The sequence below is a fragment of the Urocitellus parryii genome, assembly GCF_045843805.1.
Source record: "Urocitellus parryii isolate mUroPar1 chromosome 13 unlocalized genomic scaffold, mUroPar1.hap1 SUPER_13_unloc_9, whole genome shotgun sequence".
Lineage (NCBI taxonomy): Eukaryota > Metazoa > Chordata > Mammalia > Rodentia > Sciuridae > Urocitellus > Urocitellus parryii.
In genome coordinates this window covers 347,519-419,607 of record NW_027551777.1, presented here as the reverse complement: position 1 = coordinate 419,607, position 72,089 = coordinate 347,519, and the positions used below count along the sequence as shown (strand labels likewise).

General features: G+C 45.9%; 1 pseudogene; it reads right to left on the bottom strand.

Annotated features, from left to right (window-relative positions):
- Positions 1 to 22,345: 22,345 nt before the first annotated feature.
- Positions 22,346 to 67,746, bottom strand: LOC144251483 (tyrosine-protein kinase SYK-like; annotated as a pseudogene).
- Between the last annotated feature and the right edge of the window lie 4,343 nt (positions 67,747 to 72,089).

The following is a 72,089-nucleotide window of genomic DNA, read 5'->3' as shown; positions in this document are numbered from 1 at the left end:
ACGTTTCCTGTCAACGAGCCTCCCTTCCGTTCTTTGTGCAGTCTGGAGACAAATCACTAATTGAATTTCACCTTCCATCGCTGGAATATGACAGACTGGTGCCTCCAATTAACTCAGTCGCCGTGTTGAATAAGAGGCCTGTTGCCTCCTGTGGGGACAGCAGGGCAGGACGAGCCACCCCTGTCTGGCCCCACTGTCCCCCCGCCTTTCTGGTCTGCTGCATCACCCGGCCTTGGCCATTCCTCTACCACCAAACTCTGATGGGAACCAGCCATGTGCCAGGTTCCCCAGGCCTGTGGCTGGTGACATAGCAGCAAACCAGCAGATGTCTACCCTGCACTAGAGACAGCTGGGCAGGTGGGGATGTCAGAATACCATCATGTCAGGGGTCCCTGGGTGTTTGACTCAATTAAAACTTTAGGGCCCAACACATGGGGACAGGAAAGGGGTCAACAAGAACAGTGAGGCCCCGTACTAGGTTCTGGGGATAGAGAAAGGAAAGGATGCCAGGGAAACCAAGCCCCAGTGATAAAGCTGGTTGGAGATCTGTGGCCACCGGAGCCGAGCGGGGCCATGACAGCAGGATGCACAGGCCTGTGGCCTCAGGAAGGGGTGCTCTACCCTTTGGTGGGTTCAGGAGTTGCTTTAAGAAATGGTCCAACTTGCTCCATTTTCAAGAGTTCACCAAATGAGCCAGTGGAAGGAAGCAAACTTCAGACACCCAGGATGGCACCTGCAGAAGTCTGGGGCAGGCGTGTCAGGGAGCAGGGAAGGATGTATCAGAAATACACACTGAGGCAGGGCGCGGAGGTGCACACCTGTAACCTCAGTGGCTTGGGAGGCTGAGGCAGGAGGATCACAAGTCCAAAGCCAGCCTCAGCAACTTAGGGAGGACTTAACAACTTAGCAAGACCCTATCCCAAAATAAAAATATAAAAAATGGGCAGGGGGATATAGTTCAGTGGTTAATCCCTGAAGCCAGGAAAGGAAGGATGGAAGGATAGAAGGAAGGAAGAAAAAAAGAAAGTGGGGGAGAGACTAAGAGGGACTGAGGGAAAGAAGAAAAAGAAGAAAGGCCCACAGGTGGGGGGACTGATAGTGTCACACCACACGTGACATTGCTCACCAGGGAGGGTGGAGGCAGCAGTGGGCAGTGGGCCAGGTTCTAGTCCCCACTCTGCCTCACTCCTTCTGCAGACCTGGGATGTCACATGATTTCCATGAGCTGCCTTGCCCTTTCGCTGCTCAGTTAACAAGTATGTGTCCCTGTGTCTGTCACCCAACCCACCCTCACCCTGTAGATCTGCAGAAACCCCCCGGGTGGCCAATGCCATTGACATCGTCATCTGCCTCTTGGATCCTCAACAGCAGTGACATCAGGAGTAGAGAATCGGGGAGGGAGGAGGGGAGGACCCTGGACATGAGTGAAGGGTTGAGGGGCAGCAGAAGGGATCCCACACTGGTGGTCCCCAGCTCTCCACATCCAAAAGACTTGGAGGGACAGCTGCAAATGCAAATCCTGCCTGATTTGGCAGGAGCTGCGCTGGCCTGAGCCTGCAGCTGAGAAGTTTCTGCAGCAGGTGGCAGGCCTGAGACCCCGGGACCTGAGGGGGTGCTGCCCCCCCCCCCGGCAGAAACATTAGAGGGCCCCAGGGACAGAGCAGGAGGCAGCTCTGAATTCACCAGAAGTGGAAACTCATGCACCATGTCCGCCCCTGGGGTGCTCTTTCCTCCCCACCCCACCAAGCAGGAGCTTCCAGGATCCCAAGGGCAGTTGGTGAGCACCTGGGGCTTTGCAGGCCTGGCCCCCTGCTGCCTCTGCTCCGCTGGATCCCGGGTCCTGGACCAGCTCAGCCCTAAGGTCTCCCTCTCTGCTCACTCTAGATCATTGGCTTGCTGTTTTCCTTTTGTTATTCTGTTTGTTTACTGTTGGCTTTGTATTTCCATCTTTTAGATTACCAAATTAAGTCATGCTTGTGGTAGCAATTTAAGCACAGAAATGACTGAATTAATGCTCATACCTCTCCTAATCCTACCCCAACACTTCAACATCATCACAGTTAGCAATTTGTGTGTGTTCTTCTATGGATAGTGTACACACACACACACACACACACACCATATATACATACATGCATACATAGTATATATACATAGATATATATACATAAAATGTGTGTACACACGTATCTTCAAACAAGTTTTGCTTTGCTTTCATTTAGTTTTACAATACTATGGAGTTCTAGGTGCAGGATATATATATATATATATATATATATATATATATATATATATACACACACAAAATGTATCCCTTCGCCAAAAGAAAAAAAAAAAACAGTGCTCATCTTTCCCTGACAGTAGTGCAAATCCTCACAGTTCCTGAACAGCCTTGGTAGCTAGGCTGACTTACCCATCTCCCATTCCCAGGCCTTTTCCTGACATTTTGCAAACCTGGGCTGTGTTCCTGTGTACTCTCTTTCCATGGCACCTCCCAGTCCTAATGGACAAATTCCCTCTTGTGGGGTTGCTTATTTCTGATAGTCAGTCCCCTGGCCCTGGGCCTCAACATCTGTCCCCGCTTTTTCTTACCCAACCCAAGTGGTATGAGACTTCAGCTTCCTGCACTGCCACAGCAATGAGGAACAGCCATCGGGGACAGAGCCTGGACACTGTCCAGGGGCAGGAAGATGACCTCAACAGCCAGTTGTAGGTCCAGAGTTGCCACTGCTTCGAGTTTCCCTTTTGATTGACACCTCGGCCATCAGTCCCAACTTTAAACACTTGTTTTTCCTCTTTGCTCAACTTAGATAACAAGATGGCCAATGGCACCACGGAAACTTTCTTTGTTTTTATAAATACAGCAAAACTACGTACAAAGTTCCCATTTTACAGGTTTAGGAAAAGAGAAGCCAATTCATTGTAGTGAAATAACAACTCCGCAGCCCACCGGCGCTCGCCTGATAAGCACCAGGTACAGCCACACCACTGATAAGAAACCCATCTTGACCACCTCGCTGTGCCAAGAGTCTTTCTTCTTGGCATGGTTCCCAAGGGGGAGAGGACGGAGTAAACATGATTAAACTATCAGGCAGAAACACATGACTGTGAATAATTGGCTCTTGTGTTTCATGAGTCCTAACCTCACACTCCAGAACATTTATTCCCTTTATTTCAAAATGTTTATTTACTTTTCTCCATTGACTTTAATTAATTTTGCCTTTGGCTCATAAACAGGTGAAACTGAAAACTTTTTTATTTGCATTTATCTGGAAGCAACCTAACTAATTAAACTTTGCAGCTCGGTTTCGCTCTGCCGTGCCTGAGCTGTAGGAAAATGGCTTCAGATTGCAGGTGAGTGGCTGCTTTTCTGACAGGAAGTGGAAGGAATCTGGGGACTTGTGGAGGCTCCCATAAATGATGAAGGTCAGGCCTGCCTGGGGTCTCTAGGTCCTTCCTCTCCCTACCTTGCACGGCCGTATTAGTGGCTCCTCTTCTCCCTGGGGTGAGACCTAGAGACCCCAGGCTGTGTTTCGCACATCCCTCAGCAGTGCAGAGCAAAGCAAGATGGAGATGAGCCATCAGCATCCCTATTTCCAGTAGTGCCACTCAGCTGGCAAAACGGAGAAGGGCCAAGTGCCAAGGTGAAGGGCGCAGCTTAGCCCGACAAACCTCTAGTGCCTCCCTGAAACCCCAGGAGTAGAAAAAACAAGAGGATTCCCATTTTTAATGTAGAAATCAAGATGCTGTGTTAAAGATCTGCAAACATTTAATTGATAAAGGATTAGTATCCAGATCATATAAAGAAGCCCTACATGCTAAAGTCCAATAAATGCAATTTAAAAAACTAAGAAGTACAAAGTCATTTCACAAGCATAACTACCCATAAATGGATAAAAAGCTGCTCAAATTCAGTGACCATCAGCAAAATCCAAACAGCAATCACATACAATCATGCATAATTTGTGTCTAACTGACTGGTAGATATTGAGTCTAAAAATGCCAAGCAGTGGCTGCAACCTGGGAAAACAGAGGCTCTCAGGATATTCAGCTTCATTCTCATGTCAGGAGCATAAACTAGAACAACTTTGAAGATCAGTACATCATTATCTACCATGTAGAAGATGTACAACCTGTTTTCAGGACTTACCTGCAAGGAATGCACATTTCTGCACCTGGTTATGAGGCCAAGGACAGTCCTAGGTGCATTGCTAGTGGTAGAAAATCCAGGAAGCAATCTCTGTGCTCACTGACCACAGCCCAGCAAAGTGGCTGACAGTACAGGCTTCCCATGTCCCCTGCACAGCTGGGCATGCAAAACAACATTTGCAGGAAAATGCTGAGTGTGATCCCCTTTGTATACAATTAAAAGCTCATATGTGCAGAGATGGATAAGGAGTAAAAGCATGAGGCAAAACAATGAATAGTGGATGGATTTTAGATTGCAGATGCTCCTTTACCTGGTAGGAAAGGTGGGTACTAAGACCAGGTAAAATCAAGGCTCATCCAAAGTAGATGAGGGACAGCTAGTCTATCAGATGATTGAGTCAGGCTTCCTAAGAAGCATGGATAAGCTGCAGCCATGAGCTGATGGCTTCATGTATCAGAGAAGAATATACAATCTCCCCCCTTGGAATTCTTAAAAGCTGGCTGACTAAATCAGGGTGAAACCCCCTGCATTTAATAGGAGTTCACATGGAAATAAAGTTGGAGTCTTAGCTGAACCTAAAGGATCACAGCTCAAAGAGAACCTTCTGTTCAAGTGGCAGCCTTGGAAACAGTGACCACCTGCCACTGCAGCTTGGGTCAGGCCATCTTGTATGTTATGTACCTCTTGCTCTCAGAGCTTGACTTGAGCAGAAATTGACCAACAGTCGCACGGCCATCAAGGAAAAATAGAACCACATAGAAGATGTGGGCTCATCAGAGCTAAGGATTTCCAGAGGCTTGATTCTGGCTGTTACCCCAAATCTCAGCCAGGTCAGAGGGGCCCAAAGAGGCAGTGGGCTGCCTATCAGGCATGAGCTTGGGTCCCCCGGTATGGCTAAGCAGAAGCTAGATACTTCCCTCCCTGTCCTAGACCCAAGCAGAACAGAATCCAAGGGCAGGTGGAGGGCTCCATCCCTCTCCATAAGTTTCCTTCTCAAACACTTTTGTGGTTCAAAGAGAGAAAAACAACAACAGAAACTATGCACATTTTTCTTCCTCTAAAGATTGTAAAGAAATGAGGGAAAAGCTGGCTTCCTCTGTGTTTTTATAGAAATATAAAGCAGGTGTCCTCTGTGACAGGGAGATTTCTCTCCCTCTAAATCCAGCAGGCCCCTGGCGGAGCTTAATCGGGAGACGCTGTCACCCATTCATCCTCCTGAACCACTTTGCCACACTTCTGAAAAGATAACAACGCTCCCAGGCAGTGGAGACCTTGAGATTTAGAGGCTACCCCTCATGCGGTTTATGAATTGAGCCTAGAAGACACCTGCGTCATTAGCTGACGCACAGGCCCAGGTGGCCTTCATTGCCTAGACGCTCAGGGAAGTGATCAGAACCTTCTTTGGGTGCTAAGCACCGGTGTGTGTCTGCAGTTCAGCCCCATCCTGCTCCCTCCACCCTCCACAGCCCTGCTGTTCTTGGCAGAGCCCCACTGTGGACTCTGAGCCCTCAGGTCCCGGGCTCCAACCCCGATCCCACCACACCCAGCCCTGTGACCCCAGTAAGCGACCTCTGCTGCCCCATCAACAGGATGCTCCAGAGTCTCTGGGGTCAAGGACACAAGTTATTGCGTGGCAGGGCTCTGAGCTTCCTGGGCACTCACTGCAGTGGGCTCAGCCGTGGCCAGCAGAGAGGTCAGATCCAGATCCCTGGAAGGGGTAGGTGGGAGCTTTGGAGGAGGAGGCTTTGCAGCTGTGATTAGATGAACGGTCTGGAGGTGGGAAGTGCCCTGTGTCCTCCTGGAGCACCCTAGCACCCACTCGAGTGTCCTGGCAAGAAAAGCAGAGGGAGGTGGCCGACATGCAGAAGGCAGTGCAGGGAGAAGTGAAGAGCAGGTGATCCCCTGCAGCCTCCCCTCCTTGACATTGAACCCACAGCCTCCGACAATGAGTGTCAGGGGCTCTAAGCTCCCAGTTTGTGGTACTTGGTACAGCAGCTCCAGGAAATGGACCCCATCAGTGACAAGCAAGTCCTTGGTGTCACTGTGTCAACCCTCAGGGGACAAAGACCTGGTCCCACTGTGCACAGCATGGAGCAAATCTCCAGTAGATCCTTGCTGGATTCAGTAGTCAGAGTGATGCCGCCATCTGTCTGTCTGTCTGTCTGTCTGTTTCCCTCCCTCTCTGTCTCCCTCTCTCTCTCCCCTTTACTCTCACTCCCCTTTCTTTTGTTCTGAATGAACTTTAACCCCTAAAAACATCAGGCAACTTTTCCTTTGATCTCTGCCCTAATTGCTGGCCCTTTCCTTTCTTCCCCTGCCCTGGGGAGGGCTAGGCTGGCCTTTTGGTGAAGGGGTTCTGTAGGGTTCCGGGCAGACTCACAGCACTCTACGGCTTTCCTGGGGTCTCTCTGCTGAGGTGGGTCTTGGAATGGCAATATATTGAGCGGTGCTGGGCTGAACATGTCTGGCTGAGCATGTGTGTGTGGGTGTGTGTGTGTGTGTGTGTGTGTGTGTGTGAGAGAGAGAGAGAGAGAGAGAGAGAGAGAGAGAGAGAGAGAGAGATCAAATCCAGCAAAAGCAGAAAATTAAAGAGCAGGGAATACAGTAGTTGGCTGGCAGGTGCCCAGGGCTTCTCAACTTGACTTGCAAGTACAGCCTCAAAGTTCCCGGCTCTTCAAAGTCTTTGCCCCCTCTCCTAGTTGGGGGCAGCAGGCTCCAGATAGAGAGTGGTGCTGTTTTCAGACCCTGCTGCCTCTTTGGTTCAGTAAATGGGCGAGTTATTTTATACAAGAAAAATGTTTTCAAGGCTTCAGTGCTAAGTAACATTCACAGAGTCGGGGAGCGGGTCTTCCCCAGTCAGAGAGAATCACCAAATATACTCCAAAGTCCCATGAGGCCAGTCACAGGATGCTTTTGGTGTGGCCTTGAACATGTTTTCTTTTCCCCTCTGCCCAGCACGTGGTCACACTACTGAACAACTCTGTGTAAGCACCTCTTCTCTCCCAGGAGGGTGAGGGCCAGATATAGGGTGGGAGAGCCTTATCCTTCTGGGTCCCCACAGCCTGCTCCAGGGCCTGCCCAGATATGTGCCTGCAGCCAGAGGAGCTGAACCCAGTGGGAGGTCAGTGATACACAGGTGGCATGACTTCTCTCTCGGAGTGTGGGTCAGGACTGAACGACGAAGGCCCGTCTCACATCTGAAAGGTGGGGATCTTGGATTCTGTGAAGTGCAGAGGGGGCATTGGCACTGGTGGGCTGCTGGGGTGTCTCTGAGCCCCTGAATTACAGGCAGGGAGACTTCACTGGGACACTCAGCGTACTGTGTTGGGCTCCTGCAATTGTCATAGATCCCCTTGACCTGTCCACAGACGGACTCTGGGTGATCCTTGTTTGTACAGGTGACTATTATTATGCAAGATGTCCTGTTTCTGATCCATGCAGCTCCCTGGCCCTCAGTGAAGGGGTCACTGCCCCCGCACCTCCATGGACACACCATCACGTCCACTCTGCCCTGTCGCTCCACTTCCTACCCTCGGTGGTGCTCACTCCTGATGACATCCCTGGGATCGGAAAGACTGTGGTGGAATTTACAGATTGGCCTTCTCTCCCTGGCCACACTCGTCCTTTGTGAGACCTTCCTATCAGACTGGTTTCCTCCTGTCCAGAGCACAGCATGGCCACCCCCACACTGCTCTAGGGTGGCACGATGTTCCATATTGCTGCTGTCAATGGAAGTAACGTGGCCACCCCGCTCCCATAGGAGGGAGAGTTGGATCTGGCCAGCACCTGCTGCTGCTGAATATGACATCATCCTCTGTGACCTCAGACTGCAGCGGTCTGGGCCGTGGCACTGACCTTGCTGCATCTGGTCTAACCACCTCAGGTTCCCAGTAAAAAGTCCCCACCCCTGTGGGTGATCTGGTGAGGCTGTGCCAGGTCACCACACACTGAGTGCTTCAAAATGCAAATTATGTCCTTATACTTCCAGGGACAGAAACTCAAAGTCAATATCACCAAGCTGAATTCAAGGTGTGCCTTTCCCTCTGGAGTCTCCATGGGGAGAATCTGTCCCCTTGAATTCTCTGGCTTCTGGAGACGTCTGCCTGTCCTGGCACATCAAGCCTCTCTTCCATCTTGGGACGCAGTGGAGTGGGCTCCCCAGGCCTCGCTCTCTGGCCTGTCATCCCCTTGTCATCTTCCTTCCTCTGGCTCCAACTCTTGTCTCCCTCTATCAGAGTCCTGTGACTGATTGGGCCACCTAGCTGACTGGGGAGCAGGACTGGGGGAGCAGGGACCAGGAGGAGTAGGACCAGGTACAGCAGGGCCCAGGGAGAGTAGGCCTACAGAGAGCAGGGCCCAGGAGAGCAAGACTAGGGGGAACGGCACCCACAGGGAGTAGGGCCAGGGTAGCAGGGCTGATAGTGAGCAGGACCAGGACCAGCAGGGCCCAGGGGAAGCAGGGCCCAGGGGAAGTGGGGAACAGGGAAACAAGGGCCCATGGGGAGCATAACCAGGAGGATCAAAGCCCAGGGAGCATGGTCAGGTGGGAGTAGGGCCCAGGGGAGCAGGTCCAGAAGGAGCAGGGCCCGGGAGGGCAGGACCAGTATGAGCAGGACACTGGGAGCAAGGCCAAGGGGAGAACGGCCAGGGAGAGCAGGTGCCAGAGGAGCAGGGCCCAGGGAGGCAGATTCAGGGAGAAAAGGGCCAAGGGGAGCAGGGCCAGGGGGAGAAGGACCCAGGGAGAGAAGTACCAGGGGGAGCAGGGCCTGAGGAAGCAAGCACAAGGGAAGCAGGGAAAGGGGGAGCAGGGCCCAGGAGAAGCAGGTAACAGGGTGAGCTAGGCCCGGGGTAGCATGGCCCATGTGCAGCAAGACCACGGGGAGCAGGGCCCAGGAGGAGCAGGGACCAGGGGAGCTCAACCAGGGAGAGAAGGTACCAGAGGAGCAGGGCCCAGGGAGCATGGCCAGGTGGGAGCAGGGCCCAGGGGAGCAGGTCCAGGAGGAGCAGGGCTGAAGGGGAGCAGGGCCAGGGGGAGCAGGACACAGTGGGAGCAGGGCCAGGGAGAGCAGGTTCCAGAGGAGCAGGTCCCAAGGGAGCAGAGCCAGGGAGAAAAGGGCCAGGGGGAGCAGGGCCAGGGGAAGAAGGGCCCAGGGAGAGCAGTTCCAGGGGTAGCAGGGCCCAGGGAAGCAGGCCCAGGGGAAGCAGGGCCATGGAGAGTAGGGCTCAGGAGAAGCAGGGACCCAGGCATTCTTCCAGAGTGCACTCAAAAGGACAGAGGGGCCAGAGTGTGGCGGTGGACACAGGCAGGGCGAGGAGGGTGGAGCCTCTTAGAGCCAGGCTGCAGCAGGTTACCCTCTTGCTAAACGTTGTGAGTGCAGCATCTTACAATCATTTTTATTCGTTTGATTCAGTCAAAAACTGTCTTCCTCCAAAGAAAGAATTCAATTAGCCTGGCAAAACCACTTAAGCAAATATTCTCCTCCCCAGATAAAAGAGGACAAACCAATTCAAAACTCCTACTTCCTCCTTTCTTTGCCGAATCTCAAGCACACTCAAGGAAACACACACACACACACACACACACACACACACACACACATACACCTATTTTTAAAACAACAGGTATTTTCCCACTGGTGCCCCACTGGTGCGCTGACCTATTTCTGTATCAGAAACTGTCCTCCCTGTCACAAAGCCATCTGCCCACCTGATGTTTGCTCTGCCCATGGTTGGGAAAGAGCAGTCTTGAGGTCTAACAGAAAATGCATTTTTCCTCTTTTTTATGATGGGCAGAATGCCATGAATTTATAGCATCTACTTTTATATTATACACAGTGGCCAACAATGGATCTCAGCCCAGTCTTTTCTGGAAATGGCTCCTTTGGAATCAGTAGGTCCACTTAAATGAAATAAATGTAGTCCTTCACTCCCTCGTGACTTGCAACATGATTTTTGTGTGTATAAGTTTTCTTTTTTAAGACTCTATCTGGAAACTGTTAATGAGGGTTCTGTTCCTCTTGATGAGTGGGATGGCAAGTGAGTCACCGTGAGTCTATCGGCCATGAAGACTCCTCCATTTCTAGAACCATGCCAAAATAAATATTTAGGAGGAGAGATCTCACAGTATGAATTTTCATTTGACAATATTCACCCAAACTCAAAAGAATTGAAAACCACTCATCTATTTGGATCCCTTATTTTACAAATGAGAAAACTAGGACAGAGAGAAACAGGGCTGATCAGGGATTTCCAAACAGAAAGATAACAGCAGATAGGCAAAAGCTGCCAACGTTTGAGCAAAATGAATTCTGTGGAACACGACATTCAAATTCAGCAAGCCTAATGCTTCTTGATCAAGGGAACAGCTAACATGCGGATTACAGCTTCAGAGGTGATTGTGAGAAACATGATCAAGAAACTAACGATGACAAACTATGAAATAAAAAGAGACTGTTTCAAAAAATATCTGTAGAACTCTGAAATTTAGAAGATGATTGTTAATAAAAGCTCCATCAATGAGCTCTCTAGGAAAACAGATAAGATTGAAGAAATAATCAGTGAACTGAGAAAACAAGAGGTTTTTGTAGAAGGTAGAATGTTATTCCTAAGAATGAAGAAATCAGAGAGAAAGGCAACATGTCAAAGGTAGAACCAGATGTTTTCCTATGTATCCTACTGACATCTTACTTGTAGGAACACAATATGTGCAAATCAAAGTGGGCTACTCCTAATGGGAGTCGAGGTACCCTTCCACTCTAGCCAACGTGGACCCTCACAGCTTCTGCCTGCCGTGCAGTGGGGCCTCTCCTGCGGTTGTGAGACCGGGTGACCAGGCTCCCCACAATCCAATCCTCAGAGCCTGGTCCACTGGGTAAGGAACCAGGAGGTCCCCACAGGTAAGCTCCTGTGCTCTATTGTCCCTTGGGTGGATGTCCAAAGCCAAAGAAAATTTTAATTGTTGTGTGTCTCTGTGTGTCTGTGTCTATGTCCATGAGCCTGTTTGTGTGTCTGTGTCTCTATGTAGGAGTTCGTCTGTGTGTCTACCTGTCTGTGTGTCTGCGTGTGTCTGGCGTGTGGTGTACCAGCCTGGCCTCCCAGCCTCTTCAGCCTCCTGGACTTCCTACGTGGCTGCAGAGCCCAGGCCCAGGGGCAGTGCTGTCACGGGGACACTGTGTTCCTGCACATCTTTGCACACTGCTGCCCACCAACCTGCCACGCAGGCCCAGCCAGGCTGTGTCTCAGAAGATTCCAGGAAGCTGGCTTGGCTCCAGGGCCAGCTCTGCAGAGACACCCTGGGAGGGCCCCAAGGAGCCCAGTGTGCCCAGCCCAGCCCAGGTCCCAGCCACTGTCCCTTCCCTCTCCTTTGGCTTCTAGACCACAGGGAGATATGACATGAGCTTGGGATGCTTCAATAGCTCAGGCCTGCCACCACGAGTGAGGACCTGGACAAGTCCCCAACCAGTGCCCAGCAACTAAAGGGGCACAGGGCTCCCTACCTGACTCCACCAGTTCTGGTCCTGGTCACTTCATTTCCTGAAAATTAACTCTTCTTTCTCTCTCTAGAAACTTCATAAATTCCACTTTACCTTTGAAGTCCCAAATAAGTATCTCAAAATCATATTCTGCTATGAGTTTGATGGGCCTTTCAGACAAAACCCTTCTCTGTATGCACAAAACCTAGTGCAAAGTTAAATTGTAGGCAGGAAAAAAGTAAAATAATATGAAATTATATGAAAAATAGAATTTTCCTTTCATCCACAGCCCACCTCTTAGAGTCCCTGTTGAGTGGACATGAATTCACCACAGGTTCCTCAGGATGGAGGTGAAGGGTTCTCCATTCACATGGGATCCTGAGACACTGCATGGTAGGCCACGTGGGCTGGGCCAGGTGACCACAGAGCACTGCTGAATCCCAGGGCCAGGGCCAGGCCAGGTGGTGACGTCTATGGATGACACCAGGTGACTACGCCGTAGGCCCAGGGCAGTGTCTGCTGCAGAACACAAGCCCTGATGATGTTGTGGGCCTGGAGGAGCCTTGAGTGGGTGCTCAGCAAATACTTGGTGTCTCTGTATGAATGAATTTGGAGATTTTACTGTGTGAGTTCTCCCAACCACATGAAGAACTACTGGACTTATTCCCTTATCTCCTCACTGTTGCCTTTGGGATCTGGAATATCCCCAAAGGCCCACAGGTGAAGTGCTTGGTCCTCGGGTGGTGCTACAGGGAGGTGGTGGAAGTTTAAATGGTGGAGGCCTAGCGAAGGTCCTTGGGGGTCGTGCCTTCAAAGGTCATAGGGGACCCAGCTTTCCTCCCTCTCTTTTGCTTCCTGGACAAGAGGTGAAAAGCTTTGCGATACCACCTGCTCCCAATGTGACATGCCAACACAGTCCCAAAGCAACAGAGCTAACACTCCCAAAACAGGGTGCCACAATAAACCTTTTGTCTTCATAAGTCTATTGTACTGTAGTAAGTATCTGCTACAGTCATGAGAAGCTGACTGATACACCTTCTCTTCCTGCCCTTTTCCTGTCATCCCTTGATGATTCTGTTTCTGCTGTTGTCTCCTGACACAAGTCCCTTTCCATGGCAAACACAAAATATGACCAGAGCAAGTCGACTTAGTGAGATCATCACCCAGGACTGGGGTGTAACTCAGTGGTAAAGTGTGTGCTTCGCATGTGCAAGGTCCTGGGTTGATCTCTAGCACTGCAAAAAAAAAAAAAAAAAGAAAGTCATAAATGATGGCCACCACTGCCCCCCTTCTCACATGGACACTGACCCTTCAAAAGTTTTGCTGGGCTAGAAAGGCCAGACTTCCTGATACCTGAAGCAATTTGTCTTTCACTCCAAAGGGAGGCTGGGTGGATGCACCCTCTATCTCACATCTCACTGGGCTGCAAGGTGAGCCAATAGGAAGTAATGAACCAGTTCTAAGGTGCTCACTTCCAGCCGGGGACTTTTGAGGCCTTCCGGAAGGCCAGGACCCAGTGAGGAAGATGCCCCACCACAGCTGGGTACCTACCTGCATGACAAACTACATATGTGTGTGAGCGTGGCGTGTGAGCCACCTAAGACACAGAGTGGCCATGCCAGGGTCTTCCCACAGGTGAAGGGCTCAGCCCCTCTGTCCACTGACTCCAGCCCACAAATCTTGGTCCCATGAAACTGATGTCCTCCCGAAGAACCCTCAAGAGCCCAGACCCCAGGCACGGAGGATGGCCACGGGGAAGAAGCAGCTGGTGAGGCTGTTTGTTATTCACAGAGCCGAAGTGCAATAAAAACTGCTTAGAGAGTCAGTATTGTTATTATCAGTCTCAGCATCCTCTATTCAAAGAAGGAGACCAAGGAGTAGAGAGATGGAACAACTTGCTCAAGGTCACAAAAATAATAAACAAAGCATTTTTAAAACCACCAGTTGAGGATTCTGGAACCCCAAATCATGGTCTACCTACCTTCCTGTTGGGTGTGAGGAGCCCCCTGGTGTAAAATAGAGAACAGGGCTGGGGGTGTAGCTTGGTGGTAGACCACTTGCCTAGCATATATGAGTAGAAAAGAGAGAGAGAGAGAGAGAGAGAGAGAGAGAGAGAGAGAGAGAGAATGAAATTTGGGTATTTTCCTTTGCCCCAATCTCCTTTGCCAAATGTGTCCCCATCTCATGCTCCAGGGTCTCCCGTGATGTACCCAGCATGATGAAAAGAGAGTTCAAGGTGAAATCATTAATTCCCCAATGCTGCTTTATCTGCAAAAGAATACATTTTTGTTTCACTGAATTTTTTCAATTATCCAGTTGTTCTTGGGAAACTTGTGACTGTTCTAGATGGATGTGTGTCATCTCATCTACAGCAAATGTACAGAGTAATAGTCAGGGTTTTCAGAGAAACACAACTCCTGGGATGTGTAAAGAAAGATGCAGGAGAGGAGACATTACAGGAATCATTCGAGTTGCCATCTGCAATCCAGGGACTCAGGGAGGCCAGTGGTATAATTCAGTCCTAGTCCAAAGACCTGAGAGCCACAGAGCCATTGGAATCAAAGACCCCAGTACCAGAAGCTCTTCAGTGTCTGAAGAAAGGGGAAGAAAATGTCCCAGCTCAGCTGAGAGAGCCACCTCACCTGTCCTCCCCCTCTCTGTTCTATTCAGACCCTCAACAGATTGGATAATCTGATCCAACAGACTGAAGGGTCAACAGAGTGGACCTTCGAGGCATCAGTGAGAGTAGATCTCAGTCTACCAAATAAAATTCCAACCTCCAGGAACATCCTCCTCACAAACACCTGGAAATAACGTTCTCCTAGCTGTCTAGACACCTCCATTGTCCAGTAGGGCTGACACATAAAAATAACCAGCACGAGTCCACACTTTGTCAATTTGACACCTCTATCCCTGTCCTTAAATGATAATCGATCTCCAGGCCCACAATACCAAAGCCGTCATTCAGTCTAACATCACAAAATCCAAAACTTATTGACATCTTTTGTCAAGAGATGGAGAAATCCTAGAGTGATGTCCACTCTTCTCCCTGATGTCCCATCATTTCAAATAGTGTGCTGGAAAGTTACCAGGACTTAAATGCTGGTATACAGTCAAGGAATTGTGTGTTACGTGATAGAAAAAAATAATAAAAAGGAAAAATAACAAAAATGTTTGCTTACTACAAGTTATATGCACATCAGTGTGGTACTCTAAACAAAATAGGAGATGCTCATGACCCCTGCAGTCCCCAGTTCTGAGAATGGGCTCTCGTCATCGCTGATGTTCCCAACACCTTCTTCCACTACCTGTGTTCCCTGTGCTGTCTGCAAGCACCTCAGCCCGTGGTGATTCTCTGTGCCTGGGGAGTGACCTACACTTTCCTTCCTGGGAGTCTGGGCCATTCACTGTCATGGACCTTAATCCCAGAGCATGGTGCTACTGGGAGATGCCTTAGGGAATCTCCAGACCTACCCTTCCAGACTTCTATCATGGGTTCTAGGTTAATTTTTCATTGGTAGTTGGATCAACCCCCAAGACAACACTGTAACTCCCTGCTTAGCCTGCAGACTCAGAGGCATGAGGGATCCAAATGGCCTAGTATCACCCTAACTTCTAGTCTTCAGGGCCATTGTTGTGTCTCCTTGTGGAAGCGCCCTCCCTGTGGAGCTAAGCCTTCAAGGCCAGCAGAGCACATGGTCACGAGGACAGGAGGAATTCTGCGAGCGTGTCACTAGGGCAGTTGTGTGGAGCAGCTCCCGTGCCCACCCCTGGATCCAAACCCGACAGTCAGAGAAACAGCCCATGCATGGGCACTGATGTGGAGCATTATCCAAATTCAGTGGAGTCAGAGTGGAGTCTCCGAGGGCAAGTGTGGGAAACGGCCCAGCACAGCCCTGGTGGTTGCTTGAAATGTTGAAAGACACGCTGGGCCTCACAGCTATGCCTAAGAAAACCCCTGTCCCCTGATTGGCACTGTGCTTAGGCCTGACTGTCAGTTACCTGGGAGGAGGCAAGGGAATACGTGTGTGGAAATAGATGCCTTTCACCTAGAAGTGCCACACTTCTTGCCATTTCTCAAGGGTTTTCTTGGATGTGTCAAGAATGTGGCTCCTCCTTGGCTTTGACTCACATCTAGAAATCAAGGAGAGGCATGAGCTGACCTGCCATGGCCTGGGGTAGCTCTGGGAGTTCTTGGTGGAGGTGAAGGGGAGCTCTGGGAAAGTGGTTACAGGATCCATGCTCTCAACCTACACTCGTCTAGGGATTCCTTGGACTCTCGTTCTGTGTGGCTGAATCCTCCAACTCATCTCCATTAAGTAATGCATGAGGTCATGACTTTGTTTTCACACTTTCCCTTAATCATAGCCTGGAGTGTTCATGCTCCTGTTAAGAGAGCTGAGCATTCCCATGGTCTGAAGGCCAATCAGCCTGGATAACTTTCCTTCTGCCTCCCATCTCTGGTGACCAGACCTCCAAATGACCACATCTTAACGTTAAACTAGCAGACATGCAAATGTGTCGAGTGCATCTTTAAAAGAGTGAGGGCACCCATTTAAATTCCTTCACAGGCCAGTACTTTCTTATCAAAGATTAGAAACTGTTTCCCTGAATACAGCAATCATGTGCCAACCTCTTACTTTGCATGTAACTCAATACTTCATTTCTCCACTTATTGGAATGTGATTTCTCAATAGTGCATGCAGTTGCTGTCTTTTACTGTTTTGTAAAAAAAAAAAAAAAAAAAAAAAAAAAAAAAGGCCACCAAAGACATCTCAGCTTCATTTCCTGCTCCTGAGCGTGAGTGGTGGGACCTGCTCTTGCCCGAGTGTCGGCTGCCACCTAGTGGGCACCTGAAGAGTAGCACCGACGAAACCCATCTCCTTCCTGCCTTGAGAAGGGTCTCCTGCTGCCCCCCCCTGCCCCCCAACTTGGGTCATGGAGGCTTTTTATTTTCCACATGGAACCACTGGGGACCTTACCCACGGTCACCTTGGAGGTTACACCGGAGGTGCACATGGCTCTGGACACATGATGAGAAGTGTAATATATATATATTTTTTAAATTCAATAAAATTTGCTTTGAATTTTAAAATTCTAGCTAAGGAATGAGAGGGAGAGGGAAGTCTAGGGGACACTGGGACACTGGGCTGTAGCTATCAGTGTCAATTAGGGTTCATGCCCCCTGACCCCAGAGCAGTCGATTCCTACTGAGACACTCAAGTGGCATGCACCAAAACACACAGGGTATAGCACACAGTAGGTGCTGCTGCATTAGGTTCACCTCCAAAGGGCTGGAGAGACCCTTGTGGTAGGCTGGTCCTCTGGGCAGCAGACTCTGGGAAGAGTGTCTGGCAGGGATTCATTAGGGAGGGCCCCTGCATCCACTCGGTCAGGACTGGATGGAAAAAGTTGAATGGCAGCCTCAGATAACCCTATGAGGGTTCTAGAATCAACGCAGTCCAGAAGGACTGTCCTGGGTGAGTGATATGTACCCACTTGGACACATCTGGACAACCCCAACTCCGTCAGGACTCCCAGCCTCCCCCAGGAAGCCTGACCTAGACGTGATACTGCAAAGTGGGTGAACATCTTGCTGGCTGAACTGAGGACCCCGGGATCCCGAATGCCCCTTTAGGACTGGGAGAACCTCAGGGACAGCTTGGGCTCATCCCCAGCAGCTCTGTTGTGCCCTGACCGACTGACAGCTGCAGATGTTCAGATGAGGGCTCTCAGCTGCCCCTTCCTGGGTCACATATCCACATAGTCACATGACCACACAGCTCAACCACAATCCTCAGAGACTATGGTGCTTCTGCTGCAGCCCATGGAGCATGTCCCCAGGAGGTGATTCCTCTCATTTTGGGCACTTCTATCTCTTCTGGACACCACCTTTGTCCAATTACAGCTCCCTCCCCTTCTTCCTTTTATCTATCACTCCTTCCCCCTCTTCCTCTCTCCATTCCTCCCTTTCTCTTTTTCTTCTCCTTCTTCTTCTATACCCTTCCCATGTAAAACCCACTCTCTCTGACACCCAGTTTTTCTCCATCATACTGCTCATTGGCACAATGGATTCCATGGAGAGCTACTACCATATAATCCTCAGGGTCTGGTGTTTGCATAGGCTCCTAGCATGAAGAGGACCTCATCAGACAGTCACATTTTTTGAATAAAGTTTCCAAAAGTAATAAATTCCACCTGCCATCTTTTCTCTCTCCAACTTCCCCAAGTCTAGTATTGGAATTAGACACAGGCACTTTTTAATTTTAACTGGCTGGGGATGGAACTCAGGTCCTCATGCATGCTAGGCCAGTGCTCTACCACTGAGCTACATCCCCAGCTCAGCCACTGGGACTTTTAAGAGAAAATGAAAGGTGAGTTGGAGAACACGCAGACTTGTGGCATGTATGTGTGTAGAAACAGTTGCTTCCATGTGGAGCTAAGTCCCTGCCAACCATCCAGGGCATCAAAGCCCACCACCCACTTGATTGACTGCCTGGCTTTGAGACATGAAGGTCACATGTGATGGGCACATGCCATATTGGGCCTATCCCTGGAAACATATGGGCATTTTTTTTTTTTTTGAGTGAGTTGCTTCAGGCTAAAACTACCTGAGTGTTGCTTTTGGTTGAACATTCAGGAAGCTGCCCAAGGATGCCTCTGCTGCAGCCCATGGAGCATGTCCCCAGCAGGAAATTCTGCCCATTTTGGGGACTTCTGTCTCTTCTCCCCACCACCTACGTCCAATCACAGCTCCCCCCCTTCTGCCACTGTTACGGCATTTGAGCTGGAATCTCCTAGAATCTTTCCCATGAAAGGTCTGAACTACTGTCCACCTGAGATTCTTCTGGAACATCATCCCAGGCTGACCATGGCCTCCTGATGCCCTGCTCAGGTCCAACCTGACACCCCAGACCCCTTTGTGCTCAACTCTGCCAACAGAGGAGTGATGAATAAGGCCAAGGTCCCAGCTCTGTTTCCCAATGTGCTGAGCCAATATGGCGGGTAATGGGCCTGACCTTTCCCTACTATCGATTGCCTGTTCTCACGTGGAATGTTGGAACTACAGAAAGGTGATCAGATTTAATGGCAGAATCAACAGTGTTGGGCTTTTCTATCAGTGGAGACAAGTCTAGGTTACTCATCACTTAGCCAGTTTGGAATTCTGGGGCACCTTCAAGGGCAACTCTGGTGAGCATTCAATGACCTAGCACTTGATTCACCAGGTTAATAGCACTTGGCCTCAGTCTAAGGCAGAAACCCCCATATCAGAACTCAGATCTGCCTCTGACCCTCAACTCCATGAACCAGGGGTCCCATGTGGCTCCCTCCAGGTCCTCGAAGTTCGGGCCCTGACAAATGATGGCCATGTGAGCCTGTCAATGCCTGGGCTACTGGACCTTGACCTAAAAAAATTATGCTGGCTTCTCAGGGACAAGGCCTGAGCACCAACATTCAAGGCTCTGACTTATTCTAATGGCTCACCAGGCCTGAGGACCAGAAATCTGGGTTGGCCTCTTTCCCCCCCTACTTGCTATTATTTTTTAAGCTGTGACTTTTCTTTTGCAAAACAAGGAGTTAATAACAACAGTTATCCCAGAAAGATGGTTGTTTCTAGATTTAAAATATAAGATACACCTAAATGGGCTTCATGAGCTGTAAAATATTGTGCAAATGTGAATGCTATTACGGCATGCTTAAAAACATCACGAAATGCTGAGCTGCTCTGAATTGGCCACCTGCATGCCACCATGCAGAGGGCTGCCTGGCACCCCCGGGAGCACGCCCAGCAGGTTGTGAAGCCAGAGGAGCCCCCCGCTTCTTAGATGTCCTTCCAGAACCTCTGGCTTCGTTCTGAAATTAAAAATTAGTTCCCTTTGCAGTCGGCTCACCAACTCCCATGTGCATACTGTGTACATGTGTGCACATACATGGGCACACACATATACATGTGCATGTGTATGCAGGATTTGTAAATGCAAGTGAATGCATGTATGTAAATGCAGTCTATTTGTATATGTATGCATGTATGTATTTTGCATGTGTGTGTGTGTGAGAGAGAGAGATGTCCTTTATAATAGGAGATCAGGACTCTTCTACCCAATACTCTGAGGCTGTCTTCATAGAGAAAGATGAAGCTCATGCTCTACACTCCTGCTTTGGCATCATTGGTGATTTCTGGTTCTCCTTGGTTTGGTGTGGGCTGTCAAGTCCCCACTGAGCAGATCCACAGTTCATGAAGAAAGGACAGACATACAGCTCAGGATAGAAGTTCTAGAAGGACTTGGAGATCTTTCCCCCACTTTCCAAATTTAACCCTTTTCACAGTATAAATTCTTCAATGAGGATGCCTTTCTCTATTTGTGACCCCAGGGGAAAGGAAAATTATTCCTGATGGTAGGACACAGATTTAACTTCACTGGCTGGCCACAGTGGACCTTGTGCACACAGGAACATGTTCTTCCAGGGGAGAGGCACTGGATAGTCTCAGGACAGAGGAACACATGACCTTCTACAGCAATCAAGGCTCCTGCATCCCAGTTCCCCAGGCACATTCTAGACAAGTGTCAGCCCTGGACTCCTGGGAGGGGTATAGCCAAAGATGCCAGAAATTCACACTAGAAAAAAAGACAACAAATACAGCACCAGTTTGCTACACATGGGCATCCATGTTCCTAGGAGCAGGTGGCCTTTATTAAAGACACACTTAGGGTGAAGTGACTGAAGAGTTCAATGGCAGAGTGTCCATCTCTGAAGTACTCATCACTTTACCAAATCCAGCACATCCAACCCTCCCTGTCATGGTCCAAATCTATCAATGGCTTGACCAACAGAGACCTTCCTCACTGATCTTTGTAATTTCAGAGACTGTAAATGTCTCTGAGGATCTGCTCAGTGAGTTCAGCACATGGGGATCCTCTCTTCAATGAAATGAATGAATGGTCAGTTAGCACAATTCCAAAAAGTGCGACTGGTTCCTAAAAATTTCCTAACACAACAGCTCATGTCTTTTTTTTTTTTTTTTGGCTAAGCAAAGGTATTGATGGCTACTTTCCTTCATACCTCAAGTTAGGAACAGGGCTTCCTCTGCCCTCCATGGCTATGTGTATGCTTTAAAATGCCTTAGATGTGAAGATGTGTCCAAGATTATGCATATCTACAGACATTGAAATACCAGATAAATAACTTTTTAACTTTCAAGGGCCACAAGACTGGTACTAGTGGGTGATGATTTATATAAGATCAAACATTATGTCCAGGATTCAAAGACTAACAGAATTCTCAGGTCTTACATCTTTAACCTAAGGTCACACTTAGTCACAAATAAGGCCTATCTGTGGTGAGGATCAAAGTCTTTGGTTTTATATGACTGATACTCTCTTTTAGAAACTCCTCTTTTGATGGCTTTGGCCACCATGTTGTCCTCTGCTCTGGTGTGACTATGTCCCCCGAAGTTCATGTACTGGAAATTTAATCCCCAAATTCACATGTTAATGGTATTTGGAGGTGGGACCTTGAGAGGTGATTGGGATTAGAATGGGCCAAGAGGATGGGGATTATATGGGATTAGTGGCTTCATAAGAGTGACTCCAACTGGCATGGCTCTCTCTTCATGTGATGCCTTTGCTGTGTTATGATGCAGCAAGAAGCCTCCTGCCATGTGCTAGCACCTTGACAATTGGGCTTCTCAGCCTCTAGAAGTGTGAGAGATAAATTTTTCTTTATAAATTTCTCAGTCTCAGCTGTTCAGTTATAGCAACAGAAAACAGGATTTTTTAAAAAAAATGAAAGATGGAATTCTGGCTGCAGCCCCTCTGTAGAGGGTAAACTTCATGTTGAAGCTTGGCCCATGCTCAGTAGATAGCAGCCTGATCACTCTGCTGCCCCTGATGGGACACGGGAAGAGGGCAGCCTGACACCACTATGCAATTTCCACACGGAACTTCATTCACTAGTCTCCATAAAAGCACAGAAGAACAATTTTTAAGACCACCTGCAGGGGAGAGGACTTCAGAAGATGTAACCTCAGCTGATGTACCCCCACAGTACTCATTTCTCATCTAGATGATGCTTCTATCCCATAACAGAGAGCAAAAGCCATACCTAGGCTTATTATTGTTAGTGATTGGTGTGTTATTTTATTAATTGGCTCCATGCTTAGAAATTGTTCTGGCTGAATTTTTTTTTTTTTTTTTTTTTTTAGGCTTCCCAGCAAGCACTTTCTCATCTGGACAGCTTTTCTCTGGCCAAGGATCCATCTTGGGCTGTCAGAGTCCTGTTTTAGGGGAAGTCGGCTTCCTCTGCCCTTCCCTCCCCTTCCTTCATTTCCGAAGTCAGTGCTAACTGGGTTGGAGCCATGGGGCCCTGCCCTCAGGTCTCCAGGGCTTTCTGCAACCCCAAAGACCCCAAGAACGGGAATGACACAAAAGGAATTAGAAACATCCTAGAATCCGTCGGCACAAAATCCACCCAGACAAAGGACACGAACCAGTCTGGCAGCCCCTCCAGTCCACATGTCCTCTGTCTTCTTGTAGGACCCCGTTGGCTTGGCGGTTGGTGAGTCCTAGGACAGGTTTTGCTTACGAAGTCCCCAGCATGTCCCCCCGGGGGCGGCTCTCTCCCCCAGCAGCTGGAGATGGAAGGGCTGGAAATGGATGCCTATGAATACATGCTCCTGAGATGGCTCCTTGACTGAAGGCAGCGGTGGGCAGGCACGGGGCTGTTAGTTCACCACGTGATAGTAGTAATTGCGCAGCCGCAGCTCCACTGCTACAAACCCGGGCCTTTTGTCCACCCTGGAAGGGGAAGAGACCAGGTGGGGGTCAAGGTGCCTGTGAAAAGCATTTTCCAAGCTGGGGCCTTCGCAGGTCCAGATTTCAAGCAGCTGCGCCCCCTGGTGGTCCCCTATGGTCTTTGCGCCCATCACTGGGTGATCCCCAGCCCGTGAGAAATAGATCCCATCTGATCCCACTCCAAACCTGCGGAACCCAAATCTACGTTTTTGCAAGATCCTGGGGGGATTCATGTCCACTTTGAAGTTAGTGAAAAGTTTTTACTAGAACTCAGAATCTTTTATACCCTAAGTTCTTGGAATTTCCTGGTGATGCCAGCAACATGTCTGAAGATACCTCACAGGTGAATGTGCTGCAGATAGGTAGTGTCTGACTCGATTTTCTTAAGTCCAAAAACATGGACATAGCTGCAACTCTCCTCCCCACATTCCTGCTGAACATGTATCAGTTTTCTGATAGGGGATGTTATATGGGTTCTTACTGAAACTTCCCCCATTTATTTGGTGCCCAGGATTGAACCCAGGGGTGCTTAACCACTGAATCACATCCCCAGCCTCCCTCCTACCCTTTCAAAGGCAGATCTTGATAAGTTGTGTAGTTAGATCCTTGTTAAGTTGCTGAGGCTGGCTTTGAACTTGCCCTCTCCTGCCTCAGCCTCCTAGCTGCTGGGATGACAGGAGAACATCACCAGGACCAGCAAAATTTCCCTCTTTTCATGGCTGAGACAAAGACCCAAGCATTCTCTATTGCAAATCTTAACAGGGCAAGGCCTTTCTTTGAGCCAATGAGGTGCTGAAGTAAGCAAAGTACGGGTTAAGGTTTTTTGCAATCTTGATCTCTAAAAAGACATTTACAGAGCTCGCTGACGTCCCTGGGTGGGCACGAACCACCAGCCTTCTGGTTAACAGTGGAACGTGCTAACCGGTTGTGCCACAGAGTAAAAAATTGGAGTTCATAACCCACTTGAATCAAATGTATGGAAGATGATATGTCATGAGCTTTGTAATGTTTTGAACAACCAATAAAAAAGGAATAGTGGAATTGAGAATATATTTTTCACTATTCAGTAATTATTTTACTTAGAACATATAAAAATGGATTTCTAAAGAAAGATTATTAAAAGTTTTATTGGATCAAATGGAAGTTTCAAGTTTTATTAGCAAAGAATAAAAAGACTAATAAGAATTGGTTTAAAAAAAAAAAACATTATAGCTGTCTCTGCTTTCCGTAATAGGAGCAGAGGTCATGGAACCCTTAGGAGTACAGTCCGACCACATGGAATTGGTTCCAGGACCCCCAAGGACACCAAAGTCCAAGGATGCTTGAATCCCTTCTACAAAATAGTATAGTATTTGCATATAACCTAGGCATGTCCTCCTGTATGTTTTAAATTGCCTCTAAATTACTTACAATATCTAATAGGATGTAAATTGTATTTACTATGGGAATAGTCAGACTTTATTGTTTAAGGAATAACAATAAGATTAAGAAGTCTGTACATGTTCAGTGCAGACATGATATTTTCCATCTATAGAAATCTGTTCTGCATTTGGCTGTACCTGTTAATGGGGAACCCCTGACATTGAGGGATGACTGTGTTTCTTACAACCTTGAGACTATCCTTGCTTAGAAGTTATTTTTCTCATTTTGCAATACTTTTCACTATAATGCAAGTGGTTAAAGTTGCCCAGTAGGTAAACTAGAACTTGAGGTTAAGCGGTATACAACTGTCCTCATTTAACCATTTTGACCCAAGACAGCTACAGTTCCACCTCGTTCAGTCTAGACACATGGGAACAACCACAGAACATGCCCAAGAACCAAGAGTCTCTATTATAAGAGCGGTTTCTGCAAAACCAAGATGAGTAGTTTTGTCAAATGGCATCAAAATAAATGGTACTGCCAATATCTTTGGAATAGCAAACATTTCAACAGCAGTTCCTGAGAAACTAATTGCCCTTCAAACCATGGCCTCTGGGTCCACAGATTGCTCTTAGAGAACATGACCTGTGGCTCCCAGGTGCCATTCAAGCTTTTTGAATGCACCTGAATTCTGCTCAGGGGCTGTGTGGGAGGTAATCAGGTAAGGAAAATACATTGCACCCAGAATTAGGGATTGAATTTTGACTCTGCCTGTGCTAGGTAGCCTGCGAATGTTATGTGATGACCCTGAGCCATGCTCTGCTGGACCCCTGACACTGAACCCATCTGTGATCAGGAGAATCTCCTAATACATTGTAGAACCAGGGGTGCTCTCAAATGGGGCAGCCAAGATTGCAGAAGCAAGGATCCCTTACGCCACCTAGTGGTCCATAAGATCATACCTCCTAGTGACACTGTAGACATTTGTATATGTAAACACATTCTATGTCATTAGCACAAAGACAAAAGTCACCCAGCAATGCATTCCTAGAACATGTCCATGTCACTAAGGGACATCTGATTGTATCTTAAAGAGGACAGTTCCTGGCCCTCCCCTATTGTTGTTTAGAAAAGGGCATATCTTGATGCATGACAAGGTAGAATTTGTGCTTCCTGTTCATGCCAAGTGATGCCATCATCCTCCATAGCTCTTGGGTAAGGTGCTAGCAGTATTGGGTACTCACTCGTAGGTGTAGGTCCAGCACAGGTTCATCAGGTCGTACATCTCTCTGGGACACCCTTGAGGGCACCCTATCCACTCTCCTTTCTCCAGCATGGCAGTAACTTCACTTCCTTTCATCCCCTAAGACATGCAAAATACACAGGAGCTTTTGAAACACAGTGTTAACCAACAAACCCAAATAACCACCTCACTGCCCAAGACACCAAAGAGTATGGGCTGTGTGGTGTCAGTTATATAAGTCACAAGCCAGGGGCATATCATTTATGAGGTTAGAAGTTAGATCCGGTACACAGATTAGGGGAAGAGCTATATGTGGGGAACAGGGAATGGGGTGTTATGGATTAGATACAATGTATCCCCCAAAAGCTCATGTGTGATACAATGCAAGAACTGTCAGAGGTGCAATGATTAGGTTATGAGAGTCCTAAACTACTCAAAGGGTTAATTCACCAATAGGGATTGCTTAGGTGTAACTGTAGGCAGGAAGGGTGGACCTAGGAGATAGGTCACTGGGGGTGTGCCTTTGAGGTTTATATTTTGTCCCTGGTGAGCAGAACTCTCTCTTTCTCTTTGCTCCTTGATTCCCATGTTCTGAGCTGCTTTCTTTCATCATGCTCTTTTGCCATGATGTTCTGCATCACCTTGGGCTCAGAGCTATGGAGTCAGCTATCTATGGACTGAAACCTCAGAAATGGTGAGCCCCAAATAAAATTTCCCTCCTCTATGTTGTTCTTTTCAGGTATTTTAATCACAGCGACAAAAACAAAACAACAACCACAAAAAGCTGATTATAACATGAGGATATTCTGGATTTCTGCTCTATTTCCTCATCTGGGGGCTGATTTCATGTGTGCTTCATTTGTGAAAACTCATTGAGCTGAATTTTACGATCTGTATACTTTTTGATATTACACTTTGATTAAAAAATCTGAGAAGTGTAAACAAACTGTAAATTTGTTACTGTCAATAGTCATTGTTTATATTTTAGCTCTAGTGAAACATGGTCTGGTTATTTTATGCATATCTATATGTGTGACACACCATGAAGAAAATACACCATTCCTTTCAGGTCTGTGTAAACTGAGGTCATGTTAATAACCACTGTCAAAAGGTAAGAAGAGACTCAGGGTGCCCAGAGTTCATGATTGTCAGGTTCTTGGGCAGATAATCTGGTGCTTATCCTTTCTATAAGCCACATAGTTTAGGAAGGAAGTGTGTAGACATGGATGACTCACTCGATAGGGCTTCTGCCCATAGGAGAAGAATTCCCACATCAGCAAACCGAAGCTCCACATGTCGCTTTTGCTGGAGAACTTGTAGTATTTGATGCATTCGGGGGCATACCACTTCACGGGCCACTTCCCGTGGGTCTGGGCCTGAACACAAAGCAGATGGAGAGAAAAGCCATGTGAACCAGGGTTTTATCCCCATTAGCGGAAACCTGGACACAAGCCAAGTGACCATCAGCAGACAGGTGGATTAACCAAATGTCATCTGCACAGACATTCATCTATTAAAAGGAAGGAGATTCTGATGCCTGCTACAGCACGGGAGAAACCGACGAGCATCACATTAAACAAAATAGGACAGTCGCCACACAGCAAATATGGTATGATCCTGCTTACTCAGAAGGATCTAGAGAAGTCACATTCAGGAGATGTACAGGGGAGAGTCGGAAGTAGTTTAATGGATACAGTTTCAGTTTTTAGATGTAGAGAGTTCTGAAGGTAAGTTGTACAACATGAGCACATGACCAAACAATGCACTTAAAAATGGTTAAGTGGTAAATTTTATGTTACATGCATTTTAACACAATTTTTAAAATGGAGAAGAGTATGACTCACACAATGCTCTGTGCATGTGTGTGTATGTGTGTGTATATTTGGAATGAAAAGACAATTTTTTTTGGTGATATTGGGGATTGACCATAGGCCTTCATGAATGCCAGGTAAGCACTCTACCATGTCCTTAGCTCTGAAATGAATTTTAAAATCCTATGAAATCTTAAAACTTTAAGCACTAATTTTAGATTTAAATATATATTTTTAAGAATTGGTTGAGTCAAACTCTCAAACTGCTCACTCCTTTTTCTCTTTTCTTGTCTTTTTCTTTCACCTCTTGGCTGCACACGGCTTCACAGAACATGAAGTTGGCAATGGACCAGCCAAGCCTGAGTGTCAGGTCAAGGTTGCATGCCAACACCGGGCTGCTCACAAGCATATTCAACTAAAACTATGTTTTGGTCTGTAGTTTTAAGCCAATGCTAATTATTTTAGCATAGGCTATTTGCTGTGCCATTTAAAAAATGGAAATTAAATGCTTTAAACTTCCTAATTAAAAAAAAATCCAGTAGTATTAAGAAGATCAAAACTGTGCATAGGGAAGCCCTGGAGGGTTTGGGATTAGTATGGTACACTGTTGAGTCTTGTTATCTCTCCCTGATGTTCCCTTTCATATGAACAAAATCTCCCTGGGGTGGTGAGAGGGACATGATCTCAGTGAAAATTGATTTCATTTCACTGATGTAGGTCAGCAGTAGCAATCTGGGGATGTCACTATGGAGATGGTAGGATACCCTTAGACTTCTCAAAATTACACAACCAACTATACTGCTGTCTAAATCATGTGATGCATTATTTTTACATTTTCTGATTTTCAATGTTGTGAACCATGTAGTCAGGTGTGCTAATTCAAGCTCATTTTGAATTTTGAACCAATAACAAGGTAAACCTTTAACACATCCTAAACATGCTGAAAAGTCAGTCTCTCTCCATTACTAGCTCCAGCTTCTGTACGGATACAAGCAACTTTGATAGGATCTGGTGTATCTTTCAAGAACAAGCTAGATACAAGCATAAGCGGGTAATATGTATTTTTTGGTAATAAAACTAGGGCATGTGTATTCTGTACCTTACTTTTAATTTCCCTACTTAACCATGCATCTTGGACACAGCTCTAGATTGACACGTGCAAAATAATGTTACTTCTGAAAGTTGCAGTGTGTGCTTCCTAAGAAGCTCTCAGGACTCATGGAGCCAGATTCCTACTGAGAGGACATAAGATGGTTTCCAGGGATTTGCTGTTACAGATCCGATCCTGCTAGAGTGCACAACACTGAGTGTTTATGTTTGCCCTTGTGGGGAGCTGTGGATCTAGGGCACTGTGAATACAGCTGTGACACCACCCAGAGCAGGCTGCCATGTGTGGCTCCCCAGGCACTGGGGAGCTCATGTGCCTCCATTCCTATTATTTCTCTGTGATCTGACTTAACTCTTGATTCTTTTATGTTTTATTTTGCCAGCTTTATGGCCTCCTGAACTCGATTATTAGAATAAATATAAATTTTCTTAAAAAGCCTCCCTATCTCTATCTTTTCAGTGGTGTTGGGTCCTTTCTCACTGCTTCTAACAGGGTCCTTACTTCTGAGTATCCTCCTTTTTCTCCTTCTCTGATTCTCAGAGATCTGCTGGTTTGCTCCTCAACTGTACATTAATATCTAATATCTGTGGAAGTTTTAAAATTGACCACCAGTTGTATGTTGCTCTTCCTCTCAAGGGACCCATCCAAGCACAAGCAGGTTACTAGATCTTTGCAGAAAGCTTCAAAGATTAAAAGAGAATGAATCAAAACAGAAAAGAAAAGCAACTTACAAGGAACAGACTCTGCAGGGAAAACAAAATAGAAAACCTGTCAACATTCCCCATCATGGGAATCTGTCCATCCTGTCCCTTGAATCTGGGTGAGCTATGGCTGCAGTGACCAACAGAAGCAGGGAAAAATGACCCTGCTTCCTGTAGCCGCCATGCTGCAAGGAAGCCCAAGGGCCACAAGGAGGCACTACACAGAAGCGTGCTGGCCCACAGCCCAGTGGAGGTCCCAGGCCACAGGCTGTGGTCAGTCAGTCTCTAGCTGTACAAATGAGCACAATGGAGATGGATCCCCAGCTCCTTTAGTAAACTGAGTCACTGGGCGGGGCAGAAACACCCTGTCCCCACTGAGCCCAACCAGTTTAGTATCAGTAAAGGGGTGCTGGTTGGTCTTTCCCTGCACTGAGTTTGCAGTGGTCTTTCATGCAGCAGCAGTAGATACTGAGGACAGCATTCATATTCTGATGTGTATTTCTCCATGTCTTCCTTTAATACTTGTTCCCAACTGGCTGTCCTCTCTTCTATTAGCCATGGCATTCCAACTTGATGCCTGCTTTACAAGGCTCTTCCTTCTGCCGTATGTCCTAGTGCCCTTCCTTCCAGACTGCACTTTACTTTGCTGTTTCCCCTGGGCCTTCAGATGGGCTCCTGCTGACACCTGTCTCAGGTTGCTCAGGTCCTACCTGCACCCCAGTGGGCAGCTGCTTTATGAGCAATGGCACAAGGAGGGGGCTGTGTGGGAGCAGGTGCTAGTCACAAATACTCTCCCTGGGGCAGGCAAGTTCAATCAGTGCCTGCTTCTATTCCCAAGATAACTGACATCCGCCACCCCCTTGCCACCTCCTGGAGTCACGTACTGCCTCTCAGAAAAAGGGTGAATGGGTGGGAATTGTCCTCTAGGGGAACTTTTCTGATTACTGCAGGTGGTGCAGCTCAGGGAAGATTCCAAAGCAACCCCCTAACCTGTGTCTGGAGCCACCCCGTCCCCTGTGTTCTGCCACTCACTCATTGACCGTTCAGGGCACCTTCTCTATTTATGAGAACCCTGGACATTTCTAGGAACCCAAAGAGTCAATCCTTCTGTGACACTTGTCCCAATAACTTGATGACAAATCCTGTTACACTTTCCAGTTGGTCAACACAGACCCTCTGAATATGCTGTGACAGCATTCCTGTGAAGATGGGACTTGTTCCTTTCTTTTAGTTATCAGTTCATCTGAGGGCATGCAGAAGAGTGACAGTCAGGAGTGAAGTCACCTTGGCAAGCAGGAATGGTCATTGTGAAATTGATTTTTTAGGAAGTACAAACACATACTTAGGCCTGGTCATCACTTTATGTTTTCCTGAGAGTCCATCCTCAATTCTGCATAATTTCTGCCTTAACAAACCAAAGGGTATATTTCTTTTCTACTCTCACATAATTACCTTGATTTTTGATTTCCAGGATTTTATTATTTTTATTTCTTACACTTTAATTCTAATGGATACCAACAATTTCCACATATTTAGTGGGAAGACATGGGCCCTGATCTGGACATAGATGATGATTTGGGTGGAGATTATGGATTTATATGATATTTCTCATCTGCTTTCTTTGACATATGTGTAGATATGTGTACGTTAAAGGCTGTTTTGAAATAGATCCATACCAGATGCTCTGGAACAGTGTTCCATTAGATGTTATTAGATACACCGTGAATCAGGTTTGAGAAAAACAGCAGAGGAAAACCCTCTTCTGAGCATCAGTGTCAGTTAAATAAAAGGGCTTAGGGAAACCTAACAAGAATCAACCTGTCCAGTCCATAGTTTTCAAAGTTAATTTTGTGAAGGAACTCCATCCTTCTTTCTCAAAACAAATTATTGAGTATTGTTTCATGGAACATAATTCAAAAGAGACTAATTTGAGTAAATCTCAAGGTGTGACATATTTGAGTATTTCCATTTAAAAAATAGAATCAAAGTTTTTTTTAAAAGAATATTTTTTAGTTGAGATGGACACAATACATTTATTGGTTTATTCATTTGTTTATGTGGTGCTGAGGATCAAACCCAGGGCCTCACATGTGCTAGGTAAGTGCTCTACCAATGAGCTACAACCCCAGCCCCTAGAATCAGAGTTTGATAAGAAAATTTTGGCATGGTTACTAGGGAATCTTCTTCTTAAAATCCTACTGTAATAAAATAAAGAAGAGGTTGATTTACCTCTGGGCTTTTGACAACCTGCTGTTCTGAACATCAGGGACTCATTCCTACCTTGTAGTAGTTTTCATCTGCTTGCAGTGCTTTGGAAAGCCCAAAGTCGCTGATCTTCGCATAATGTTGAGTGACCAGCAATATGTTTCTTGCAGCCAGATCTCTGTGCACAAAATTGCACTCCTCCAAATATTTCATTCCCATGGAAACCTGATGAACCAGCTCTATGATGTTCTTATCCTTGACGTGCCTGAAAACCACAAGGCTGCTGTTAGGAACCATGGATAGTTACCCTCACTCCTGCTGCACACTGAAGATGAGACCCTTCATTCCCTAATCTTATACAGAGGCAGCAGAGGCAACCTTGTTAACATAACAGCACTTCCAGATGGAACTCCATTTTCCTGATATTCAATAGGTTTGATTTTCACAGCATGCTTTGAATTGCAAGGAAGGTAGCTTAAAGGTGTGGTCATATTCTGCCCAGCGAGGGCAGACTTCTTGTCCAAATCATCTGAGGGGCTGATTCTATTGCTAAACCAGAAGTGTGGGTAGAGAATGAGTAAAGGAGAACAAAAATGGGTGGATTACAGATTATCTCTAAGTAGCTGGACCCTGAGACTGTGCCTCCTCTCTGGAGGTTTCTGAGCATCGACTACCGTGGGAAGGTGCAAAGGGCGAGGTTTCCCATAGAACTCAGGCTGTTCTGGGGTCAGCAGGGGCCCTGCCCATCCAGGCACAGCATCTTGGCCTCTGGGCCCATTGCCATACCTGTTCTGCTGCAGATACTTGTTGAGCGGACCAAGCTCTGCCATCTCCATAACCAGCATCCAGGACTCTGCTTCACAGATGCCGATCATGCACATGATGTAGGGGTTGTCGAGCTGCTGCATGACATTTGCTTCTGCTAATAGTTCATTCTTCAGGGCTGGGTCATTGGCCTCATTTTTCAGGATTTTCACAGCCACTGTTTTCACCACTCTGAAAAACAGGGCATAACCTGTAGGGAACTTTCCAGAATGACTCCTGTCTACAAAACTACCTTCCATGAAGCATGATTCCTATGCAGAAGTGATTTTATGCAAATACCTACAACAGCCAGGCATGGTGGCTCATGCCTGTCATCCCAGTGGCCTGGGAGGTTGAGGCAGGAAGACTGCAAGTTAAAAGCCAGCCTCAGCAACTTAGTGAGACCCTAAGCAACTTAGCAAGACCCTGTCTCAGAATAAAATGTTAAAAAAGGTATGGGGATATAGCCCAGTGGTTGAGAGCCCCTGGGTTCAAACTCTGGTACAAAAAACAAAACAAAAAAATCTGTAACAGCGCACATCTTATAATGCCATGTGATGAATGCCTAGTCTTCTAACCATGCTCTTTTATTTTATAGATGATGAGAGTAACACCACATTACTTACAAATAATGGTAGGGGACCATGCTAAAGAATGCCCCAAACCAAGCAAAACCCCTAAATGGTAAAATATTTAAAGAGCATCTACATAAAACCAACCATAACATACATGGATTTCTGTAACATCTTGTGATTTACCAATCAAGATTATGTGATCATAAGATTCCTTTAATAGCAATGGAAAACAAATTTCTCAGTGCAGAATTATGAAACATACATTGTTAAAGCTCACAGTTGGAAAAAAATACTTTTTTTCCATCTGAAATTTGTTAATTTTAAGCAAGCTTCAACTTCGTTTGCAGAAATTAAGATTTTTTTAATATTATAACAAAAAGCACCACCTAGATCATGTTGAACTCCTGAAAATATTCTAATATAGTGAGGCCTCAATAAAATAATAGAACTTAATTGTACGTGATTTGAAAAACTGCACCTCTCTGTGATACAATTCCCAGGAGTATGGGAAGTTTCTTGTTGAGCCCCCAAACTGAAGAATAAAAAGAGAACTATCCAATAAACTAGATCAAAAAAGAACAGGAGACTCATTCTGACACACTAGAGAGAAAAGCACTTGTAACTTCGGTGAATGTCAGTAGTTGACCATGGTGGTTGCTTTCATACAGATAGGTTCAGAACATTACATCACCCCAGAAAACTCCCTGGACCCTCCTGAGGACATGGAGTTACCCCTTTATGCCTTCTCTACACAGCTGATTATTTTGCTTTTCACATTTGGGTCTACTACCCATTGGGAACTGGTTTTGTGTATGATGTGAGGCAGGGGTCAAAATTAAGAAGTGAAAATCTTTCAACTCTTGCAAATGTTTAAGGAAGAAACAACAAACTCTTCCAGAAAAAAAATATTAGATGAAGGAAACTCCCCAACTCATTTTGAGGCCAGCATTACTCTGATGCCAAAAATCAGATAATTACGAGAAAAGAAAACAAATTGACTGAGATCCTTCATGAACACAGATGTAAAAATTCTAAGAGAAATATTAATACACTAAGTTCAGTAACTTATGAAAATATATAATGAACAAATAACAAACAAGGAGAGTTTATTCCAGGAATTCAAGGTGCGTTTAACCTTTGAAAGCCAATCAGTGTCATCCACCATATAAACACAATAAAGGAGACAGGCCATATGGTGATCTCAGTGGAGGGACAGTGTTCAGCAAAATTCGGCATACATTCATTCTTAGAGAAAACTCTGAGAAGTGCAGGAATAAGAGAACACTTCTTTATTCTGATAGAGAGTAGCTAAAACCTATAGCTAACATCATTCCTAATGGTAAAATATAGGAAGTTTTCTCTGTTGGATCAGTGGCCAGGCTACTGCCCCCTTTTATCAAGCATTGCTTTACAGTTCCTGATTAATACATAAGACACACACAAACACAAGGATTGGACAGGAAGGAACAAAACTGTGATTATTCATTATTCACGGAAGGATGGCTGTGCTTACTGACTAGAAGGCTCAGTATGGTGAAGATGTTATTTGCCCCAAATTAACCTAGAGAGCCTCTTCCCTCCCCACACCTTCTAGTGGAAATTATGTACCTATGTCTATGTTAATACTTAATTAAGCAAGGAATTTAAATATGGCCAACTATAACAAGTTGAAAAAATGTGTGCCTAAATACATGAAAATTAATATTCAGTTTAAAAAAAAGATAGTGATTATATACATATATAAAAATAAGCATCATGGACAATGTGTATATATATATATATATATATATATATATATATATATATATACACATATGTGTATATACATATATATACCCCATACACATATGCTATGCATATGTACACACATATGGTAAATGCACATGAATATACATACACATATGTAGGGGCAGCCTCAGAAGCAAGGGTTTCTGTGTGTGCTTTTGCCTATATGTTTTTCTTTTTTCATTTACATTGCTGGGGATAAACCGAGGGCCTCTCATATGCTAGGCAAGCTTCAGCCCTAGTCCTAATCTATATTTTTGATCTTTGAATCATGCAAATTACCTACTCAAGAAAACATCACTTTTACCAAAATTTCTTCCATCGCAAATAGAATGAAACAATGAACCCTATCAAACCTGTATTAGTGTTTTTACCTATCTGAAGAGAGGGTTTGTCTCAAAGGACTTTAGAAATCAGTATTTTTATGGGACATTCTATGTGTGATTCCTTCTAAAGATCAAGTAAGATGCAAAGTCATTTTAGTAATGTAGGAATTTTAACTGATTTATGGTACATTGTGATTTTCAATTATACCAGAAAGAAAAAAAATACAAATTGTCCTAATGGTATTTGGAATTAAGAATTTTCTAGGTAAGAAAATTGAGACACATTATAAAATTCCCCCAAATAAGCGAGAACACCATACTGTTGTTTTATTTAAATAAGATAATTCATGTGCGTATACAGGTGCATATTAAACTTCAAAAAAATACAAATAACTAAGTGTAGTTAAGAGTGGTCGTGTTTGGGTATGAATATGCTGTTCTCACGCATTTGCTTATTTCCATTCCCCGATTTTCTATAAGGCATATGTACTAAAACTGAAATAGTTCCTACACCCATAGTTAGTACATATAATGGATGCTCTCATTATAAGAATACCAGAAATAAACAAACTTTATAATGTATAAAGAACTCAGCCATGTCAGGCTGGATCTTAAGTTCAGGACTAAACGAATATCATAGATGTATTCTTAGAAGTTTCTAGAATGTTTGCTCATGGGGTGAGGATGATAGCATAATGGAGCACCGCTACTTACTTTTTCATTTGGTAGTAGCCCTTTTTCACCGTCCCGAAGTTACCAGAGCCCAGTTCCTTGTCCTCTAGAGTGAGCAGGTTTCGGTCCAGGGAGACCTCCTTGGGCCTGATCTCCTCAGGGTCCGCATAGGGGCTCTCGTACACCTCTGTGTCCATGGGCATGGCTTCTATCTGGGGACCTGCAACACAGTCCGGAAACACAACCCTGAGGTGGGATTCCCTGTGAGGGTCACTCCTTTGGTCGCTGTGGGAACGTAGGGTGTGACAGAGAACTGAAGGCAGGGCCGGGAGGCATCAGGAAAGGGTCCTCAACCCCAGATGGAACAGTGGGCTGTGGTGGCTTTAAATTAGGTCTGATAGTGATGGGACATCCTTCCTGCTGAGAGGTGCAGCCTAGGTCACCGCTCCTTGGTGGCCTTTACAGCTGTGTCAACCAGTAGAGCGCAGGAGAAGTGATGCGTGTGACTTCCAAGGACATACGACTTCTGCCTCGTCTGTGGGAAACCTCATTCCTGAAGTCTTGAGGTGACATGCAAGGTGTTCTGAGGCCACCGTGTTGTGAGACAGTCCACAGTAGCCCACTCACAGGGACCAAACCAAGAGGACCTCTAGTTAGTACACGGGGGAGACAGAGACAGGCTGCCCTGGCCTTGCCCTGGACCACCTGCAGGGTCCAGCCTGAGTCTACCCCATGGGGCAGGTCCAAATCCCAACCTACAGAAGTTAATTAAATGAGATATAACTGGTTCTCATTATTCTAAAGCACTGCCTTAAGGTGTTTTATAGCATTAAACAGACTCCAAGTTCATTAACAGAAAGAGAAACTTGGAGATAGATACCTAGAGGACCCAAGGAAACCCTCCAAAGGCCCCACTTCTGAGGCCATGCCATGATGGGGGTATCTCCAGGAACTGTGTCTCCTCACGGCCTCACAGAGTTAGTTTCCCTCCACACACCTGGAATACGAGCGACCCACACATCTCTTCCATCCCCACACCTCTGACTGGACCTTCTTCAAAACTAACAGTGGACACACAGGGTTTTCCAAGAACATGACCCTCTCAGAACTGCAAATAGAGTAGATGCCAAATTCCAAGGGGAGACATTTGGAAGAAGACTCATGGATGTTGTCCACACAGCCAGTTTATGGAGAGGGTCTTGATGGTAGCACACTATCTCATTCAACAGGCCCGTCCTGCTCCCGGACACATGACATCGCTGCTACCATGGGACAATCGTCTCACAACTACAGACCATGCGCTGAACTCTGGAGCCAACTCTACCCACTTACAAGTGCCCATACACTTTGCTCTGTGAATGTCCAGAGAATAAAATTGTGTTTCTCACCTCTCTCCGCAGCCCAGTGTCCTCGTTCTGGCTCATAAGGGTTGAAGGACGCAGCGCTCTCTGGCAGGGTCCTGGGGGATGGGGAGCCTGAAGCACACAGATGACCCCGTGTCACTTTTTTCACTGACACACACTCAGGTAGGTCTGAGTATTTTTTATTTTCCAATAATTACAGTTGAACTTATGCAGGGAAGACAAAGGAAAAAATTCAGAAGAACGAAAAGGAAAATAAAAAGGGTTATCTCATTCTTCCAGCGACTGTTTGGATCGTGGAAGGAGTACATGCAGCTCAGGTCCGGCTGGGGTGTCAGAGGGTGTGGGGAGACCATCCCCTCCGTTCAGCAAGAATTCCCTCCCCACTTCTGTGGCTTTTCACATCAGTTTCCCACCTACCAAAAGATGTTGAGGATATTCATGCTCCCCTTGGATTCATTTTCCTGCTCTAACTCTGTCTCTCTGATCTTATTTTACATGGAAGTTATTTTATAAGGAAAATTCAATACCCACCAGCTGCTACCATCTACTTCCTAAGTCCAAAGCGTGCAGGTACATTTTATTGCCACCTGCTTCTGTGGCCGCAGGGGACATCTAGCACCATCTGAGTCGATGCTGGCAGATAGCCCTAGCCAGGAAGCTACAGGTCCCAAAGTCTGGCTGCCACCAACCCGGGGCATCGCAAAGCTATGGATCCTGTGAGATGAGGAATGTTTTTGATTACCTGAAGGAAGGTAACAGAAGCCCATCTAAAGCAAAGCTTTGCGGGTCATTACAAACTTGAATAATATGCATTTGATTAACATCAATTTGCATCATGAAATAAATGGGGGGAAAATCTACTCCTTATATTCCTAAGGACTCTCCTTCTTGAACACATTTATCCTGAATTTCCTGACCCATCTTCACCTTTAAGATAAATCAAGGTGATTGGGCTGGGGATGTGGCTCAAGCGGTAGCATGCTTGCCTGGCATGCATGGGGCGCTGGGTTCGATACTCAGCACCACATACAAATAAAAAAGGTATTGTGTCCACCGGAAACTAAAAAATTAATATTAAAAATTCTCTCTCTCTCTCTCTCTCTCTCTCTCTCTCTCTCTCTCTCTCTCTCTCTCTCTCTTAAAAAAAAATCAAGGTGATTGCTACTAAATTTAGTTCACAGAAAATCCACAATCCAAATCCCTCCCTACTCCCCATTGGTATGAACTGAGTAGCAACTTTATTTATCCCAAACACTGGCCAGGAAGAAATGAGATAACACCAGATTTGGGAGAAATTTAAAGAAACAGAGAGACACTTAAGCTTAACATTACACCGTCACTTATCTTACAGGACATACTAAATCCTCATCTGCCTTATTAGTTATAGGCTCAGAAACCAACGTGTGACAATTCGGTCATAATGTACCACAGGGCCACCTGGCTGTGCATCTCGGTGCATCCTGATGTCCTCCTCTCCTGCTGAGGGCATGGCCTCCCGCAGTGGTGAGGCTAAAGGACATGAGGTCTTATCTGTCAGAGGGATATCATCAGATCTATGTTCTCATGCATCATCTCAGCATTCTTATTGAACTGTTTAAAAGAACTATGACATATAAAAAATGACAAAAGTTCCCCGAGGTATACTATTCATTGCCTGCATGAGTGTCTGCCATATGCATGATAGGTGCTCAATAAAAATGTGTTAAACAAGCACGTGAATGGATGGATGGGTGGGAGGGTGGATGAAAGAAAATTACTCCTTATAAATGGGAGGTGCCAAGTGTAACCTAATATTGATGCTAAAACGAGTTTTCTCTCCAGACTTTAATAGAGGGGAGTAGGTACAGATTATTCCAAATGACAATCTGCCTCTTTTAAACATTATATATGATTTCACATCCAATTTATAATACAATTACCCTGTTCTCCATCCTTCCTGCTGAGTTCCCTCCCTCAAACAAACTCTAAGCTGGAATACTTTTTTAAAAGTTGTTTTTCAGGTTAACATTTACAATAATTTCGAATACTTTGATTTTCCCTATAGGAAAACTCTAGATCCCAAGGCAAAACTCGAACAGACACAGAGTTAAAGGATACCCCAGGATAGGCCACCAGGGAGGAAGGGACCATGAATCCTTGCCTTAAGAACTACTGTCTTCTGCTCACTCAGGACAGTATCCTGAGGCTTCAGCCTCCCCCCAGTAGAATGTTCTCCAGAGCAAGGGGACCTCAAAAAGACTTGTTACAACTAAATCACAGTGCAAATACCTAACATAGAAATCCTGCAGAAACAATCTTAAAACAGAGGTGAAGTTGTTTAAAAAAATACTGGAAAGAATACAGTGTATAAGCACTAAGTAGGAATTAGTATTGATTGACCCAGGGAATCTAAAGTCCTGGACATGAGTACCTCAGACTCAGATCGGCTGTGTGTTACATACTCCTTGTCTTTTGGGGCTTATTATGGACAAGGAAATAGACTGGGGCTCTCCTCTGAAAATTTGGGCTCCATATTTTCAGCAAAGGTGGCTCAGGGCTTGATTCTATGCTGCCCCACACAGACCACCCTGTGACAAGGAGGTCTCAGGGTTCAGCCACAGAGAGCCCCGAGTCCCTCCATTAACCATGTCAGCTCTCTCCTATCTGGATGCCTTCATCCTCAGCACCCCCTGCTTTCTGGAGCCTGATCAGTTTGGAACAAAAGATGGCACTGCACTTGGCAGAACATTCTGTGGCAGAAATGGGGGGTTCCCACTGAGTCAGGTAAGAAAGCAATGTCCATTTTATGATGAAGATGATACAAATCCAAGTTCCGCCTTTCCCTAAGGGGTCAATAGGTCATCTGGTAGAAAAACAACAACAGCTTAAACCTTGGAAGTCAAAACTCAGCTGACGAGAACAATTTGAGGCCTCTGTACGGAGTAAACACAAAGGCATAATGATGAATTATGAAGGTATTTATTATTGCGTAACATTTAATGAAATGTTAATTTTAGTGAAAAAAAACATATGGCTGGTGAGCATTACTATTCCTCGCCACCTTCCTTCTGCTTTTTGTTTGGGGAATCTACTCTGCCCTGATCAATACTATCATCTTTTCTCCATAGAGAACAACAAGGCCTAAAGGAAATGCAGACAGTTCCTTTTACCCAGTTTTGCCAACACTCAAAACAGAGAACACAGCTGTTGGGCACCACTAGGTGGCACCAGCTACCTGAGCTTCTGACTTTCCAAAGAGAAACTGGAAATTTTAAAATCTCATCAATTCAGGTGATGATAACCTATTCCATAGAAATAATTTAAAAGTCACGTTTGATTATAAGTTATGGTCCCTGATATTATATAGTTTAGGTTTAACTGCAAATAGAAAATATTTTTGACAATTTTTTTTTTATTAAAGTGCTTGGAATTTGGAAGTGAACAAGAGTAGGGAAAAAAAAAGAATGCTCTTATGGCACAGAGAGATAAGCTACTTCCAAGTTTCCTGGTTTCCCAGTACCGTAAGTGTCCTCCGGTTTATTATCTAGATCCTGATTTTTACTGTCAGGTTCTTGAAAGGTGTTTTCAAGTGAGGCAGCTGTAGTCATATAGGTGAGAACATAATCGTGATGGCAGCCAGTCAACTTCAGAGCTACTGGCTGCAGTAAACCATGCGTGGCTACCAGTAATCTTCAGTGGAATGACCAGTCATTCCAGGTTGTGGGTCAGTATTAGGGTTGTTTCAGATGCACAAAAGCACACGTGATCTGCACAAGGAATCTTCTCTTATGTGACAGTAAAGGTGTAAAATCTGTCCCTCTAAAACCACATGGACACCCTTTCTCGGTGATGTAGCCTGCTGGCTTGGCACTGCCAAGTCAAAAGATGTGCCTGGAGAATTTCTGTCTTCCTGTTCTCTCTGTGGGGCCCTAGGAAATGAGTATTTAGAGAAATGTTTTTAAATATCTCAATTACCCATGTATGTGTTGAGTAAAACAGGAAAAAAAAGTGGGTTTTACTGAGAAATTTGGGGACACATCTCAGTCTAATCATCTTAGGAAATGTGTCTTTGAAATGCAAAACTGAAAAGCCACCTTTGGGTCTTTAAGGCTGATGGTCAAATTCTGCTCATTTTTCTTAATAGGATACATTTTTATCAATGTTTTTATTAGTGCATTATAATTATGAATAATATTGGGGTTAGAGGATGGATACAGTTTTGTGCTTACGTTAAAAAAGACAAACAGAATTCCAGGACTAATGACAAGCAGGATATGATTCTATGTAAGGACTCCCAGGACTTATATTCTTTAGTTAAATTCAGTTATATAAATATAAACACATGGGCTGGGGTTGTGGCTCAGAGGTAGAGCGCTCGCCTAGCATGCGTGAGATACTGGGTTTGATCCTCAGCACCACATAAAGTAAATTAAAGACATTGTGTCCACCTATAACTAAGAAATAAATTAAAAATAAGTAAATACAAACGTGATACTAATTTTTAAAGACAAGTTTAAAATGCATCTGACTCTTGTTTTTATTATGAAAATTTCAAATTCTCTAATCATTTGAAAATCAAAGCATACTTTTCATTAGCTGTATAGATGCTAGAGTTACTTTAAGTTCCAACACATATTTTTTATCTGAATTGATAAAAACAATTGTTAATGTTAAGCAAATTAACAAGTTAAAAGTTGTTTACTCCTGAGTATAACAGATGGGCTACTTGACATAATTGTCACGATTCTTTAATTATGAATGGTTAAACAATGGAAAGTTCCTCATCCATTTTTGAGAACATAAGTATGAATTCTTCTAGATTATTCCTGATGAATCATTAAAATATTTAATCCCTATTTTAAATAATATAATCCTGCTCCCTTACCAATTATCTACTGATATTTTTGGCATCTATGAAAACTTGAAGCATTACCAGCATTTTCTGTATTCTTCTAGAATATTTCACACTATGTCTACTATCTATCTGTCTATCTATTTATCTATGACTTTGCTTTTTAGCAGTTAACATTGTATTTTGGAAATAATTCTAGATTTCAGCTTCTCTCACAGTAGCAATTTTACTTAACTGATAACATTTATTTCCCATTGAAAGACATTTAAATTATTACAGGAATTTGACAATTTTCAGCATTAGAATGAGCACTTTCATATATATACATCTGTGATACGATTGTTTTATGTACTTCTAATTTCCATAGATGTCACAAAATTGCCTTTCTTGTAGATTGTGTCATTTCATTTTTTTCTCTAATAAAGTGTAGTGTAATTCACTACACCCTTGAGACACAACATACTAAGCTTTTAGATTTGGACCAGTCTCAGTTTCATACAGGCAACAGTTTTGGACAGGATCATGAGGTTCCATCCTACTCGTGATCCTCCCTTACTGACAACCTGCCTCCTGGACATTGGACTTGCTTAGCCTGCTACCATAACTGTATAACCATAGTTTTAACTGTATTCCATAGTTTTAACTTGCATTTCTCTTATTATAAACTTGAGCAACAGTTAATATATTAAAAACTATATATGTTTACTTTACTCTCAATTACTGACTGAAATTCCCTGCCCATTATCCTCTTAGATAGTTGAATACTTCCCTTATTGATTTATAGAATCTCTTTATATATTAAGGAAATAAATATTCTATACATGTCATTGTTACTATTTATAATACTTATTCCCAGTTTTTACATTTCTCTTTTGGCAGTTATGGCTCTTATCATGTGTATATTGCTTTATTTTTATGTAGTCGTATTTATAGATTCTTAAACTTTCTTTAGACAGTCTCTGTAGTCTAAAAAGGTATACTAAATCTTATTTTCTAGGTATTTCCTTAGCTATTGTGAGGGACCCAAGCTGGCTTAAGCCTACTTAGAAAATGACAGAGGTTCGTCATCTCACAGGACGGTTTTATTGGTTTTTCATGGTGATGGGTTTTTGAAATGACAACTTGGTTACCCTGAGCTATAGTCACTGAATCAAACAATAGTCTCAGCACTGTAGTGAAAGAGTTCTGTAGACTTAATCACCACACCTAAACAGTTAATTTATGTTAAGAAGATTATCCTGGGTGAGCCTGACATAATCAGTTGAGGGTCCCTAGGAAGAGAATATAGGTTTCCCAAGAAAGAGAAAGGGTAGCATAGAGAGACTGACTGATTTTGCCAGGGGAAAACAGCTTTGGACATGCCTCTGAGGTTCCAACCTGCTTCTGACCTTCCTTTCCTAATAACCTGCCCCATGGATATTGGACTTGCTAAGCCTGCCCCCATGATTTTGTAAGGTAAGTTCATGTAATACATCTGTGTGTACACTGATATATGTATGAGTGTGTATGGACATGCATATTACTATACATTACTATACATGTGGAGCGCATGTTATATATAACACATATACATGTGCATACATGTATAAATCTATGTAGTTAGTGTGTATACATACCATATATGCATACAGATAGGTATATGTGTGCACATGTATGCATGTGTGAATATGTGTGTACATGTATGTCACATGTGTGCTCTCTGTGTGTGTACATATATCTCCTATTGGTCATGCTTCCCTGGTCAAACCCCGAGCCATCTGCCTGTAAGCCATAGAATTAAGGTAAACACAGGATGCTGTGGTCAAGGTACATGGTGAAAATGTTCCTTTCCGGGATGACGCATCAGCTGGGGACTGTAAGGTAGCACGTAGGCCTTAGGCCAGGATAAGTGGAATGATGAATGAAAAGGGGTGGGGCTTGGAGACATGGACCATGCCCCTTCCCTTGGCCATCTGGCAAATCTTGTGTCAGGGAGGTGGCCAAGGACGTGAGGGGACCTGGGCCTGAAGCTGGGGGAAGGCAGCCTGTCCCGGGCAGGGCCTGCCCTGGGCTCTATGAAGCCCTGGACACGTGATGTCCCACTGATGACGAATGCACTTTGTGAGTGTGGCTGCCACAGGACGGCGGTCACTGACTTCAACTGGATGCAACATCATGACTTTGAAAAGGAGACTCATGCCTGAAGAGCACCCTCCCTCGGGCAGATCTTGAAGCTCCTAGGCTCAGGAGACACCTCGTTGCCTGTTTCCCACTGGACACGACTCCTGCTGGACTGTAGCCATCTTGGCCACCCATCAGGGCCTCTCCACACCAGGGGAGTGTTGCCAACGGTGAGCGGACGGGGTGGAGCTGTGCAGGGTTCTGCCCGCCAACACCAAGGCAGACCAAGTATTCCCCCCAGGGGTGTGAGGGGCCGTTCCCCTCAAATACTTCTCTGTTCTGTGGTCAACAAGATCAAGGACATCTGAGTATGGCTGTCAACTTGGAAAATTACTATTGAATAGGATCGCAGTGTGCTTATGCTTTTTATTTGTGTTGATTTTAATAATTAGCTTAATCAATCTCTTCCATGAGTTTAATATTCGATTAAATGCCAAAATGTTTGGGATAGTGCTGATGAATGTAAAAATGGCAAGAATGAACTTTACTCCCACTGAAGACAAAAGTCGATAGGAAGAAAAAGCAGTCCATGCCACACACACACACACACACACACACACACACACATGGCCCTGTGAATTGTGCATATGTGTTAATCCAGAGTTCAGGTTCAATTGTGCATGTGTGTTAATCCAGAGTTCATGCACATATGTATGATTCGTTATAAATAAAATCATTAAAAATGACTTCCCTCCTCAAAAATCCAGTCACACAGCCAAACACACAAATCAATTCGATGTCAACTGCCCCAAAAAGAAAAATAGTTTTTCTAGCCCTCCTATTCCATCTCTTTTCTGTTATATTTAAAGTTCTGTATTGGAACTGTGACAACATAGAAAGAATTGAATGAATACTAGATAATGAGTTAATATGCATCACAATTCTAATTCATTAACTAAGGTTTAAGTCTAATGAATTAGGATAATGGACTCTAATTCTGCACTGGAACCTCCTAGCAGCCATGAAATGGGAGGGGGGCACACCCTCTGCATACAACCTGTGGTCTTTATATGCAGTGCACCTACCAAACCTGTTCCCAACAGATGCAACTGACAGTCAATCACATAACACCGCCCCGAGTGATTCTGGCAAGTCAAAAATTGGCTGTCTTTGAAAAGCTCTTCTGATAGGAATATTAGCTACCACTGATCACTCTCACTGCAATGACTTTGAAGATGCACTCGAACAGCGTCAGCAGGTGGACATGGATGGACTTTATAATGAAGCAACTGAGGACCCACACGGAAAGCACAGTGCACATGGGGTGTGGGTGTCGCGAGCTGCTGGTGCAAACGAGGGCTGCACACGGCAAAACACCGAAGCACAGCGACACGGGCAGTGGACAGGGAGGGTGGGCTGAGCGCCGGCTGAGCCAGGCCAGTCCTACCTTGGCTCAGGGACAGCAAGCAGGGGGCAGGGGGGTCACGGTTTAGCACCTTTCTGCCGTCCCGCTTTGGTAAGTAGTATGATTTGATTCTTGAGATTATTCCACCCGCTGACCAACTCTAGAAACCATAATGGCAAAGAGGAACAGGAAATTTAGTGTCAGAAAATAAATTCAGGACAGCATACATGACATCCTACCTGAACTTGCTTCTGTAACGGAGCTCGGCTGAGTCCCTCCCTACCCTGCGGGTGAGGTTGACTCTTGACCACTTGAAATGCTTCCTGTAGTGGTTACTCCTTGGGCAGAAGGAACTAGAAAAATATTAGGGAAATCTTTTCCACCCCTGAGCAGCCTCCTTGGTTGCAACAAAGACTCAGATCCCAAGTGGCAATCGCCCCTGGCAGAACATACATATCGATGTGGCTTTCTTTGGATCTGGCTTTTGGGGGTGAGGGGTGGGGTATCAGGCACAAAGTGAGGTACAGAAGGCCCACTTGCCTGGTGGCATCAGAGGGCACAGAAAGTCCACACTGATGTACCCCAAAGGAATGAGAAAATCAATTCCTGCCTTGAATATAAGTCAGCTCCTAGCAGTCTAGAAGGAGAAGAAAGGCAGAGTTTCCCTTCAGAGGCTTCAGGCACACACTGGGAAAACTCCGATGGAGAGGAACAGTAGCCTCGTTCTCACCCCCTGTGGACATGAGCCAGGACAAGAGCTCTGGGCCAGACTCACAGTCTCCCTCCTTCTCCAGGAACTTCTTTTGAAATCTCACCAATCATCCACCTCCCAGTTCTCCTTCCTCTAAGCTTTTGTTGAACCAGTTTACTCGGAAAGATCTAATTCCCTGATATCAATTTATCACTTGGGAGACATCTTATCTACCTGCCAAGTCACCCTGCTCAACATGTGGCCCTATGGATTACACATATGGCCCTGCATATGTGTTAATCCAGAGTTCAAGGCTGAACTTGAATGAAATGTTTCCATTTCTCAAATCTGACAGAGGGCCTATTTCTGATTTGACATGGGGGTTTCTTCCTTATTTTAGATACTTTTAGAAAATCGGGAGAATTTAGCTGGGTATGTGCTATATGCCTACAATCCCAGCAGCTTGGGAGGCTGAGGCAGGAGGATCACAATTTTAAAGCCAGCCTCAGGAATTCAGTGAGGCCCTAAGCAACTTAGCAAGACCCTGTTTCAAAATACAAAATAGTGGGGCTGGGGATGTGGCTCAAGCAGTAGCGCACTCCCCTGGCATGCATAGGGTGCTGGGTTGGATCCTCAGCACCACATAAAAATAAAATAAAGATGTTGTGTCCACCGAAAACTAAGTAATAAATATTAAAAAATTCTCTCTCTCTCTCTCTTTAAAAAAATACAAAATAGTTTTGAAAAAGGTTAGGATTCTGGTTCAATGGTTAAGTGTCCTGGTTCCATCTCGGGTACCAAAAATAAATAAATAAATAAATAGATAATAAATAGGGAGAATTTAACCCAACCAAGAACTTAAGAAAACTTGTCTAGCCTAGCACTGATAATAGGTTGGTTGTACCAACACTCAACAGAAATCCCAGTTCATCAAGGGGTATGTTGTGAAGTATAATCAAAACAATGAACACTACTCTTATTAGCTAAACTCTGCTTTGCATTTGTGCTAATAAACATTTGCTTTGCTGCCAGAGGTATGTCTAGTGACACTTACCACAGGATGAGCAGTTGGTCCTTGTTGATGAGCTACAAAAGTAACATCTCCTGGTTAGAAAGAGTGTGGAAGGCTTCCTCTGTACACATACCCCCCGCCATTGTCCCCTCCTCCACCCCACACCATCAATGTGTCTGCACCACACTGATTCTTGAGAAGACTACAGACCTCTGCACCCATTTCTTTTTATCCTCTTTCACTAGCTTTCACTCTTATGCAACTAAAATGAATGATTTTTTTTTTAAGTTAAAGGGACTGGCTGTCTTTTAAATCCATGGTTTTTAAAATGGGAGCACTCTAACGGCATGTCTAATCACTCAGTAAGAACCAGGCCTCATCCAATAGGAGCCTGAAATAAACCAAATCTGAGACATGGTTGATTAGACTCATATCTGAAAGTCAGATATCCCTGGGTCTGGGGAACTCACCCATCTGTGTGCCAATTTTTTGACATGGAACTGTAAGAACTCTTAACAAACCATCTGGCTTGTAAGAATAATGTTCCACCAGCTGAAAGAGAACAAAGGGGGAAAGTGTGGTAAATACCAGGGCAAGAAATGGAAAAATAGGGACAGAGAAACACTGACACCTATCAGACTAAAAGAACTCAGAATACACTTAAATCTCTACAGGTGTCTAGGGAGGTGGGCACCCAACCAGGGATGTCCTCAAATCTTCTGTGTAAAAGGCCAGATAGTGATACTTCAGGCTTTGGGGGACCCCTTAACATCAGTATCACCAAGTTATTTATTTCTAAAACAATCCTTTAAAAACATTTAAAAAAATTCTGTCTTTAGGGCCTGCACAGAAACAGGCCATGGAACAGATTTGGTCTAGAGGTTTGCAGACCCCTGAGCTAAAGTAAATAATGTGAAAATAGAGCAGAGTCATAATTACTGACTCTCAGTCAAATAATCCTGGGGTCTTGGGGTTGGAGTAGGGCACACAGGTACTTTCCAATGCTGTCAAGGAAAACCAAAGTAATCATGGTCATTAAAAATGGAAGACATAACTGGCTAGAAAATACACACTAAGAAGTACTCAGTGCGGGCAGAACGTTATGATATACCCAATGAAAACAGTAAAGTGTCTTACAAAGGAACATTCCAACAATTACCAATGTTGAGCTGCATCTCACAGCTCCTAGAACTCTAGAGTGAGGCACAACCTTTGAAACTGTGAGTGAAAAACCACACCAGTAAAACTGTCATTGAGAAGTTGAATAAGTGGCTATATATAAGTGACAGGCCTGGGATCTAAGTATTAGACTAGCAGAAAAGACTCCTGATGCCTTTATTTATTTATATTTAGTTGTGTTTTTCTTTTTGCAATGCTGGGGATGGTACTGGGCCTCATGCACTCTAGGAACTGCTTTAGCCCTGACCTACAGCCCCAGCCCCTGCAGGTGCCTTTAAATAATTCTTGCAGGAGGCAAAAGACCATGATGGGAAAAGAATACCAGAAGGCAACATTCTGTATTAACCTCCCTAATGTGCTTGGAGCTCCGGGTACAGGTAAGATTAATACTCTTTCAAATCAATACCGTTAAAATAAAGCAAAGCCTGTGATCACCAGGGAGACACATACTGATGAGCCCCATTACCAAAAGCCAATGCCCATGTTATGAGTGACATGTGTGACTAATTATAATAACTGCTACTCAAAAAAGGAGTATCTTTTTTTCTGATTATAGCATTAAGAATGAAATCACATCCGGGGAAGTAACTCTAAAGGAAATGAGGATCTGTGGTCTCAGTTTTTAAAAACGGCAGGGTTTGGGGTTGAGTGCTTTCTTGGACACTGATTGACTACATGTGGGTTCCTGGCTGGGCCTGGGTGGGGGCTTGTGAACTCGCCACAAGTATGTCCCTCACCCACGAAAGTTCAAGGTGGTTTTTCTGTGGGCAGAGATGGCTTGCTGTCTCTGTCTGTCTCCCGACTCACTATGGATTGCAGATGCCCTGGGAACATGGTACACAAAGGACCATCACTGTCAGGTCCTCCCTGTCATCGAAAGTAGGTGTGATCTAAAGTGGAGAGCAACGTGTGGCTCCCTGCAGAGGTGTGAAAAGCAGGGGAACACTTTCAGATGTTCCTGAATGTGCAGGTAATGCCCCCCATTGTGAGTAGAACAGGGCCAAGAGGAAACCATTTCTAGACCAGGGCTGCGACATTCCTAGACAAGCGGCACCCTGGAGCCCAGGAATGCAGACTTAATTTCACCAGGGGTCTTAGCTGCTCAAGAGAGAGACAGAGGCTCTACCTGCAGTGCAGATGGCACCTGAATTCGATATCTACTCCTGCATCTCACAGCTCTGAGTCCCGGCCCCTGAGCCTGGCTCCCTGCCTATCTGCGTCTGTATTTTGTGTCTATTTGTCTGAAAGACTATTCTGGGTTCTAGTTAGAATATCTTAGAAGGAAGCATTTTCCAATTCTCCAAAGCCAGGCTGCCTGTTCAACTCAGAGCCCAGGCCTGAATGGTAAGGGGCAGAACCTTCTGGACCTTTGTTTATCTGGCACAATGGTCCTTAGGCCCTGGCTTCTCAAACATGCAAGTCCCCTGGAGATCAGGAAGCAGGCTCTGATTGAGAAGGTGGGCAGGGACCCCTGTGTGCATTCCTAACATGCTCCAGGGGCTCTGCTGGTCTGGGGGCCACACTGTGGATGGACAGCAGCCTGTCCCCTCTTATTCCTTAGAGCCAGCCATGAGGAGGGAGAGGATGACGTGTACCTGCCAGAGTGTGTCAAACTTCTTTCCATCAGGGATGGAGAGCTTCCCTGTCTTGTCCTTGTCGATTCGATAGTGCAGCACCTTCCCTTCGTGCAGCAGGCACAGGGCGTAGGAGCCATTATTGTCTCGGGCCCTGATCCTGGAAGAGAAGACACTGGGTCATCCCCACTCCAGCCAGTCCTGAGACAGGAGCCTGGGATGCAGAGTCCGGGCCAGAGACCTGGCCAGCAGATGCTCTAGGGAACTTTCAGCTGGTGACACAGCCTGTGGGCTGTCCCAAACCTCGAGGGTCCAGGAAGCTTCAACTTCTAGCTCAGGGATGCTCTGCAAGAAGAGGCTGGCGGGTTCAGGACCAGGGCTCAGGTCTAGCAGGGCCCCAGCAGCCCTGGAGGGTAAGCCTAAGGCTCAGAGGACAGCAAACACGGCTCAGGGTGACTAGCACATGGGACCTTGCAGGGTTCTGAGGGTCTGTGGAGCGGGGTGGGCTCATCTCCTTTTGGACCAGGGTCTTGGTTTGGATCAACCCTAGATGGCAAGACCCACAGCCTTGCCATGGATGCAGGTGGGAGGGGTCTGGTGGGGAGGGGTGCAGGGTGGGCACCCTAACCAGGAATTTTCTGGGGCACAAATCTAGAGATGTAAAGCTTCTGATCCTCAGGGCCTTCTTTACTCCTTCCCCTCTTCCTGATGCAGGGGCAGGGCTGGGATTCAAAATGTTTAAATAGCTGAGTCAGGTGAAGTCCTTCAGGGCAGAACGTGCCATCCACCGGGGAGTGAGTGGCCGGCAGCACCAGGGCTGCTATCTGTGGTGCTGATGGTCCCTGAGAATCCATTGTCATTGTCATCATGGGTAACCTTCAGTGCCACCTGGTGTCCCAGGGGACTGAGACTTGGGATCTGATGACAAACAGATGAGGACACCCTCTCATGCACCACGAGAGTCTTCTGAGCATCTCAGGTACCACCAGACGCAGCCCTCTTGTCCCTGTTCAGGCCCTCCAGATCATGAGGTCTGATCAAGCGTGAGTCACAAAGGCCCCAGGAAGCTTCTCCAGCCCTGGCATTTGCTCACATGAGGAAGCAGAGGTCAGAAAGCATGAAGCCACACGCCCAAGGGGACATGCTCAGGGGAGAGCTCAACTGTGGCCCAGCTGCCGCGGAGAATGTCTGTGAATGGGGGGATTCCTGCTGCCTCTTCTGGGTTGCAAGAGGTCACGGCCACAGTCACCATGAGAGTGAGATAATCTCTGGAATGGGACTTGGCCACACTTCCTTTTCTCCCACCACATACTCTCATCTCCAAAATCAAGCCCAGGACTTGAAAACCGAACCCTGGCTTGGGGGGTTGGAACTTGAAACATGAATTTCTTCTCGAGTGGTGCTTAGCCAGGCACAGTGGCCGGCTGCGTTCCTCTATGCTCCACTGCTCAGGGCGCAGGCCAGGGGGAAGATACACACCTACACACCCAGACCTTCCCTGGCTCTGGTTGGTGACTCTACTGAAACCTCCCCCTCTGTGAAAACAGCCCAAACCAATAGAAACACCAGCATCTCAAGATTGAATTCCTGTTTCACAGTCATGGGTCACTTAAAGCCATAGTGGGCTCCTGGTAAACGAACCCCCCCCACCCAACAAAAAAGTACACAGTGAAACATAGTTTTAGATGGACAAAAACTGAGTCTACTCTATAGGAAAGCTAGTTTATAATGTGGGGTGATTTATGCTTGCTTTGTTTATCTTATAAACATCAGTGGCTCACAGAGTTTTGTGGATGTATAAATAATATAAATACCAAATAATTAAGCATTATGCATATACATGTAAAAGTTGGTCTTGGGAGAAGGATGACCAGAGGTCACATCAAAATTCTTCTTGATTTAGCTGGGTGTGGTGGTGCCCGCCTGCAATCCCAGCGGCTCAGGAGGCTGAGGCAGGGAGATGGCTTGAGCCCAGGAGTTCAAGGTCAGCCTGTGCCACACAGTGAGGCCCTGCTTCTTTAAACAACAAACCCCAAAATAGACACAGGAGATCACAGACTGCCCAGGGTGAGCATGCAATCAACCTCATAAGAAATCTGGCAGATGCAAACTAAGGCCACCACGGAAATACCACGAGACTGTTCCTCCCAGCAAAACCCCCAAAGACGGATAAATTCTGATGTTGTTAAAAATGGGGGGGCAGCATTCTGCTGGTGGAGCATGCACTGGGTCAACCATTTTGGAAAACTCTTTGGGCTGTCCCACAATCCACACCTTCATGGATCAACAATTCTATCTCCAGGTATTAAAAAAAAAAAAAAACACGAGTATGGTGCTCCTGAGACAGTGTTTTGGATCAGGCTCGGTGGCCCACGCCTGGAATCCTAGCAATTTGGGAGGCTTGAGGCAGGAGAATCACAAGTTCAAGTCTGCCTCAGCAATTCTCAATAAAAAAGTCAAAAGGGCTGGAGATGTGGCTCGGTGATAAAGCGCCCCTGGGTTCAGTCCCCAGTACTACAAAAAAAAAAAAAAAAAAAAAAAGTTGGACCTGAATGTGATAACAGCTCTGTCTGGGCTCATCGACACCTGTATGCAGTCTGGATTTTCACTCACCATAAAGTAAACAAATTGTATAAGCAATCTATTCATACAATATACCAAAGCAATAAAATGACAAGTGGCAGCCATATGAAGCATCAGTAAGTCTCACAGACAGAAAACTTACTCCAAGAACATGAAGTCCCCCCAAAGCAAACTGATTTATACAGAAATGGACGCCTGGGCAGTAAAAGTAAAAACAAAACCAAAAACCACCAAAATGTCCAGTAAGTGGTCCCTCCCAAGAGGATTGTGTGGAGGGAGAGGGTCGAGTCGTCTGGAACTCGGGCTGGATTTTATTTCTTGACCTGGGTGGTGTTGACTTGATACCTACTCACTAAGCTGCCCCTCTGTAGAGTCTGACACTCTCAGGTGTTTTATATCTCACAATAAAACCAGCATAATAAGAGCACTGGATCAAAGAGGAATCGGAGACCACCTCTTGCTTTTGAACACATGTTTTCCGCAAGACCCCCACTTTCTCAAGCTCCCCAAGGGAATGGGTCCTGCAGATTCCTACTCTCTACCTGGCAGCCCCTGCATGTTCCCTGAGACAGGTAGCTGGCAGGTGTGGCAGCTGCTGTGGGCACACAGCCTGAGCAGTGCCCCGGGCAGCTGGCAGGAAGTGAGCACCGAGAAGGGAACCCACAAGCCCAGCATCTGGAGCTGGTGGAGACCAGAAGGCTTCGGCGACATTAATGGGCCAGCAACCGGGAGCCAGCTGCTGGCTGCAGGCAGGTCCTGGGCTGGACTACACGGAATTTAAAATATGAGACAAATGGCTTTGGAACCTGCCTCCTGGCTCCTCTTCTGGGCCACCTCGTGTTCCTGAGCAAACTCCCCTTGGCAGGTGGTGTGGACAGCACCAGGATTACTGAAAGAGCCAGCACAAGTCCTTGTGTTCCTGTCAGGTTCAACAGGCCTCGGACTGTTCACCAAAACCTTCGACTGTTTATTTGGAAATTTTTTTCCCAAAGATTCCCTTAGAAGAAGCTAACAGATCTGTGGTTTGCCCTTAGAAAGCTTGGGGGTTTCGGGGCTTGATCTCAAGGTTATGCTGAGAAGTTGTGCTTAAAGACCCTAGGCCAGTCTTTGTCCTCCTTGGTGTGGCTCCCCTCCTAGGGGGGACAGGCCCAGGCCTGGGCTGTGAGGCCTCGAACCTGTGCCATGCAGAGGCGAGACAGGAGACTATTGTTCCCAGGCTGGGCACCGCCTGGAAGTGCTGACACTCTTCTTCACCCTCTTGTGCCCTCCTGGGTGAAAGAAATGCATGGTCGTGACGCTGGACACAGAGGGCCAGCTGAGGACCTGGGAAGTGGTGGACGCTTGCTCCAGGCAGCCTCTCTGAGGCTTCTAGGATAATGACAGAACTGAGCAGCCAGGCACATCCCCGCCCACTCAGTGTTCCTGTTCTCCTTGACATTTTTGTCCCTCTCAGGGCAGAGTAGAGCATCACTGGGCAAGACATCATTCCAGAGGGGACGAAGGGCACCTGGCATCGGCTGTGTAGGCAGGAGGGACATTCACTGCGGCTGCGAGGCAGAGGGTGCTCAGTTCTCACTCAGTGGCTTCTCCAGAAACCAGGGCTCAGGGGAGAGGGAGGAGGGAATGCGGGAGGCCATGACATCCTGAAGAGTGTCATGCCACTCAAAAGAGATGACAAGGCTATTGATCCCCCAAAAGGCACAATAAATAAATATAAATAAAATAAAAAGGCAACTTGTAGGGACTTTGGCTTTGTGCCATCGCAGTGTTTAGGCACAGCATGCACAGGCCATACAACACTGAAAATAAGATCAGTCCAGAACGCAATCCACGTCGGGGACCATGCCAAGTTGCTTTTAGCACTTCTGCCTTTTAAATCATTTTATCACAAGCACCTCTCTGTTGGAGTCTATGAGGGTGGAGTAAGTTCATGCTTCCTCTCTTTCAGTGTCATTGAAACTTGTGTCAGCACCATTGAGCTGATGCGGGCACCACCCTCAACTGCCTTTGAACATTCATTTACCATCAGACAGGCTGGGATGCTCTTCTGCTGGCCTATGACTGCAAAGCCACACACATAGTATAAAATGGCCCACTTTAATCAATCACGCCCACAGATGAGAGCTCTGACTGAACTTGGTTTTCATCATGGCATCGGAGGCTCACAGCAGTCAAACAGTCCCACCCATAATGAACAAGGAGAAGGCTTCTGTAAAATGCATAGCTCACTTTCAAAAAATAGAACTAAAATTGAGTTGAAATGTGAGAAGGGAAAAAGTGAGTATCAAATAAGAGCAAAACAGTGGGTTTAGGGCAAAAACTAATACTGGTGTTGTAGTGAGCAGGGAGTGACCTCTTAATCCAGCAACCATGCAGGCACTGGATATGAAGTCCACATGAACAGGGCAAAACCTCTTCAACTCTGGAGGAAAGCAATCCCAATATAGGACACCCAGGATTCCCACGGATGAATAGCAATCGAATTATGAGAGCAGAAATGATCACCCCAAACACAAGGGAACACAAATTATGAGAAAAGGGCCATAGATTAAAAAGAGAGAGGAAGAGACAGAGATTAATCTCCCCACCCTATTACTTTCAGCATTTGAAAAAATCGGATATGGAATATAAACTATGTATGAAATGTTTAGAGAAATAAAAGATGGGATAATAAAAATTACTAATGTGATTCTCTCAAAAATTCCCAGAAATATTTGAAAAGCTACAACTGCTAGAAATTTTAAAAAAACATAATTGATAAGGAAAAATCAATGAGTGAGTATAACAGCAGATTTAAAAGAGACCAAGCAAAAATTAGTGAATTGGAAAATAAATTCAGTGACATTACCCAGTGGAGCATATAGAGAAAAGTGATGGAGAATAAGAAAGAATTATGAAGGATAAATTTAGAAGGTCTAACATATGTTAAATAGGAGCCTATGAAGCAAGAAATGATAGGCATGAAAGAAGGCAATTTATAGGGGAAAACAATAGCTAAGAGTTCTTTAGAACTGATGAGAGAAAAGATAGATACATGAGAACCACTGGCTCAGCTTTATATATATTAATTTGTTCATGTGCAAATGATTCAAGTTAAAACCTGACAGTAGTCATCCCTTATATGAAGGCAGTGCTGTCTAAGACTCCCAGTGGGTACCTGACCTTGTGGATGGTACTGAGCTCTAGGTACACCAAGAATCACATTAAGTACTTCACTATATATACTTAGCACTTTACTGGTTACCTTTGGCGTATTCACATTGCCAGCTTCACTACTCTTACTCTTGGGTCATTATTAAATAAAATAAGGATTAACTGAATACAAGCATTGCTATATCACAACAGTTGATCTGATAATTGAGATGGCTGCTAAGTGAATAACAGGTGGGTAGTGTATACAGTGTGGATACACAGGACAAAAGAATGACTCAGATCTCAGGAGGGACAGGATAGGACAACAGAAGATTCCAATCAAGGACACAGAACGCCATGTAATTTAAAACTTCTGAATTGTTGATTCAAGGTATCAGGCTCCTAGGCGTCAGGCTTGCCTGACTCATAACCTGTGTTTTACACAGTCCCACTCAAGTTTCTACAAGTACAAACAGTTTTAAGGTTAACTCTGTTTCACCAGACAAATATGGCAGCATTTGGGGTGTGATACAGGAATATTCTCACCTATAAATATGGGCACATACCCTCCAGTGAATTATGGAAACCTCACACACTCACTGTGCTTAATTCAGCCTTTACAGCTATCACACATCTCAAATAGGCTTAAACAAGGTCCCCAGACCAGCAGAATCAGCAACATGGGCAAACTTGCTAGAAATGTCAACCATTAATCTTAACTAAATCTTAACCTAATCTTAGTGAATTAACAATGCAGGGAGTGGGGACCCAGCAGGCACAACTCCTAGTGTACACACACACACACACACACACACACACACACACACACAGATGTGAAAGCTGCTGCTCAGTATATCATCTCCTCTGGCCCTTGTATATGGTCTGTGAAGCCCAACTTAAGGTATCGCATCCATCTTTATCCTTAACCCTAATTTAGATTTGTTCCTTGGGCAGAGGGAATAATACAAAAGTGTGTATTCTCACAAGCTGAGGAACTGGCTGCAGAGTGAATAAATTTTTTATGGCTGCCTTATATCAGGTGGCCATTCACCGAAGAGCATCGGTGATGCTATTTCTGAAACACGGTATCTACCTGTCTTCTGGGTCACGTGATTGAGGCAGGGGGCAGGGAGGGTGCAGGGATCAGTGACAGGAGTTAAATTCTGAAGTTCTGGTATTCAGGGTGATGATGTCACTTCTGGAGTCCCCAAGCGAGGTCTTCCCAGGTCTGATCCTGAACAAGAACTGCGAGGCTCTGATTTGCACACCCCAAATTATGTGTGGACACAGCCCTTTCTTTAAGCCCAAATCACTGAATATTCTAGTCTCTGGCAATGTACAAAGATTTGTTCAGCCCTCTAAACCATCTATTCCTGTTGATCATATCCTGCAGGGCCTCCCACGGAGCCCCAAACCTGAGAGGCCTGAATGAGTTAGTGAGTGAGTGTGTGTGTGTGTGTGTGTGTGTGTGTGTGTGTGTGTGTGTACAGGAGGAGTCTAAGGGTTTGGTGTGGAAGGGAGGAAAGAGAACAGGAAAAATAACCCGAGTGCATCATACTCCCCCTGGAAAATGACTGATATAAAAAGGATGACTCAGGGACTAAGTGTTCATTCCTTCATGAAAGGGGCTGGGGTGGAAGGGCAGGAGGGCATGTGAATTCATATACAGAACACATAAGAAAAGGCCACACAGGTGCTGTGATTGTCCAAGGGAACTGGATAGGGGGGAGTCCACCATGGCCTCTGAAGGGCCAACTGCACTCCTCCTTGCTCTCTGCTCAGAGGGCCTTCTGAACAAGTTTCCCCCCCTACATACAAAGAGCAAGGGCTTCTTGGAGTGATTTTAACTAGTACACCCAAGATCTGTCAAGGGAGAGGAGCACGTATAAGGTGTCCCACCAGATCAGGTACAACAACCAAGGCCAGAGCAAAGGGGCCAGGAACGCTTTCCTGATCCACAAGGTAAGCCCACAGGCCACATCTTCCTTGAGAACTGCCCCACGTGGGTGCCTCTCAAATCCCTGGTTTTCAGAATTGCCTAGCATCTTGGTGCAGATGTGAGGTGTTCACCAAAGCTCATGGGTATGACCACGCAAGATATTTCCGAGGTGAACTGACCAGGTTATGACAGCCTTAACCTAATCAGTGCCTTAATCTTCTGGAATGGATCAACTGGGTGGTAACTGTAGGTATGTAGGGTGTGCTGGCGGAGGTGGGCCAGTGGGCGGGTCTTTGAAATTGACATTTTATCTCTGTCTGCAGTCTCATCTCCTCTCTTTTTGCTTCTTGACAACCATATCCTGACCTGCTTTCTTCCACCACACTCCTCCACCATGAAGTTCTGCCTCACCTTGGATCCACAGCCACGAAGTTGGCCATCTATGGACGGAGACCTCGAAGACCTGAGCCTCAGATTAACCTTTCCTCCTCGAAAATTGTTCTTGTCAGGCCTTTTGGTCACTGCAATGAAATAGTGGACTTCCCCCCTCTTGGTTTCCCACCCTTCCCTCCCTTGGCCCATCCTGACCTGGGCAGGCTGCGGTGGCCATCTCAGACCCTGGGCTCCAGTGTCTCTGGCTCTGTGTGGGCTCAGAGTGCCCTGTCTGTGTTAGTCAGCTTTGCATCTCTGCAAGCTTTGCATCTCTTTTGCACCTTATAAGTGCTCCTCTCCCGTGACAGATCTTGGGTGCACTAGTTAAAATCACTCCAAGAAGCCCTTGCTCTTTGTATCTAACAGGATCAACTCAGAGCATGAAAAGTTGATTTTGGCTCAAGGTTTCCATCTCTACCAGTTCCATTTCTTTGGGTCTGAGATTAGGCACAGCGTCATGGCCAGAGGCCCCAGTGGGGAGAGCTCTCAGATCATGGTGAGGTCAGGAACGGAGAGGGAGAGAGGAAGGGGATCTAAACCATAACACCTTCCCCCATCCATACTCAGGCCAGCTGAGGGGCCTCCTAAGGGATTTTAGTTCTATCCCAGAAAGATTACTCTGTGGCCAACTTCCTTTCTTAGAGTTAACAAGGACCCTAAAAATATACAAATTGTGACTAATAATGAGTTGTGAACTTACAGAAAGGACTGATATCTATTTCTAGATAGAGAGAGCAATATTACTCAGTTTTTGTGAATGGGGAGGCAGTCAAAATACCATGTGATACAAACCTTGTAGAAAATAAAGGGGATTTTAGAGATGTATCAGGCAGCTCATGGAAAATCATGTTATTTTTCTAAATTTGTTTGCTAATAGTATTTACCAGCTTTTAAAAAAGGCAGTAATTGATTATGGTTACTTTGCTCTTAATTTTGTATTTTTTTAAAGAGGGTCTCCAAATTTTTCAGGCTCTGGACTCCACCAATCCTGGATTCTTCCCTGGGGGGAGGGATACATAATTTAAAGGAAATAAACTTTTTGTTTCCTTTTTCTAACAAATTCACTTTGTAGCCACCTGAGCTGTGACTAACTTCTCAAAATAGCAAGCTGGAGGAGATCAGAGAGAGCCAAGAATCCTGTTTCATTCCTTCCCCACATAGTCTCATAGGGACCTGTCCCCATGTGGAACAACATGTGCTACAGCATTTCAGATCACAAAGAGCAAACATGAGCTGGGGAGGTGGAACAGATCCACAAAAATTCACTAATTCAGGTGGTGGACAGACACTGAGTACCCCGCACAGGTCAGTCACAGGCCTGCACAGGACAAGGTCATAGGTGGCTTATGGGGAGTCACAGGCAGAGACAGTGACAGGGGCATGCTTGGAGTTCACAGTGTGCAATATCAGGGAAATGAGGCCAGTCGGCACCCAAGAGCCTCTTTCCCTGTCCCTGAAGACCACTCCACCCTTAACCTCTGGAGACAAGATATAGTAAGAAGCATTGATCAAAGTAGCCCTTGGTAGCTAGTAGATAGGTAAGAGGGGGGAAGGACTGAGGCAGTGAGGGAAGGGCTCTGTATCTTTCTGTGCCCACCTGAGACAAGGTGATCAGTGTCACCTCTAAAGAGGGCTGCAAGGACACAAGTTTCCCCCAAACAGGGGTCTTGCTATGTTGAACCATAAAGTAACCCCACAAACTTCTAGAATGAACTCTCACAGCTTCACCTGAGACTACTCGGGTGATTCTCTAAATGGGACTTCTAGCAGGTCACTCAACAGTACCCCATAGGGAGTCGTTGGGAGTTAGCTCCCTATGTTCATTCGTGAGTCAAATTCAGTCTGTTTGGTAGGCTTCTACACATGCCCAGCATCTTCACACTGTAAGGTCCCTGCTTAGTATCTGGACAGCCATCTTCAGTGACAGCCACCATTTTAAGAAAAATTTTGTTTTCCTGCCCTAGGGTGTTTCTGAGAAAGACTCACCACTCCCTTACACCAACCCCACACTTAACAGCTTGCATTAGGACCCACCCTACTCTGATCCCTGAGTCTGCCCCATAAAAGTCCCAAGCCCCCAGCCAGTTTTGCCTCTCTCTGTCTATAGAGAGATGGCCTTTGTCACCTATGACAAATAAACTGTCCTGTGTATCTCAGCCTGGTCTCTGTCTTTCATCTCTCACTTACCCATCTCTCGTTCCTCACTTTCCTTCAGGAATCACAAAACTTAGATTCTGTTTCTAGATTAGGGAGCCCTGAGGTTCATCAGAGGGAGGTCTGAGGGAAGGAGGGTTGGTTTGGGGAGACTTAGCTGGGGTCACCCTGGGCTAGGAATGGGCCTGTGTGGGAGACCTGTGTGGGAACCTTAACCCGGAACAGGGAAGTCAGGGAGATGGGTGGACAGGCATCAGAAACATCAGGACAAAAGAACTTACTTAGCAGTTTTTGTTCTCTGTGTATTTGTTCTTTGAGGTTTGGCTCATTTCCTCTTTTTTTTGGGGGGGGAGGGGAGGAGGGGGGTCTTGGGGATTGAACCCAGAGGCACTTAACCACTAATCCCTTTGTGAGTTTTATTTTGAGACAGGGTCTTCCTAAATTGCCTAGGCTGGTTTTAAACTTGCGATCCCCCTGCCTCAGCCTTTTGAGCTGCTGGGATTACAGTTGGGCACCACAGTGTCCAGGTCATTTCCTTAGTTTGGGTTCAGAGCCTTCTCCAGACTTCCATTAAACACTGGCGAGACCACACTGTGGCTGTAGTCACCTGGCATCCAGGGGGGATTAATTCCTGGACCCCATAAGGATCAGATCCATAAGCTGCTCAAGTTATGTTAAAGGGAACAGAACCTACACACATCCTACTGTAAACTTTAATCATCTCTACTTATAATACCCAACGTAAAAGCTATGTAAAAATTGTTAGTCTATATTATTTAGGAAAGAATGACAAGAAAGAAAAAAAGTCTTTGTATGCTCAGTACAGGTACCAATTTAAAAATATTTCGGATAAAATTATCAGCGCTTATTTTCATAACCTCACTTGGCTGTTTTCACTGCTAGGACCTCTGGTAACTCTACTTCTGCTCCTCTTGCTCAGTCCAGGTCTTTTTAATCCAATAAAGCTTGTATCTTCCAGATTACAACAATTCCATGTTAAGAGATGGCAACACAAGATTATCAACCCCTCCCTGCAACTGAGACCAGTGTCTATCTCCTTTAGAACAGTCAGGACAGGACTTTTGATCCCTGGCTAGGCAGGGTCATCACCCCTTGCTAGCCTGAAGCGGCCATAGAAGATGGATCTTCACCCCTCACTAATGGTAAGATTAAGGGATCAGAGTCTCAGGGGAGGAAATAGAGAGGGATTTAGAATAAGGAGATAGAACTATGGAATCTTAAGGGAAACACCCTCAAGTCATTGAAATGCAGAGTTAAGTCACTGAGATGCAGAAAACACACTTGCAAACTTTGGCCCATGTTCTTGGTTTATGATCTTGAAAACTGAGGGAAATACACAAGCGCACAGGAAAACTGGCATGATATTGTGCGGCAACACCCTGGATCCACCTCCCATCCAGCCCCTGATGTAGCCCTTCTATAAATATTGAACCCCCCCCAATCCAAGGCAGGGCTTCTTACTTTTGAGACAGCCTACCTTCTCCCTTGAATGTGCATCTACCTTCCTAATAAACCTCTATCTGTGCCTTAAAACAAAAAATTCAGATCCACGAATGTGGAACCCACATAAATGGGAAGCTGGCTGTATTTAGTTATCCATCTGCGCTGCAAAGCAGCACCTCATGGGTGATGTCTGGTCATCAGCAGCTGCTGGATCACCTTTGCTTCATTGAAGGATGGATTGCTACTTGGAGGGAGTCACTGGATCTTAACAAAAGCAAGTTTCAGAAACCTCAAATTCTCTACAGGGCCCTGTCTCCAAGTACACTCAAGGGCAGTCCTTGCCCTCAAATTCTGCCTTCTGTCTTGTTGCCACATTGCCCTGAGAACAAGGACAGAAATGAGATGTGACCCCTAACCACAAACTCAAATGGAGAAGGGTGTGGGCCCTGCACACCTTATACAGAGCCACCATCCTGAGCACCACACAAAGGGACAGGGACTCAAAGGGAATGTGAACCTTGTCCTATCACCAGGGAGCTGGAAGCCCAGACACAGAACATGGGGCACCAGGGACATTCTGCACTGTGCCCTGAGGACTCTGCAGCAGAGCTTGGCACATGCCACCCTGTCTTCCCACAAGCATTGAACACAGTTCCTGTGCTCAGGCATGAGAAGGCAAAGACCCCAAGGTCACAGTAAAAAATAAACTCTGCTCCACTGTTCCAGCATGCATGAATACGCACGGCCTGGCTCTGAAGGGTGGGCCCCCTTTCTCTCCAGAGCCTGTTGAGGATATGAGAGGCAGAAAGACCACCCTGAACACCTGGTGCATCTGGCCCTAACTATCCCAAAGGTGGCCCCACCAACTCACCTGGAGCAGAGCCTACCAAAGCCTGAGACCTTCCAGGTTATCCCTCCTCCTCCACCCCTACCCTCCTCCCTCTGCACCATCTAGCTGGCCTCCCATTGGGGCCCAGCCCTCAAGCACACCCCTGCCTCGAGGCACTCACAAGAGCTCAGGTGGGATGCATCCTTATGGCCACAGGTCTCTCCTTTGCAATGAGGCCCTCCCTCACCACCTGGCATAAAACAGGATCCTAGTTAAGTGCCCTCAACAGACTATCAGCTCTCCATATTCACAGGTTCCACATCCAATACTCATTCAACCAACTGGGAAACTGAATTATTTCAAAAACAAAAAAATATCAGTCTGTACTGAGCATGCACAGACTTTGTTCTTGTCATTATTTCCTAAATAACATAGATTAACAACTCTTTCCACAAGATTCACATTACATTAGGTATTACAAGCTATGTAAAGAGGATTTAGACTATCTGGGAAGTTATGTGCAGATAGTTTACCATTTTATACAAGAGACTCATGCACTGGTGGATTTTGGTATCTGAAAGGGATCCTGGAACAAATTGCCCCACGGATGTGGAGTGATGACCGTAGAGAGCACTTCTAACTGTTCAGTGTCTCTCACTAAGAAGCTGGCTCCACAAAGGCAGATACTTGCAGGGCTGAGTTCTCCCACTGCAGAACCCCTCAGGGCACCCAGTATTTGGTGCTTTACAGAACTACAGACTCCAGTAATGTTGGTTCATGGGTAGATGAGCAGATATAATAACAGGAGAGGAGATACCAGCCACATTCTTTGGGAAAATCTAAATAAAGGCTTGGGAAGGACTAGGAGAAAGAAACCAACAGCTTGGTGACACCCGCCTTTTCTAAGTGAGGATGCCCAGCCATGACTGGAATCCAGTTGTGACTTCAAACACCCTGTGCCATGGCTATTTGTTGGAAGGAAAGAACATCTTAGGACAGGTCAGATCTGAATCACTCAAAACCAGGCTTGGGATCTCCTGCAACTGTGGTGCACCCCCACAGGGGCAGGTAGGACAGATGCCTGTCATAGACTGAAGACAGGAGTACTCATGGCACTTGTGCAGCCTCAAGATCTGCTGCTGGCTCATAAGAGTCATTGGAGTTTGTTAGCTCTACTTCCCACGAAATAAACACCAGCAGACAGTTGTCAAGATGAAGGAATCTGGACCAGCCTGGGGGCAACCTGAACTTGGGAGAATCATCACATTTGTTGACATAGACCCTGCTCCATGCCAGACACAAGGAGGATCTGGGCCAAAATCAGGATGCTAGAAACTTCACAGTCTACAAAAGTACATGAGCCCATATTCAGACACGCAAGCACTGTACACCACTGTCTCGCAGAAATGTCTTGGTCTCCACCAAGTACCCCATTTAGGTATTGCAGGAGGACTCATTGTCATAAAATAAAACCTTCAATAGTAAAGGTTTCTAGGATGCCTCTTTATATTTTATCTGTAACAAATAACCATGAAGGTTCCTAGTGAAGAGAATTTCCTGGTTCTAATGTTGGAGAAGAAACACTAAAATTAGTGGAGAGAGGAAAACGCAGACTGGTATGGACCCAGAGTCCATGCCCTGCTGTGAGCTTGGCATGTGTTTCCTTGAATCTGCAAGGCAATAGTAGGCAACATCACCACTGACCCCAGACCCAGACAAGCTGAGCCTCAGGAAGGTCATCCCATAGTCTGAGGTCCTACAATTGGCATTGGAACCTTGGTTGTGAAGTGGGGACTCTCCAGCTCCACCATGGGCTCCTGCCTGTCAATAGTAACCTCCCTGACACAAGGCCTGAACTGAAGGGTGCTGATGGTGGGCAACCCAGCATGATTGGCAGCGCCAGGAAGGAGTGGGGGCTGGGGTGTGGGCAACAAGCAAGGTAGCATCCAAGAGATTGGAGATCACCATGTAAGGCAGAGCAAGAACCAGTCCATAGCTGGCTGCGCTGGCACACACCTGTAATCCTAATGACTTAGGAGGCTGAGGCAGGAGGGTAGGAGGATGGCAAGTTCAGAGCCAGCCTCAGCAATTTAGCAAGGCCCTAAACAACTCAGCAACATTCTGTCTCAAAATAAAATGTGAAAAAGGGCTGGGGACATGGCTCAATGGTTAAGAGCCTCTGGTTCAATCCCTGGTACCTCTCTCCCACCAAAAAAAACCAAGAACCCAGTTATAGAGTTGACTGGGGGGACTATGAAAATGTAGATGTTGGAGAAGGAACACTAAAAGTTAGTGGAGAGAGAAAAGCCCTCTCCACGGGGCCCTGCACCTCATGAGCTCTAATATCGGCTGATGCAGATGCACAGTGGTTCTGAGACAATCCTATGTTAACTGTGAGCCCCAGGACCACGAGGGTGCATGGGATGTCTGTCTGTGCAGCAGACAGACAAGGATGCACACCGGGTCCCCTGCCTTCTGCATGAAATTCATACATGGCCTTGAAGAAAGAAGGTGAGAACAGGACTCGGGCCCATGTAGGGTGTGAACACTTTTTTCAGCAACAGGTAACTTTGAGAAATAAAATCTGCTCCATGGTTATTTCCCAAAGAGTCTAAGAACAGGTCCTCTTAGCAAAGAGCCAGAAGGCCTTGTCTCTGGGTCTTGTCCCTCGGGCACTCAATACATGAAGAATGCATTCCTGTGCAATGTGTGTTGGAAATTATTGCTGAGGAAATGGAAAAAGTCCAAACTGAGAAAGTGAGTTTCTAGGTGTCTACACGGAGGGCAAACACCTTTTCTTCTGCACACCATCAGTGCCAGCGGCTGGGGCTGCAACACCCTGAAAGTCACAATCTGACATCATGCATCTCAACCTGGGCTACTTTTTTATTTTTTTAAGTTTGTGTTTAAAATCATTTTAAAAAATCAGAACTATGAGAAAAATTCTTTAAATAGGTGGATACTCAGAGAATACACTTCTGTTTCTAGCAAAAATTGACAGAGTCTGCCCGGTATTCATCAATGTGCCTGACCACTAGATTACCTCACTGTTTCTGGTTCAGTTTCTGAGGCAAGAATGGGGTCCTCTGTGGTCCCCGGGAAGCATCTCTGTTGGGAACACTGAGTTGTGACAAATGCACATGAGCCTTCTCTCTGCCAGCAACCATCTGCCCTTTCATCTTGCCAGAGCACCTTGGGAGACAGGTGCTTTCACCCCAAAACAGCTCTCAACCTTTCTGGACCATGACTCCACCCAGCTGGCCCGCTCCTCCAAGGCCCTTCTCAAATTCAGGTTTACACTGACCCAATAAAGACCAGGAGTAACAGAACCCAGGATTCATACCTTCTGATGTTTGAGATTATAAAGCTGAAGTCCGCAAACCCATTCTGATTAAATAGCTATAATCACTGTTTATATAGACTACTCCCAGGAATCTTTTTGAAAACAAAAAAGAAAAAGTCTACCCTGTTAGCACTTAGTTCCAAGAAAAAAATAGAAGTACAGTCTGAGGTTGGGGGTGGGAGGATCTGAAGGAACAAATTTGTGTTTACCTTTCTGTTCCATGATCACAGACATTGTCTGTGCTCCCCATATTTGCCATGAAAAGTGGAATTCAGGTTGATCCTCTCTGAGCTGAAAATCTGAAATGTTCCAAAATCTGAAACTTGGGAGCTTGAACATGTTACCAGAAGTGCAAAATTTCACACCTGGTCTTATGTAGTGGGTCAAAATAGGTGCACCGAAAATACCATCTGAGATTCTCTTATACACAATGTGTATTTCCCAAGATATTTCCAAAATTAGAAAAAAAATATCAGAAATCCAAGGCACTTATGGCCCCAAGCATTTTGGATAAGGATTATTCAACTGTCTGTGGCTGAACGCCATTTTCTTTAAACATGGAGTCCCTCTATACCCAAGAAGGGTGTGCACTTCAGGGACACACTAGGCAAAACACACTGGATCACGGTTAATAGTTTAATATGAAGTGTCCTTAGGACAGGTCAGCACATGTGTCATCAGATGAAAACATGTGACCCCTTCCTGGGGTCACATGGAATCTACTCATGGGGAAGCCAAGTTCCCCTTAACTATCCAAGCAAGTCCAGAGGTAGAAGGTGAGGGGAAAACACATAATACTTACAAAAATTTTCCATTCGTCTTTGATCCTATCAGGACAATCTGCTCAGATTCATCCCAACAGATGTCCTGTGGAACCAGGGCATCTTTTCATGGGCCGTGGTGGCGATCAGCTTCTCCAGCTGGGGCTTCTGACTGATGATGGCTTGTTCCAGAGCCTGGCCCTGTGTGACCAGGGAGAGAGAATGAGCCACACCAGGTAGAAATGGAAAAAAATACACACAAGCCATGTCTGATGTTTGGTGAGCTCTAATGTGGCCAAGGAGGATCAGATTCCATCCATCCAATCATTTATTCATTCAGAAAAAAACAAACTGTATGATCTTGAAAGTGACTTAAATACCTTCAAGTGTATAAATAAGAAAGATGTTTTGGAAGAAAGAGTTTGGCCTTTTCGAAACCAGACAAAATGTTGAATACCACCTGGTATAAACACCAAGGCCCAGAAAACCAAATCATCCACTAGGTAGACAGTTCTATGATAGAACCTGGTTATTCCAAGAAGGTACTAGGTCAAGAAGCCCTAAGAGGTGAACAAGGAAGGCACCTGAGGTGTCCGGTCCCCTTTACCTAGTTACACTGGGCACCTCACTGACCCTGTACCTGTAGGAAGCATCATCAAAGAAAGCACAGGGGAAAACTCTTGCCCCTGTGAGCAAAGCGAGATGGAAACCAACGGTGGAAAACTGGGCCAAGCACTTAGTCAATCAACTACTTTGTCTTTCTTAGTGGGAAAGAAACCAATCTTTTCAACAGTTACTAACGAAGAAGCCAGTGTTTGAATTTGCATTAATCAAGAAAAACCCAAGAAGTAAAAATAAAAATAATACCATCCCAAATATGTAGCTGAGAAGAGCAAGGAGGGTAGGTAAGAATGTGGACACCTTTGCCAACTTTCCAGAGGCAAACTTTTGTGCACGTGTCCAAATTAAACACAAGCATCCTCTGCCATGGCAAATCTGGCTCTTGGGCTTTATACCAGAGATATTGCAATCCAGCTTAGTATTGGCATAGAGTGATATCATTAGCAGCAGTATTTATATTGATAAAAGGGTTCATCAGTGGATACTAGTTAAATAAATTATGGTTCCCAGTGGGCAATGCCAGGTGACCAAAGAAAGGGTGGTTCACCTATGTGTGTGTAAGACAGAACATTCAGAGAGAGATATTAAGAATCTGTAAATTCAAGGGCCAATCATTATGCATGGCATGACCCTGTTAGGTAAATATCAATGTATCTTTGAAAAGTCCCTCCATGAACTTGGTGGCAACATCTCCTGTAGTGTAGAAAGCCACATCCCGGGCATGAAGTTTCCCTGCCTCAGCATATAAAGGAGGAATGGTAGTCTTCCTAGAGTCAGTCGCTTTTTGGCTAAAATTAATGGTTAAGGAGTTGGGTGCTCATTTGTGCACACTAGGTTTGCATGTCATGGGGACATCTGTGTGGGATCCCAGGTTCCCATGAACACAGGGTGCAGGTCCAACTGAGACCCACCTGCAGGTTCCATGTCTGCTTTACATATTCCCTGATGAGGTTTTCCTTCAGATCCTCGAAGGGCCCTGTCTTGGGCTACACTCCGGGGGGTGGGTTGAAGGGTTTTGTGAGAAGGCAAATGAGGCCATCGGATTTCTGGGAGTGGTACTGGCAGAGGTCAGCAGGGCTGCTGTGGGTCCTGCCACCCGAGATGGCATAGGTGCCATTGATCTCCCTCTCGATGGTGTAGTGGTGTGCCTTCTGGCCGTGAGCCACCGACAGGGCAAAGCCACCCAGGTAATTGCGACTCTGACACAGCAGGTAGAGCCCATCTGTCATGCCCCCCTGGACCAGGAAATCTTTGGCCTCCTCCCGAGTGATGTTGCCAAAAAAGAAGGGCAGGTGGTTGGTGCTTTCTGTTGGGCTGTTGGCCATGCCTGCGCCGTCTCCTCAGGAAGTGACAGGGCCCAGGCAGGGAGACACCTGGGGACAAGACAAAGATGAGAAGACTTCAGTGAGCAACTCAAGCTGTGAGAAATGTGGGCTGAATCCCTCTGAACCCTTGCCAGCTGGAGACAGATCCTCCCAGCTTAGAATGGAAGTGCTTCCCTCTTTGGACTTCCCATCATGCACTGTCATTTCTGCTCACACGACTTAGGGTTTCCCAACCCGCCCTCTGCATAAATAACCCCAAATCACAGCCTTTGGCCAAAGTCACCAAATTCACTTTTTTTTTTTTTGGTGGGGGACAAAGAATTTTAAGAAGAAACCTACTAAAAAAGAGAAGTACACAGAAGTGTTATTGCAAAACAGGCTCAGGCACTCCCTGTGTGGATGGACGGCAGCACCCAGGAGCAGAGACCAATACAAGCTTAAAGCCAGGGTTTCTTTGGAGATGGCAAAGATTTTTTATTTTTGCAGGGCGCATTGCCAGTAAAGGTGCTGTTGAACTTCTTTCCTCTCTTTTTTTTAATTTTTTTTTTTTTTTTTTTTAGTTCTCGGTGGTCACAACATCTTTGTCTGTATGTGATGCTGAGGATCAAACCCGGGCCGCGAATGCCAGGCTTGAGCCACACCCCAGCCCTCCTTGCCTCTCTATCTGAACTACAGAGATGACTCCAGATAGCCACTGGGGGAGTTGAAATCCAGAGAGCAGCCGTGGGGGCCTCATCTGTGACCATGGAACACTGTCCCCTTGTGTCACCACAGGCCTCCCCAACCGTGGTCTGGGGTGGAGACCAGACAGCAGCTGCCTGAGGCACCCAAGCCACATCCTCCTGCAGTTTGCTTGAGTGTGGGAACAGTATGCCCCGACCCCACTCCACTCCACTCCATCACCTCCCTTTGTCACATGGCTTCCCAGGTGACCAGGGCTCCTCCAATGCATGGGTGATAGATAGTACAGGCTCACAGATACAAGGATATCTGAGCAGGAAGGTACTGCCCCCTGGTGCCAGCACACACTGCAGAGGGGAAATGGAGCTGCAGACAAAGGTGATTGATTGATTGATTGATTGATACCTGGGATTGAATCCAAGGGTGCTCAACCACTGAGCCGCATCCCCAACACTTCACTGGATTTTAGAGACAGGGTCTCTGAGTTGCTTAGGGACTTGCTAAATTTCTGAGGTTGGCTTTGAATCTGCAACCCTCCTGCCTCAGCCTCCTGAGCCACTATGATTCCAGGTATTCGCTACTGTACCTGGTGCAGATGCAGTTTTAACATGGAGCTTTGTAAATGAGATGTCCAGGAGGTATCCACAGAGGCGTGTATTTTAAACTAAGGGACTGGTCATGAAAGGAGATTATCCAGATGGCCTCACTGTTCATCTGGGGAGAAAGCACTGGCCCCTTCATGTTCTCCAGACTCCCCGAACACCTCAGACATACACAACATACCACACACACATCACACACACATATATGACATACACACTGCATCACATACACAGGTATCCAACAAATACACCAAACCCACAAACAACCCACAAACACAACATGCATGTCATGCACATCACCCATACACCACCCTTACATCATACACACTCCATAAACATGCCACATATCACATATTCACCACACAACATACACACATCATATACATGTCACAGACTTCACACACATAACAGACAACACACCACACCTACAACACAATACACCACACACATATACACATCAACCATCAAATTCACACACATAAAAGACAACACACCACACCTACAACACAATACACCACACACATATACATATCAACCATCAAATTCACACACATAACAGACAACACACCACACCTACAACACAATATACCACACACGTATACACATCAACCATCATTCACACAACATACATATCACAATCACACATCATGTATACATGTGTCTTACATACACACATCATACAACATACATACAACACAAACACCATACACACCACTCATCACCAAACATGCTCCACGCAGCATAATTACGCACACACCACACACATCACATCCCACATATCGCATACATACACATCACATACACATATACCACACATACTACACACATAACACACTATATACACACCATACACACATCATACAAACCCTACATCACATGTACATGCCTGCACCACATGCCACATCATATCCACTGACTACATCACATATACACACACACCCCACATGACACATAGCACAGCCCCCACATGATTATATGAAACAACCCCTTCAGATGTGAACTGTCCTCGAATTGGCTGCACAGCACAGGAACACCCACCTGATGCAGGTCACTGAATTTTCTCTGGACAGTATCCTCACTCTGAGTGGCCCTGCAAAGACGGGGGTGTGGTCCAGAGTGATAAGATGCACAGTCATTTTTTTTGCTTGTTTTTCATAGTATTTGACTGTTAATGTCTGATTTTTCTTTGTCCGACAAGTTTCTAAGAATTTAAAGCACAGTCTAACTTGTTCTTAGGTTGAGGATGCTGTTAAGGAGGGGACATCTCTGGTAAAACCGAGTGTCTTTTGGGAGGTGCATCTATTCTGACTCTTCCCCTCCCTCGTTCTCTCGCCATGGTGTCTGCCGCAGGCTCGGCCCTGCCCCTAAGTCCTCTCTTGTCACACTCCACACTTTTCTAGCCAGGGGTGCTGGGCCTGTAGGGCCTGGACTATCCCTCCTACCTCCTTTCACTCTGCAGGCTGTCCTGCTGTGCTGCTGTTCCCGCCTTCTTGGGGAGGCCACAGCGTCCATCTGCTGCCTGCCCCCTTGTGGATCTCCTGGCAGTGCCCAGCAAGGGACACAGGGGACCTTCTTCAGTCTTGTGTTCTCCCAGGAGTGACTCCCAAGGGCTGTGTGCATGGTCCTCACCCTGCACCACGACAGGCTTCACCTGCAGCTGCTGACCTTCACCTCTGACCCCACGCACCCTGACCGTACACTTCCTCCCATGGCCTCCCTCCTGTGTGCACAGACTGTGCGCCCTCCAGGCTGCCTGTGCCCCTGCCATGAGACTCACTCCGGGCATCCCATCCTCGGCTCTCTGGACCTCACCAGGGCTGCCACGGACACCCGCCCTTTCCTGGGCCCACTTCACGCCCCCTGGGGCCTCCCCCACACCCCTGACCACTCTCACCCATCCTCACAGAAGTACCTCTTATGCCCCTTGCTGTGTAACTGTCACTGACTGCTCATACCCCCTCCAGGTCCCCATGTCCCTCCTCAGGTAGCTTTAATCCACTAAGAGCTCCAACTAAATAACTTTTCAAAGGAACAATATTTTAAATGAAATGCTAACAACCATCTTTTGATTGACATAAATCAGAACCTCATTTTCTTTGAAAGTTCACTGGTTTCTTAGTAATAGCTACAGCTCTGCTGGTGATGTGGCCTGAATCTCATGTTCAAGTGCATTGACAGAAGACAGAGCAAGTTGTCACAAGGTCTTGGGGTCCTCTAGAGGCCCTCTGAGGTACAAGTCCTTTATAGCTCATTTTGGTTTTGTTTATTTCATTTCTAATAATATACGGGGCATGGTGTGATGTTTTGATACATGTATAAAATGTGCACTGATCAGATCCAGGTAATTGGCATATCCACGTCAGTTTTCATATGTTTGTGGTGAAAACTTTCAAAACCCCCTTATTTTAAAATCTACAACATACTGTTGACAGTCACTGTATTTATAAGCTTTTTGTTGCTGTGACAAAAATACCTGAGAAAATAAACCTGGAGGAGGAAAGGTTTATTTCGGCTTCTTGTTTGGAGGTGTCAGTCCCTGGTCACCTGACCCTGTCACTATGGGCCTACAAAGAGGCGGCACACTGTGGTGGATGTGCATGGTGGAGAAAAGGTTGCCGCTCCATGGTGGCCAGCAAGGAGAGAGACCCCCCACTTCCTCCAACTAAGTTCCGCTTCCTGAAGTTTCCATCTCCTCCCAACAGTGGCACCAGATGAGATGGAAGTCTTCAACACATGAGCCTTTGAGGGACATTCCAGATGGAAACGACAGCAGTCCTCCTTCTGTGCAGTAGAACCTTCTGTCTAACTGTAACCCTGTCCCTGGGGACCCCTGCCCCTGCCCCACCCTCCCAGACTCTGGGAACCTCCACCCCGATGCTGCATTTCCACCTCCTTCCTGAGCAGAAGGCCACCTCTGGTTTCCCTGGGGAGAAAAAGAGTCCGCTGTGCTCAATACTAGCCCCATCCTGGCCTAGAGGCCCTCTTCCTTCTGAGGTGACCAGGTGGTGATCTGAAGGAAGAGTGACCTTGTCCTGTGTGGTGGGTGCTTGGCCAGGAGAG